General features: G+C 44.3%; 1 long non-coding RNA gene across 1 annotated transcript; it reads right to left on the reverse strand.

Moving 5' to 3' along the window:
* Positions 1-15,610: 15,610 nt before the first annotated feature.
* Positions 15,611-19,128, reverse strand: LOC123066331 (uncharacterized). The gene is made up of 5 exons (XR_006431310.1): positions 18,581-19,128; positions 17,994-18,123; positions 17,859-17,918; positions 17,675-17,767; positions 15,611-17,356 (listed from the first exon to the last, which is right to left on the reverse strand). It is a non-coding gene; the product is annotated as an uncharacterized lncRNA (long non-coding RNA).
* Positions 19,129-72,089: the final 52,961 nt, after the last annotated feature.

Raw genomic sequence — 72,089 nt, forward strand, 5'->3', positions numbered from 1 at the left:
GTTATATTAATTCAACTAGTTCAAAGTAAGCATTTACTAAAAATAAACTAGTTCTATATATTAATTCAACTAGTTCAACTAAACACTTACTAATTTAATTAATTCAACTAGTTCAACTAAACACTTACTAATTTAATTAATTCAACTACTTCTATTAATTCAACTAAGCATTTACTAAAAATAAACTAGTTATATTAATTCAATTAGTTCAAATAAGCATTTACTAAAAATAAACTAGTTATATTAATTCAATTAGTTCAACTAAGCATTTACTAAAAATAAACTAGTTCTATATATTAATTCAACTAGTTCAACTAAGCATTTACTAAAAATAAACTAGTTATATATATTAATTCAACTAGTTCAACTAAGCATTTACTAAAAATAAACTAGTTATATTAATTCAATTAGTTCAACTAAGCATTTACTAAAAATAAATTAGTTCGTTATATATATTAATTCAACTAGTTCAACTAAACATTAACATATTTCTAATTCATCGATGATAACATTTCTAACATTCTAAAACTAAACTAGATAGTGTGTGTGTGTAGTGTGTGTGTGTGTGTGTGTAGTGTGTGTGTGTGTATGTGTGTGTGTGTGTGTGTGTATGCGTGTGTGTGTATGGAGTGGGCCGGGCGCGTACGGGTGGCGGGGGCAGCGACGACGGGCGGCGGGGGCCCGGGACGGCGACGAGACGGGCCGGCGGCAGCCGGGGACGGCGATGAGACGGGCCGGCGGCGGCCGGGGATGGCGACAAGACGGGCGCGGCGGGGGCGGCGACGACGACGGGCGGCGGGGGCGGCGGGGGCGCGCGGCGACGACGATGACGGGCGGCGGGGGCGGCGATGGCGACGGCACGGTGGCGCGGCGGCGGCGGCGTCTGCTAGATCGATGTCTCGCGCGAGAAGTGGAACGAAGTGGCGACGATAACTGATTTTTCGTAGGTGGAGTATATATAGGGGGAGCCTTTAGTACCGGTTGGAGTCACCAACCGGTACTAAAGGCCAATTTTTGCCAGCCCAAGCGGCGGGAAACGTGGGCCTTTAGTACCGGTTGGTGGCTCCAACCGGTACTAAAGGGCAACCCATTAGTACCGGTTGGAGCCTCCAACCGGTACTAATGCCCGTGCGCTGCCACCCACATTTATTTTTGAGTAATTTTTTATATAGTTATTTTTTTCTGCTTTATTTTTTTCTTCTATTTATTTCTGAATAGTTTTTTTTGCTGTATTTAGTTTCTTCGTGAAGTTTTTTGCTTAATATAATTTATTTTCTTCTATTTATTTTTGAGTAATTTTTTTATATAGTTATTCCTTTTCTGCTTTATTTTTTTCTTCTATTTATTTCTGAATAGTATTTATTTTCTTCTATTTATTTTTGAGTAATTTGTGAATATTTTTGCTTTATATAATTTTTTTCCTTTTTTGCATTATTTATTTTCTTCTATTTATTTCTGAGTAGTTTCTTCTTCTTCTTCTTCTTCTTCTTCTTCTTCTTCTTCTTCTTCTTCTTCTTCCTACTCCTCCTCCTCCTCTTCTTCTTCTTCTTCTTCTTCTTCCTCCTCCTTCTCCTCTTCTTCTTCTTCTCCTACTCTTCTTCTTCCTCTTCTTCTTCTTCTTCTTCTTCTTCTTCTTCTTCTTCTTCTTCTTCTTCTTCTTCTTCTCCTCCTCCTCCTTCTCCTCCTCCTCCTCTTCTTCTTCTCCTTCTTCTTCCTCCTCTTCCTCTTCTTCTTCCTCCTTCTCCTACTCTTCTTCTTCTTCTTCTTCTTCTTCTTCTTCTTCTTCTTCTTCTTCTTCTTCTTCTTCTTCTTCTTCTTCTTCTTCTTCTTCTTCTTCTTCTTCTTCCTCCTCTTCTTCTTCTTCTTCCTCCTCTTCTTCTTCCTCCTCTTATTCTTCTTCTCCTTCTCCTTCTTCTTCTTCTTCTTCTTCTTCTTCTTCTTCTTCTTCTTCTTCTTCTTCTTCTTCTTCTTCCTTCTCCTCCTCCTCCTCTTCTTCTTCTTCTTCTTTTCTTCTTCATCTTCTTCCTCTTCTTCTTCTTCTTCCTCCTCCTCTTCTTCTTCTTCTTCCTCTTCTTCTTCTTCTTCTTCTTCTTCTTCTTCTTCTTCTTCTTCTTCTTCTTCTTCTTCTTCTTCTTCTTCTTCTTCTTCTTCTTCTTCTTCTTCTTCTTCCTCCTCCTCCTTCTCCTCTTCTTTTTCTTCTCCTACTCTTCTTCTTCCTCCTCTTCTTCTTCTTCTTCTTCTTCTCCTCCTCCTTCTCCTCCTCCTCTTCTTCTTCTTCTCCTTCTTCTTCCTCCTCTTCCTCTTCTTCTTCCTCCTCCTACTCTTCTTCTTCTTCTTCTTCTTGTTCTTCTTCTTCTTCTTCTTCTTCTTCTCCTTCTTCTTCCTCCTCCTCTTCTTCTTCTTCTTCTTCTTCTTATTCTCCTTCTTCTTCTTCTTCTTCTTCTTCTTATTTCTGCGTAATTTTTTGTATAGTTTTTTCTTTTCTGTTATATTTATTTTCTTCTATTTATTTGTGAGTAGTTTTTCATCTAGTTTGCCAAAATTCAACATTTTCAGAGTTCATTTTGTAGTGATTTTCAATTTCATGGTCATTTTGTAAATGATTGAAAAATAGCAAATATAATTTTTTTTCTTTTCTGCTTTATTTTTTCTTCTATTTATTTTTGAATAGTTTTTTCTTTTCTGCTATATTTATTTTCTTCTATTTATTTCTGAGTAGTTTTTTTATTTTGTTTTTTCTTTTCAGCTATAGTTTTTCTTCTTTTCTGCTATTTTTTCTTTTCTGCAAAACTTGATGGTCAAAGTCTGGAGTTATAACTTAAAAAAAGAAACGTCGACGTGCAATTAGTTTTTGCCATAACAGAAGAAGTCCGGAGTTGTAATAAGTTATTAAAAATAAAAAAGAGGTGCAATGCTCGTTAATTTGCTTCAAGCCATTCGGAATAGTGTAAACTGCACTGCGCATAGCTCCATGCAGTCTACCGTATTCCTGAAGGCTTGAAGCTAAGCAACGTGAGCATTGAGCCTCTTCTTCATCGTCTCTGCACTCAGGGCTTATAAACCACTCCTAGTCCCTTTCACTTCGCGAGGTGGGACTAAAAAACAGCTTGCCATAACCTCATTAGTACCGGTTCGTGATACGAACCGGCACTAAATGGTGGTGGTGGGGCCATAGCCTGACCGCAGGCTGACACAGCCTCTTTAATACCGGTTCGTGGCATGAACCGGTACTAAAGGTTCACCACGAACCGATGCTATTGATCGCCGCCACGAACCGGCACTAGTGTACACATTAGTGCCGGCTGAAATTCCAACCGGCACTATTGTGCTTCACATTTGACCCTTTTTCTACTAGTGGGGATCTCATTCGGGACTCCGAACTACCTTCGGTAAGCACATACTATTTCTCATAACAACTCTAGCGTCACCGAACCTTACGTGTGTAGACCCTACGGGTTCGGAAACCATGCAGACATGACCGAGACACCTCTCTGGCCAATAACCAATAGCGGGATCTGGATACCCATATTGGCTCCCACATGTTCCACGATGATCTCATCGGATGAACCACGATGTCGGGGATTCAATCAATCCCGTATACAATTCCCTTTGTCAATCGGTATGTTACTTGCCCGAGATTCGATCGTCAGTATCCCAATACCTTGTTCAATCTCGTTACCGGCAAGTCACTTTACTCGTTCCGTAATGCATGATCCCGCGACTAACTACTTAGTCACATTGAGCTCATTATGATGATGCATTACCGAGTGGGTCCAGAGATACCTTTCCGTCATACGGAGTGACAAATCCCAGTCTCGATTCGTGTCAACCCAACAGACACTTTCAGAGATACCTGTAGTGCACCTTTATAGCCACCCAGTTACGTTGTGACGTTTGGTACACCCAAAGCATTCCTACGGTATCCGGGAGTTGCACAATCTCATGGTCTAAGGAAATGATACTTGACATTAGAAAAGCTCTTAGCAAACGAACTACACGATCTTGTGCTATGCTTAGGATTGGGTCTTGTCCATCACATCATTCTCCTAATGATGTGATCCCGTTATCAACGACATCTAATGTCCATGATCAGGAAACCATAACCATCTATTGATCAACGAGCTAGTCAACTAGAGGCTCACTAGGGATATGTTGTGGCCTATGTATTCACGCATGTATTACGGTTTCCAGTTAATATAATTATAGCATGAATAATAGACAATTATCATGAACAAGTAAAATACAATAATAACCATTTTATTATTGCTTCTAGGGCATATTTCCAACATATGTATTCATTGCTACTAGAGTGAAAAGACTAATTGCACAACTTGAATGATTGCTTGAACAGAAGTTACTGCAATGACATGGATCCTCTGCAATATAAATAAGAATTATACAAAGCATACTTGTTTAAAAATAAAATACTTCTCCACACAATGGAAAACAAATATACTAAACAAGGAAGCATGATTGTAGTTCCACCTGTGCGTAGAAGCATGGAAGAAAAACCTAAGAAGCATGGATGCAATGAAGAAAAAATATTTACACCTAGGAAGTGTGGCAGGAGATTGAAGTCGTTTTATACATACATAGGAAGCCATGAAGAAGGAGAAGCATGTGCATACGAAAGCACCTAGAATCTCGGAAGCATGATGCTCTGGAGCAACAAATTTTTCCATCACAACGTAAGTGAGAGATATTAGAAGCAAAAAAATGTGAACCAACCTGTGGTGGAGTTGGTTAGGTGGACAGTGGTATCCCCAACCCACCAGGGTTCAAATCTTGGTGCTCGCATTATTCCTGGATTTATTTCAGGATTTTCGGCGATGCGCTTTCAGTGGGAGGAGACGTTCCCGTCGACGACGAGGCGTCTACGGTGACTTCGTAAATCTCAAGATGATATGCCGGCTCAGTCTCTCGGAGGTGCTCATAGGGGTAGGGTGTGCGTGTTTGCGTTCATATGGATGAGTGTATGCGCGCGTATATGAGCGCTTGTGTCTGTACTGATGCTAAAAAAAAGAAGCAAAAAAAATGTAAACACAAAATATCATACTTGCTGCAACTATCAAATTACATCTAACCTAATTGGGGATCAATTGCTAGCTTTCAGAACTAGTATGGCAAAGAAATCAAAATCTAGATCAAAGTTGTGGATGTAATGACTTCTCAGCCATGCCTGATGGAGTTGTGCGTGTTTGCTGCCGAGATGGGCAGACGCAGGATGCGATCTGCTGCACAACCGCCTGCATGTCGCCGCCGCCTGTAGATTAGGATACTCGAGGGTGTAGGTTGTGGAGTCGCGGTGAAGAGGAGGGCGGTGGGGGGTGGCATTGAGTGTCACTGGTGAATGCAAACGCGGAGGGTGGAGAGCGGCGTGCTGTACGGGGGCGCAAGGAGCCATGAGTGATGCCTCCACCTCGATTTATTTGGGGATCAATTAGTTTCCAAAATAAAGGTGTGACGCAAGTGTGGGCTGGATTTGCGGACGGAAGAAAGGCTCTCAGGCGTTGGATGGAGAATAAATCAAGGGCTCGGAACCAGTCTGATGGATTGAAAAAATCAGTCTTCTAATACGGAGTAGATAAGAAGTGTTTCCCTATAAGTTTCAACAATAACAAATTGTAATAATACTCCTATCCAATTTGGACCTTAGCCACAAATCAAGAGCACAATTCAACTAATGGATGTTCTTCAAGGTTGTCAGAATTTCTTAATAGATGGATCAAGCTACAAATTCAGCAATTCAGTGGACACCATCATGCATGTTGCAGACGTATGGACCACAGTATGTGGACGTGGATTTCTATGGTTCCTTAGCATCAGTTGTTTATAGGTACTAGTAAGCATGCACGTGCAACGCACATATTATTATCAAAGTTTTAGATAGCCGTCTATAGCACCGATATAGCCTACTATACCGGTTTGAGCAGGATGCTGCTAAATGGTATTCATGAACAATTATCCACTAAAGTTATGAGATAGTCTTTGTTTTCATGGTAATACATGTCTCATTAATAAAATAAGGATTCAGCTACAAGCCACGTATCACGTAAACACCGACATTACAAGACTGAAAAGATAGGATAATCCTGCGCAAAAAAATCAGTCCCTCTCCATCAAGGAAAAGGAGACAGAAAAAGAAGGACTGATCTTGTTGTTTTTCCTGCTCTAATAAAATACCTGATAGTAACATTCCACGATACAGACGAACTCGAGTGACCAAGATCGCGCATTTGGACATGAAATGTTAGCAACTTAAAATGTACACCAGAATTACAACAAAATAGCAGGTAGCAACTCAAAAAGATTCAGATGTTTCTTGATGCACTTTCTCTTCAACTCACCTATGTCTTCTCTTTTTATACCATCAGTGCTCCGAGGAACTTGAGACTTCAGAATGAGGCCTAGGCAGACGTATGTGCACCACCTAAATGAGAGAACAACAGGCCTGGAGAAGCATGAGGAGCTGATGCACCACCTTGATCGATGGTGTCAAGTGTTCTAGAAGCCTCATGACCAGTACACCAGCGATGTACGACATTCCGGACAAGCTCACAACGATGGTAAGGTAGTAAATGAGAGTCTTGAAGTATGTCATGGCTCTTTTGTGGCCATAACCTTCCCGAGCGCTAGCAGAACGATGCAGGCAAGCGAAGCACTGGTGACGTCCATCATCTTGTTCTCCCTGTCATTACTCTCGCGGAACGACAACCCGCAGAGCACTGGTGGAAGTGAAGGAAATATGCCCTAGAGGCAATAATAAAGTTATTATTTATTTCCTTATTTCATGATAAATGTTTATTATTCATGCTAGAATTGTATTAACCAGAAACATGATACATGTGTGAATACATAGACAAACATATAGTCACTAGTATGCCTCTACTTGACTAGCTCATTAATCAAAGATGGTTATGTTTCCTAACCATAGACATGTGTTGTCATTTGATTAATGGGATCGCATCATTAGGAGAATGATGTGATTGACATGACCCATTCCGTTAGCCTAGCACTTGATCGTTTAGTATGTTGCTATTGCTTTCTTCATGACTTATACATGTTCCTGTAACTATGCGATTATGCAACTCCCGTTTACCGGAGGAACACTTTGGGTGCTACCAAATGTCACAACGTAAACTGGGTGATTATAAAGGAGTACTACAGGTGTCTCCGAAGGTACATGTTGGGTTGGCATATTTCGAGATTAGGTTTTGTCACTCCGATTGTCGGAGAGGTATCTCTGGGCCCTCTCGGTAATGCACATCATTATAAGCCTTGCAAGCAATGTGACCAAATGAGTTGGTTACGGGATGATGCATTACGTAACGAGTAAAGAGACTTGCCGGTAACGAGATTGAACTAGGTATTGGATACCGACGATCAAATCTCGGGCAAGTAACATACCGATGACAAAAGGAACAACGTATGTTGTTATGCGGTTTGACCGATAAAGATCTTCGTAGAATATGTAGGAACCAATATGGGCATCCAGGTTCCGCTATTGGTTATTGACCGAGAATAGTTCTAGGTCATGTCTACATAGGTCTCGAACCCGTAGGGTCCGCACGCTTAACGTTACGATGACAGTTTTATTATGAGTTTATAAGTTTTGATGTACCGAAGTTTGTTCGGAGTCCCGGATGTGATCATGGACATGACGAGGAGTCTCAAAATGGTCGAGACAAAAAGATTGATATATTGGAAGCCTATGTTTGGACATCGGAAAGGTTCCGGGTGAAATCGGGATTTTACCGGAACACCGGGGGGTTACCGGAACCCTCCCGGGGGTTAATGGGCCTTAGTGGGCCATGAGGGAGAAGAGGAGGGCCGGCCAGGGCAGGCCGCGCGCCCCCTCCCCCCCTAGTCCGAATAGGACAAGGAAGGGGGGGGGGCGGCGCCCCCCTTTCCTCTTTCCCCTCCCCCCTTTCCTTCTCCACCAAGGCAAGAGGGGGGAGTCCTACTCCCGGTGGGAGTAGGACTCCTCCAGGCGCACCCTAAGGGGGCCGGCCGCACCTCCCCCTCCCTCCTTTATATACGGGGGCAGGGGGGCACCCCAGAAAACACAAGTTGATCTACGGATCGTTCCTTAGCCGTGTGTGGTGCCCCCCTCCACCATATTCCACCTCAGTCATATCGTCGCGGAGTTTAGGCGAAGCCCTGCGCCGGTAGAACATCATCATCATCACCACGCCGTCGTGCTGACGGAACTCATCCCCGACACCTTGCTGGATCGGAGTCCGGGGATCGTCATCGAGCTGAACGTGTGCTGAACTCGGAGGTGCCGTACGTTCGGTACTTGGATCGGTCGGATCGTGAAGACGTACGACTACATCAACCGCGTTGTCATAACGCTTCCGCTTACGGTCTACGAGGGTACGTGGACAACACTCTCCCCTCTCGTTGCTATGCCATCACCATGATCTTGCGTGTGCGTAGGAATTTTTTTGAAATTACTACGTTCCCCAACAGTGGCATCCGAGCCTGGTTTTATGCGTTGATGTTATATGCACGAGTAGAACACAAGTGAGTTGTGGGCGATACAAGTCATACTGCTTACCAGCATGTCATACTTTGGTTCGGCGGTATTGTGAGATGAAGCGGCCCGGACCGACATTACGCGTACGCTTACGCGAGACTGGTTTCACCGTTGCGAGCACTTGTGCTTAAAGGTGGCTGGCGGGTGTCTGTCTCTCTCACTTTAGCTGAATCGAGTGTGGCTACGCCCGGTCCTTGCGAAGGTTAAAACAGCACTAACTTGACGAACTATCGTTGTGGTTTTGATGCGTAGGTAAGAACGGTTCTTGCTAAGCCCGTAGCAGCCACGTAAAATTTGCAACAACAAAGTAGAGGACGTCTAACTTGTTTTTGCAGGGCATGTTGTGATGTGATATGGTCAAGACGTGATGCTATATTTTATTGTATGAGATGATCATGTTTTGTAACCGAAGTTATCGGCAACTGGCAGGAGCCATATGGTTGTCGCTTTATTGTATGAAATGCAAACGCCCTGTAATTGCTTTACTTTATCACTAAGCGGTAGCGATAGTCGTAGAAGCAATAGATGGCGTAAACGACAAAGATGCTACGATGAAGATCAAGGTGTCGCGCCGGTGACGATGGTGATCACGACGGTGCTTCGGAGATGGAGATCACAAGCACAAGATGATGATGGCCATATCATATCACTTATATTGATTGCATGTGATGTTAATCCTTTATGCATCTTATCTTGCTTTGATTGATGGTAGCATTTTAAGATGATCTCTCACTAAATTATCAAGAAGTGTTCTCCCTGAGTATGCAACGTTGCCAAAGTTCGTCGTGCCCAGACACCACGTGATGATCGGGTGTGATGAGCTCTACGTCCATCTACAACGGGTGCAAGCCAGTTTTTGCACACGCAGAATACTCAGGTTAAACTTGACGAGCCTAGCATATGCAGATATGGCCTCGGACACACAGAGACCGAAAGGTCGAGCGTGAATCATATAGTAGATATGATCAACATAGTGATGTTCACCATTGAAAACTAATCCATCTCACGTGATGATCGGACATGGTGTAGTTGATATGGATCACGTAATCACTTAGAGGATTAGAGAGATGTCTATCTAAGTGGGAGTTCTTAAGTAATATGATTAATTGAACTTAAATTTATCATGAACTTAGTCCTGGTAGTATTTTGCAAATTATGTTGTAGATCAATAGCTTGCGTTGTTCCTTTCATATGTTCATTTTCATATGTTCCTAGAGAAAATTGTGTTGAAAGATGTTAGTAGCAATGATGCGGATTGGATCCGTGATCTGAGGTTTATCCTCATTGCTGCACAGAAGAATTATGTCCTTGATGCACCGCTAGGTGACAAACCTATTGCAGGAGCAGATGCAGACGTTATGAACGTTTGGCTAGCTCAAAATGATGACTACTTGATAGTTTAGTGCACCATGCTTAAACGGCTTAGAATCGGGACTTCAAAGACGTTTTGAACGTCATGGACCATATGAGATGTTCCAGGAGTTGAAGTTAATATTTCAAGCAAATATCCGAGTTGAGAGATATGAAGTCTCCAACAAGTTCTATAGCTAAAAGATGGAGGAGAATCGCTCAACTAGTGAGCATGTGCTCAGATTGTCTGGGTACTACAATCGCTTGAATCAAGTGGGAGTTAATCTTCCAGATAAAATAGTGATTGACAGAATTCTCTAGTCACCACCACCAAGTTGTAGAACTTTGTGATGAACTATAGTATGCAAGGGATGACGAAAACGATTCTCGGTCTCTTCGTGATGTTGAAATCGACGAAGGTAGAAATCAAGAAAGAGCATCAAGTGTTGATGGTTGACAAGATCACTAGTTTCAAGAAAAGGGCAAAGGGAAAGAAAGGGAACTTCAAGCAGAATGGCAAGCAAGTTGTCACTCCCACGAAGAAGCCCAAAGCTGAACCAAAGCCTGAAACTGAGTGCTTACACTGCAAAGGAAATGGTCACTGGAAGCGGAAATGCCCTGAATATTTGGTGGATAAGAAGGATGGCAAAGTGAACAGGGCTATATTTGATATACAGGTTATTGATGTGTGCCTTACTAGTGTTTATAGTAGCCCTTGAGTATTTGATACTTGTTCAGTTGCTAAGATTAGTAACTCGAAACAGGAGTTACAGAATAAACAGAGACTAGTTGAAGGGTGGAGTGATGATGAGTGTTGGAAGTAGTTCCAAGATTGATATGATCATCATCGCACACTCCCTATACTTTCGGGATTAGTGTTAAACCTAAATAAATGTTATTTGGCGTTTGTGTTGAGCATGAATATGATTTGATCATGTTTATTGCGATATGGTTATTCATTTAAAGTTAGAAAATAAATTGTTATTCTGTTTACATGAATAAGACCTTCGAAGGTCATACACCCAATGAACATAGTTTGTTGGATCTCGATCGTAGTGATACACATATTCATAATATTAATGCCAAAAGATGAAAAGTTAATAATGATAGTGCAACTTATTTGTGGCACTGCCGTTTGGGTCATATCGGTGTAAAGCGCATGAAGAAACTCCATAAAGATGGATTTTCGGAATCACTTGGTTATGAATCATTTGATGCTTGCGAACCGTGCCTTTTGGGCAAGATGACTAAAACTCCGTTCTCCGGAACAATGGAACGAGCTAGTGACTTATTGGAAATAATACATACCGATGTATGCGGTCCAATGAGTGTTGATGCTCGTGGCGGGTATCGTTATTTTCTGATCTTCGCAAAATAAATTGAGCAGATATGAGTATATCTACTTAATGAAGCACAAGTCTGAAACATTTGAAAAGTTCAAAGAATTTCAGAGTGAAGTGGAGAATCATCGTAACAAGAAAATTAAGTTTCTGCAATTTGATCGTGGAGACAAATATTTGAGTTACGAGTTTGGTCTTCAATTAAAACAATGTGGAATAGTTTCACAAACTCATGCCACCTGGAACACCACAGCTTAATGGTGTGTCCGAACGTCATAACAAGTACTTTATCGGATATAGTGCAATCTATGATGTCTCTTACCGATTTACCACTATCATTTTGGGGTTATGCATTAGAGACAGCTGCATTCACGTTTAATAGGGCACCATCTAAATCCGTTGAGACGACACGGTATGAACTATGGTTTAGCAGTAAACCTAAGTTGTCGTTTCTTAAAGTTTGGAGTTGCGATGCTTATGTGAAAAAGTTTCAACCTGATAAGCTCGAACCCAAATCGGAGAAGTGCGTCTTCATAGAATACCCAAAGGAAACTGTTGGGTACACCTTCTATCACAGATCCGAAGGCAAATTATTCGTTGCTAAGATGGATCCTTTCTAGAGAAGAAGTTTCTCTCGAAAGAAGTGAGTGGGGGGAAAGTAGAACTTGATGAGGTAATTGTACCTTCTCCCTTATTGGAAAGTAGTTCATCACAGAAATCAGTTCCAGTGATTCCTACACCAATTAGTGAGGAAGTTAATGATGATGATCATGAAACTTCAGATCAAGTTGCTACCAAACCTCGTAGGTCTTCCAGAGTAAGATCCGCACCAGAGTGGTACGGTAATCATGTTCTGGAAGTCATGTTACTAGACCATGATGAACCTACGAACTATGAGGAAGCGATGATGAGCCCAGATTCCGCAAAATGGCTTGAGGCCATGAGATCTGAGATAAGATCCATGTATGAAAACAAAGTATGGACTTTGATTGACTTGCCCAATGATCGGCGAGACATTGAGATTAAATGGATCTTCAAGAGGAAGACGGACGCTGATAGTGTTACTATCTACAAAGCTAGAATTGTCGCAAAAGGTTTTCGACAAGTTCAAGGTGTTGACTACGATGAGAGTTTTTCACTCGTATCTATGCTTAAGTCTATCTGAATCATGTTAGCAATTGCCGCATTTTATGAAATCTGGCAAATGGATAAACAAAACTGCATTCCTTAATGGTTTTCTTAAAGAAGAGTTGTATATGATGCAACCAGAAGGTTTTGTCAATCCTAAAGGTGCTAACAAATTGTGCAAGCTCCAGCGATCCATCTATGGACTGGTGCAAGCATCTCGGAGTTGGAATATATGCTTTGATGAGTTGATCAAAGCATATGGTTTTATACAGACTTTTGAAGAAGCCTGTATTTACAAGAAAGTGAGTGGGAGCTCTGTAGCATTTCTAATATTATATGTGGATGACATATTGTTAATTGGAAATGATATGGAAATTCTGGATAGCATGAAAGGATACTTGAATAAGAGTTTTTCAAAGCAAGACCTCGGTGAAGCTGCTTACACATTGAGCATCAAGATCTATATAGATAGATCAAGACGCTTGATAAGATTTTTCAATGAGTACATACCTTGATAAATTTTTGAAATAGTTCAAAATGGAACAGTCAAAGAAAGGAGTTCTTGCCTGTGTTACAAGGTGTGAAGTTGAGTAAGACTCAAGACCCGACCATTGCAGAAAATAGAAAGAGAATGAAAAGTCATTCCCTATGCCTCAGTCATAGGTTCTATAAAGTATGCTATGCTGTGAACCAGACCTATTGTATACCTTGCTCTGTGTTTGGCAAAGGAATACAATTTTGATCTAATAAGTAGATCACTGGACATGGGTCAAGAATATCCTTAGTGAGGACTAAGGAGATGTTTCTCGATTATGGAGGTGATAAAAGAGCCCGTCGTAAAAGTTACAACGATGCAAGCTTTTACACCAATCCAGATGACTCTAAGTCTCAATCTGGATACATATTAAAAGTGGGAGCAATTAGCTAGAGTAGCTCCGTGCAGAGCATTGTGGACATAGAATATTTGCGAAATACATACGGCTCTGAATATGACAGACCCGTTGACTAAGCTTCTCTCACGAGCAAAACATGATCATACCTTAGTACTCTTTTGGGTGTTAATCACATAGCGATGTGAACTAGATTATTGACTCTAGTAAACCCTTTGGGTGTTGATCACATGATGATGTGAACTATGGGTATTAATCACATGCAGATGTGAATATTGGTGTTAAATCACATAGCGATGTGAACTAGATTATTGACTCTAGTGCAAGTGGGAGACTGAAGGAAATATGCCCTAGAGGCAATAATAAAGTTATTATTTATTTCCTTATTTCATGATAAATGTTTATTATTCATGCTAGAATTGTATTAACCGGAAACATGATACATGTGTGAATACATAGACAAACATATAGTCACTAGTATGCCTCTACTTGACTAGCTCATTAATCAAAGATGGTTATGTTTCCTAACCATAGACATGTGTTGTCATTTGATTAATGGGATCGCATCATTAGGAGAATGATGTGATTGACATGACCCATTCCGTTAGCCTAGCACTTGATCGTTTAGTATGTTGCTATTGCTTTCTTCATGACTTATACATGTTCCTGTAACTATGAGATTATGCAACTCCCGTTTACCGGAGGAACACTTTGGGTGCTACCAAACGTCACAACGTAACTGGGTGATTATAAAGGAGTACTACAGGTGTCTCCGAAGGTACATGTTGAGTTGGCGTATTTCGAGATTAGGTTTTGTCACTCCGATTGTCGGAGAGGTATCTCTGGGCCCTCTCGGTAATGCACATCATTATAAGCCTTGCAAGCAATGTGACCAAATGAGTTGGTTACGGGATGATGCATTACGTAACGAGTAAAGAGACTTGCCGGTAACGAGATTGAACTAGGTATTGGATACCGACGATCAAATCTCGGGCAAGTAACATACCGATGACAAAAGGAACAACATATGTTGTTATGCAGTTTGACCGATAAAGATCTTCGTAGAATATGTAGGAATCAATATGGGCATCCAGGTTCCGCTATTGGTTATTGACCGAGAATAGTTCTAAGTCATGTCTACATAGTTCTCGAACCCGTAGGGTCCGCACGCTTAACATTACGATGACAGTTTTATTATGAGTTTATAAGTTTTGATGTACCGAAGTTTGTTCAGAGTCCCGGATGTGACCACGGACATGACGAGGAGTCTCGAAATGGTCGAGACAAAAATATTGATATATTGGAAGCCTATGTTTGGACATCGGAAAGGTTCCGGGTGAAATCGGGATTTTACCGGAACACCGGGGGGTTACCGGAACCCTCCCGGGGGTTAATGGGCCTTAGTGGGCCATGAAGGAGAAGAGGAGGGCCGGCCAGGGCAGACCGCGCGCCCCCTCCCCCTAGTCCGAATAGGACAAGGAAGGGGGGGGGGGCGGCGCCCCCCTTTCCTCTTTCCCCTCCCCCCTTTCCTTCTCCACCAAGGCAAGAGGGGGGCACCGGGAGTAGGACTCCTCCAGGCGCACCCCAAGGGGTCCGGCCGCACCTCCCCCTCCCTCCTTTATATACGGGGGCAGGGGGGCACCCCAGAAAACACAAGTTGATCTATGGATCGTTCCTTAGCCGTGTGCGGTTCCCCCCTCCACCATATTCCACCTCGGTCATATCGTCGCGGAGTTTAGGTGAAGCCCTGCGCTGGTAGAACATCATCATCGTCACCACGCCGTCATGCTGACGGAACTCATCCCCGACAGCTTTGCTGGATCGGAGCCCGAGGATCGTCATCGAGCTGAACGTGTGCTGAACTCGGAGGTGCCGTACGTTCGGTACTTGGATCGGTCGGATCGTGAAGACATACGACTACATCAACCGCGTTGTCATAACGCTTCCGCTTTCGGTCTACGAGGGTACGTGGACAATACTCTCCCCTCTCGTTGCTATGTCATCACCATGATCTTCGTGTGCGTAGGAAATTTTTTGAAATTACTACGTTCCCCAACAGGAAGTAGCCCAAACACCATGTGTGAGAGCAGTGGTAGAACCATGTGGAGCCGGGCTTTCGACCACATCCAAGCTTGAGTCAGTAGTGGCCGACCTTCTCATTTGTCCTCGTTCATGACTCCGCTGTCTCTCAGATCAGCAATCTGTTATCCACAAGAAAATGATATGCTAGTTTTTGGAGTTTTGGATGTGAGTTTTCTGTAATGGTCACTAAAATATTTTGAAAATTCAGCCACGAGAGAAGTTCGTTACATTGTGAAAAATGAGAGGAAGTCCACCAACAAAGTTGGCTATGCCCATGATGAAAGTAACTGACATGTTTCTGGCGCTGCTTGATGCTGCTGTTTAAACAACGAAGAGGCTGGTGACTGACTCCACTAAGCCTCCATACACTGGCTTTCAGTATCCCAATCACCCCTCTGTTGTTGCCTAGGAGTAGACGGATTCACATCGACTGACAACACTACATCTGTTGCTCGAGGAATCCGAGACTTTGGTCTATCGCCCCTTCGGATGATACATGGTATAGGGAAAATACTTGGTGATCAGATACACAAGAAAGACTTAGACGGCACAAAACATAGAGGCAGCAACTTTCACAGAATTGGTTGTCGTCGGAGATTTGTTTGTTCAGTACATGCATGTGAAACTTATCTTGATTAACTTACTGATGACAGACAGTGTGCAACTGTGGAATAATAAATCTAAAAGGAAAATAATTTGGCCTGTTACCATGTTTGTCACAATTGGGCTGAAAAATGAGCCGTTATCTACGGTTCCGCGAGCATCTAAGCAAATTAAGTTACTACTATCAGACTGTATCTCTGAATAACAGTAAGTAGCTCATCATGCATGCATGCTGATCACTTAATCGGACCTACCTTTGTCGCCAATTAGGTGGTGAGTTGGATCCACAATACCTTCACCAGCAGGCATTTCATCGGTTACAACTTCAATCACGTCTTTCTTGAAGATTTCTGCATGCGATGTTTCTACTCTCTGGAAACACTATTTGAGTATGGGTGTAAGGTGGATTGGCAAGTCCCTTCATAGAAATTTAATGGTGAATAAACCTGAATGTGACAGGGGATCTTAGCACACTTCAAGAATTTTCAAGCCTCATCAGGAGCATGGTCAGGCAATATAAAATGTCTAGAAAATAATACACTTTTCCAAAATATTGCAAGATGCCTTGTTGCGGGAACTCTTGTTACAGCTTCAAGAAATAAATGTTGAAGCAGTTATGAGAGTTTTTCTGACTTGAGAAGCCCTTCAACATTAGAAGGGGCCTGGCACCATGAGGGGGCATCAAGAGGGAGTGGCCCATTTTGCGATGAATTTTTGCTACATTGCTGTCACAGGGGAGGGAGAGAGAGAGGGAGAGAGAGAGAGAGAGAGAGAGAGAGAGAGAGAGAGAGAGAGAGAGTTAATACAAACTGACTGGAAGTAGCAAATGAGCATTACGCAAGCTCTTGCATTTTATTAGAACCTAGGTTAGCGCATAAACCGGTCGACCGTAGAGATAGTAGTGCAATCTCAATCTCTCAGATAGTAGCGCTGACAGCTGACTACTGAGATAATCTTACTTGCCACGCCACCACATCCTTATATAAGCTACTGTTACACAAAAATGCCAAATCAGAGCTAACAAAGGGCATATTCATAGTGCAGTGCCACTTTCTACATTCCCTCGCTCATAGTCAGTAAAAGGTTTTCAACAATTGATCTTGGCTCCACTTTTACTCTAGCTTGTCATTGCCGAACAATACAAGACTTGAGCTGCAGGTGGTTCTTGCCTACTTTCACAGTTTTGTACAGCTAAATGCCTAAAGCAGATGGTTCTCAATACAAAATGCAGGCAACGGTGCAAATATGATCTAATTCAGGCAAGCAGTCAGAAGATTTCCGTAGCAAATTGTACAAGTAGCAGGAAGAAACAAATAAAATGTAAATAAAGAATAGCTTACCTTCAGTACATGATTTTTCCTAAGAAGGAAGGCGAGATGAACACAATATGTATACTCAGTAGCCCGGCCTGATGAGTTAAGAACCTAACAAAAACAGCAGAAAAACACATTGGAGTCGCAAATCATCTATTGTAGGCCATGAATCCAACATTTGAATGATCTGTCGAGGATAATGACAATAACAGAAACAACATACATTAGGGCTAATTAGTTTACCCAATCCAATACACTCAAGTAATTGTAAAAAATCCTACTTGTCACATAGTAGTGTCATACAACAAACTTCAGAATTTAGCACATCTCTGAAATCAAGACAAAGTCTCATAACCTAAAATCGTTTCAGTCTCATTATTCATGGATGAACACTTCTATAGCATTGACGATTAGTACAATATTGAGTACCTGTCAGATAGTAGTGTCGTAGAACAAATGGTTGTCGTCTTTCCAATCACACGTATGAGTAAATTGCTTGAGAGATACAGTATATTGCTTGCTCTGAAACAAAAGGGAAACCATATAGCATACAGTCAGTTGCTTTATCTGAAACACAAGGGAAACCAAAAAGAAATCAATCTGAAAGCTTTACTGCTTGAATAATCTTGAGAACATGAGGAGCCTTTAGTGTGAAGATCCTTCGCAAGGGCCACTGAAACATATAAAGATCATCAGCGCATCTAGTACCGGCGCAAAACATTCTCATATGAAATACTCTAAATCTTACATGCTGCATTTCTTCAATACAGTAATTGGTCCACTTATCAACATCAATTGTATCGAATTGGTACTTCAGATCCGGTAGATTTTCCTCATTGACTGTACTTGCTAATGCTTGAACAGGCAATGATGCAATACTGTAAGAAACCAAATGTGAGTACACCACAAATAATTATCGGTACTTGACAAATTAGCACATGTTACAGTCTTATCTTGCGGCGGCCTTAAGTACTCCCTCCGTTCCACAATGTAGCGCATATAGATTTTTCTAGAAGTCAAACTTTATAAACTTTGACCAAGTTTGTAGAGAAAATCATATACATCTAGAATACCAAATACGTGTGCTTAGATACATCACAACACATACTTTCATATTATATACATTTGGTATTGTAGATATAAATAGTTTTCTCTGTAAACTTGGTCAAAGTTTATAAAGTTTGACTTTGTAGAAAATCTATATGCGCTACATTATGGAACGGAGGGAGTATTGCAAATTTTGAACAAACAGACCTAGCTCTAAGAATTCAAAATAAAATTAAAACATCATGGAGTTAGAAAATATTAATAGGTAGTGATGAATATAGTTCATACCTGATCAAAGTTCGCCGGCTTGGTGACTCTTCTTCAACGTGGCAGCGGCGGGTGGCAGCGGCGGCGGCCCGTGCTCACATCCATGGGTCAGCAGAGGAGAGTGGCAGGCGGCCACGGCGGCCCGCGCTTGTGTTAGTGGGGCGGTAGAAGTGAAGTGGATGGCGGCCACGGAGACCCTCGCTGGCATCCGTGGGCAAGCAGAGGAGAACAGTAGGCGGCGACGGCGGCCCATGCCTGCGTCCATGGGGCAGCAGAGGAGAGCGGTAGGCGGCAACAGTGGCCCATGCTCGCGTCCATGGGGCAGTAGAGTAGGAGCAGATGGCGGCGACTGAAATCCGCGCTCGTGGGGCAGTAGAAGAGGAGCGGATGGCGGCGACTGAAATCCGCGTTCGTGGAGCAGTAGAAGAGGAGCGGGCAGCGGCGACGGCGATCCGCGCTCGCGCCCATCTGGCAACAGAGGAGGAGCGGCGGGCGGCGGGTGGCGGCTTCGATCCGCGCTCGCGTCCGTGGGGTGCAGAGGAGTAGCGGCAAGGCGTTGGGACGACAAAGAGAAAATCACGGATCAAGCGATGGTAATCCCCGCTAATCACGGACGCGGGACTGATATTTCTGTGTTGGTGGATGGATGGTGGAGGTGGAGCACGGTCAATCACGGGATTTTGCTAAGTGCACACAGTAGAGGTATTAGATGAATCATGGCCGTTAGATTAAGATTGTGGAACTAATTGTGTGGTGTTGATTGGTTCATGTGTTTTGTGGGACTAATTACTGGCTGCACGTAGGAATGTTTTTGTTTGATTGTTTAATAGTATAGTAGAGACAAGGTAGCCCGATCTTCCGATGCAGAAGCATCGAATTTTGTTGGAGGATATTTTAACGACCCGTCTGCACTAAACACTAGACTCCACCTTAGCAATGATAAACCAACTATAGTACTACCTGCGTCCGGGTTTATTGGTCCTCATTGTATTTCGTGTTAAATTTTGACCATAGATTAAACTAACAAAATGTTCAGGCATGTCACCAAACATTATATTTTTAAAAACTATGTTCAAATACGAATGCAATGAGATAATTTTTCTTGACATGCATTAACATTTTGTTAGTTAAATCTTTAGTTCAAATTTGGCACAAACTACAAAGGGGACCTATAAACTAGGACGGAGGTAGTATAGTTATTGATGGTGTTGGAAACAAAGTCAACATGATCATGAAGATCAATCCCTGCATGCAACCAAGTGTTGGATTCTCTTTTTTTTCAAGAAAACTTTCGATCTATCCATCAACTGTCAATGTACTGCAAAGAGAACTAGAAATAAAATTTACATCCAGGCCTAGCGACGACTATAAACATTGAAGCGGGCCGAAGTAGCGCCGCCATTATCGCCCGTCCATGGTCGGAGACACTCGGAAAATTCGTTGTGCTAAGTCCCCATAAAAACAGCGCACTAGAATAGCAATCGTCGCTGATGAGGAGAATCATAGATCGCAAGGATCCAACCTGCAGAGACCAAGGTTTTGGATTCCAAATGGACGGATTTTCTTGTGGAGGGGCGAGATTCTCGGTTACCACGGTTACCGAGAAATACCGAATATATTTCAAACAAAATTTGTTATTGAATTTTGAATTCAAATTCTTTTAGCCTCGATATAGATAGTACTTGAATCGCTAGTGTCTCAGTGGCATGTCTACACGCGCTAGACAAAGAGACCTGAGTTCGACTCCTTGGGTCCTTCTTTTTTACATATTTTGAAAAATAAACAAAAAATGGTTATGCGCAAAAAGGAGTACTCGAACCTGAGTCATCTTCATGACAGAAATACATGGTTACAACGGCGCCACAGCTATCTCTGGTTATAATCTTGAGATGTTACTTTATTTAAGTACAGATTGGAGGTAAGTTTTTTAAAAAATTCAGGATTTTTTGCTCGGGATATGGCTTTCTCGTGGGCGGCGAGAAACCCGGTAACCGTTTTTCTCAAGCGGTACCAAAAAACCATGGCAGGGACACAAACATAGAGCATGCTTGGATACGTTTTAGTCCCATGACTAAAAGTAGTGGGACTAAAACTTGCTAGTCTCATCCATGCTTGGATCCAAGTACTAAAGAGACTAAAATCTAGTTATTGAGCATTTATTATCCTCCAAACCCTCCAATCCAGAACTAAGGATAGGAATTAAATGAGGAGAGAGAGAGCTAATACATATTTTAGTAGGTTTCCCATGACTAAAAGATTTTAGCCTCAAGACTAGTCCTAGCCTCTCTTTAGTCAGGGGTGCTTGGAACTTTAGCCTCTAAAAGAGACTATTTTTAGTCAGACTAAAAATAGTCCCTTGTATCCAAGCACCCTCATAGACGAACGAAGACTGAATCCAGGCAGATCCACCGAAGACACACCTTCCCACGCCTTCCTACGATGCTCGAAGCATCACCGCGACTAGGGCTAGACGGAAAGAATCTTATTTCATCTTCTACATGACAGAAATACATGGTTAGAACGACGCCACAGCTATCTCTGGTTATAATCTTGAGATGTTACTTTATTTAAGTACAGATTGGAGGTAAGTTTTTTAAAAAATTCAGGATTTTTTGCTCGGGATATGGCTTTCTCGTGGGCGGCGAGAAACCCGGTAACCGTTTTTCTCGAGCGGTACCAAAAAACCATGGTAGGGACACAAACATAGACAAACGAAGACTGAATCCAGGCAGATCCACCGAAGACACACCTCCCCACGCCCTCCTACGATGCTTGAAGCATCACCGCGACTAGGGCTAGACGGAAAGAATCTTATTCCATCTTCAAGAAGCTGACACCACCTTGTCTTCTTGAGCATGACACAAACTGTAAAAAAAGCTAATGTTGGATTTGACCCCCCCCCCCCCCCCTCCTCCTCCTTGGGCTGGCCAAATCCCCCTTTGTCACTCCTTAAATACCCACCTTAGGACATTGTTTTTAGGGTTTGGGTTTTGTTTGATTGAGTTTAGCCGTTTGCTACTCTTTGCCATTGACACGAGAGACGAGAAGACCTCCTCTTCTAAGTGTCAATGGAACCCCACTTTGTTAAACAGGTACTTTGTATTATATGCGTAATTCAAATTGCCTTTTCTCAAATCCGACGAGAGAGGGGCGATAATGGCGGCGCTACTTCGGCCCGCTTCAATGTTTGTAGTCGTTGTTAGGCCTGGATGTAAATTTTATTTCTAGTGTTCTTTGTACTACAATGATAGTTGATGAATAGGTCAGAAATTTTCTTGCAAAAAAGAGAATCCAACCTTAAGTTGGTCTCCTCTCTCTACACAAATGGACTCTAAAAGTTGCACGTAGTCTTTTACTCTGTTATTACACGAGCCTGGCCCAGAACTAGAGTGGCGCAACACCTATAGATGGACTATGGACAAAATCATAAGTGACATCTATTTTATTCGTCCATGACCCTCAAGTGTTATCAAGGTGGCAGGTGGCTTAAAAGTCATGAAATCGTCAATTGAAGCTTTGTCTTTAGTCTTTGTACGCCCTTTGCCATCTTCATGCTTGATCATACTCCGGCGTGTGTTCTGCTTGTGCATGCTAGAATCTTCGTTCCAGAGTACTAGAAATATATTTGACTTACTTAGCAAACATCATAATTTCATATGCATTTGGAAACGTTCCTAGAAATAGATGTATCATGATATTTGAGTTGGCTTGTGTCATGTGCGTGCTCTAGTAATTGGTCCTTGTATCTCTAAAACTTGAGATTGTGTAGTCACATGGGATGTGGATGTAACCGCAGTAGGGATGTCCTCACCAATTAGTACACATGTCCTATTTTTTTTAGTCCATCAGATTTTCCATCAACAAACCATGCACCGGTCCACAACCGACAATTTCATCTGATACTAACATTTGCTTTTTAGGAATACAGAGAAGTGCAAAAAAAAACATGGCCTCAAACAAGAGGGCAAGCCCCCTTCGCCAAGATATACTGCATAATTTAGCTCTTACTCCCTCCTTACCGGTGCCAAGGTGAAGGAAAAAAAAGAGAACTTAACATCTATTTGGTAATTAATAAAATTGCATGCAACGAACTAACCACTGCAAGCCGTGCAAGGTAGTCCCAAGTCGCTGAAAGCATACACGGCCCACATATCTTATTGTTTTATTCCTTTATTCATGTCAAGAAACAAGAAACAGGGTGGGAGTTAATGCACCGCGCCTAAGCATTTTGGGATTATTTGGTTTTTGTAATGTGCCTAATGCACCTTTATGGATGGAGTATGACATTTGGGATGCTAACCATATACAATCATTATGAACCTTTTTCCGATCACATTGTTCTTTCTCCCTCTAGTATCGTAGTCGTCCCATCACTTCTACAGCTAGTCGCAAACGATCACATATTTCTAGAATTGTCAAGCCAATATCCTTTAGAATCTCAATCCCGAAATCATGGTTTCCTGTTGTGAGTACCTGCAAGGAGTTGAAATCTCAAGCCAATAGCCAATATCCTACTTAATGAAGAAAATAACACATTAGCATGGGCTAGTGCCATCTTTTTATTCACGAATATAATTTGTCAACATGGTGGTACACACCGTGGTAGCTAGCCAAAGATCTCCAGGGGGCAATAATTAAAATGTTATTGTTTGAGAAGGCAAAGGGTCTAATATTTCTATCACAGATGTCACACAATAATATCTTTCGTGATTCTCCGGGAGGGGGGGGGGCGACCGCCCCCTTACTTGTACATATCTCCGCCACTTGTTGTATGACTCCATGGATTTCATGGTTCTTCAAACCGCGGGCAACGACCCCCTTACTTATACATATCTCAGCCGCTTGTTGTATTACTCCATGACCTTTCATGGTTCAAGCGAAGACATCATTTCTTGTAGTGATAAGAACTCGGCTACCAGTGGTGTCGTGGCTAAAGGGAGCTTTCAGCAGGTTGTTCCATTCGACGTTACCCCACATGCCATCTAACACAAGAAAGAACTTCCTGTATTTGGTGAAACTAGCAAGAGTAGGCACAAGTGAGGCTTCATATTCATACCCACTATCAAGTATTGGCATGTTTCGCTCAGTTGTAGTGATTTCCATCTTAAATAACTAAACCTCGTTTTACTCCTGTGTGATACCTAACCATATGTTCTTGCTCAACTTGCCATGGACTGCTTCGTCAATGAAAACCTTCTTATTGATAGTGGTCTTGCTAGTACCTCCAACAAAGATGGTGAACACCATGTTGTTATCACTCAAGTCAGCTTCATCCTTTATGAGCATCTCTACAAGCACTCTTGTGTCATATTCTACCTTCTCCACAACCACCTCTGATCACTTGAGCAAAGGATGTGCCTTGAGGTCAATACCATGAGGTCGAGCCGTATCCGTCCCAGGTAAGCTTCTAGCTTGATGAAATTGAAACGGCCACCCCTCTTGCAGTTGCCATCCAACTTCTGGTTGAGCACCTTGATGCGGATATTGATGTCATCTGCGTGGATGGTATTCCACATGCAGAACAGCAAGGGGTTAAGACACCCCTGCAAAATTGGATTGCATGAGGAAGTGCGGGGGTTAAGACACCCCATATCCTCAAGGGAAAGGTCAAGGATATCGGTGGCTTGGTACACGACATGCTTCAGTCCCTCCACTCACCACCGCGAACTCTCATTGGTGATGTTTCTTCGATCAGCATCCCGTGAGGATGTTGGAGTAATCCAAAGGTCTTAAAGTAGTACCAAGGATTTTTCTCCATGTCATGTCGTGTGCCATTAGTTGAGGGTTACGAAGCGCTAGTGTTCGAGTCCAATTAGGATTAGTAAATGGTGACCATGATGTCTGGTTGATTAGATTAGGAAAGTATCATACTCCATGGGGGGGGGGGCATTGCCCCCTTACTTCTACTAGTTACTCGAGTGCTAGTATGACTAGGTCAGCCTATATGTTGGTCGTCATGCTATATACAAGTGCATAACACATTGTAAGTTGTACCAGAAAATTCAGAAGAAATAAAGACAAACAAGTGGGTATGAGGCTCACCCTTTTACAAAGTTTTCGACCGCGTGTGTTCGTGATAAATTGATGTGACCGATTTATGGGAGAAACCCAACATTTGGCATCGAAGCAAGTTCAAAGATTTGTCATGTTTGCCCCCAAGTGGCGACCCCAACTAGTAGGGGTGGAGATGTATAATTTGCGGTTACCACTTTCATTTTCTTAGTTTCAAAATAATAAATACAAATGCGAATATGGATGATATTGGATTTGAATGCAGATTGGATGTTACTCAGATACAAATACATATCAGATGTTTACTCGATTCAGGGCCGATACAAATAATAGCAACATATTAGTAAATGAAAATAAGTGAAGATCTACATGACACAAAATAATCAACATGCAGCATGTAATACGTGAATGATAGACAATTTTATGGATAAATACTACAAAAATGCATAGTCATTCCTTAGTTTAATTTTGGAAAAATTAAAATTTGACAACATATTAGGCTTTCATGTTGGATAATTGGCATAGCGGCAAATATTCGTTTCTGAGCTCGGGCTTAGATGATCCCGAAATCAGAGTCGTATGCTAGAATGTGGATCTGTGCCCGTGGCTGTATTTTTTCTGTCCGTATATTCCATGTAAAGTAATAAAAACAGGCGACCTCTGAGGCCCAATGAATGCGACAGCAGAGCATACTGTCCAGCCCATGGCTCATCATTTCTTTTGTGCTAGGCTGAGCCGTCTCCATCGCCCCCGAGGAGTTAACGGCCTGCCCAGCCCATCATAAATGCAGCCACTCAGGGTGGAATTTCCTAATCACCGCTTACTGCGGCAAGTAGTCGCCGCTTCGCACATGGCGCAGCTCACCCTGGGCCAGCCCATTTGATTGGTTTCGCTTTGCGAGATTAAAAAACCGCAAAAAATTGGTCGCACTAGGGATCTAACCAACGACCTCCGGTAGAGGTACACGCCGCGGTAACCACCACGGCTGGCTCATGGATGTGTAAGAATAACAATGCTAAACTTAAAAGAAACTAAAGGCGACGACAAATTAAAACCAGTTTGTCGAAATTCCAAAAACCTTTTGTTCCTTCTACTGGTTCTTTCTGGTTTTACTTCACAGTCTTATTCTGTTCTTTCTTTTTCCTTGTTTTCTTTTTGTTTTTCGTTTTTAATATTTTTCCTTTTTCTTTTTAAGATTTTCAAAAAGTCAAATATGGTTCAGAGTTTTCAAAAATGTTATTTTTGTCAAAATTTGTTCATATTTCTGAAATAGTGTTTACATTTTCAAAATTTGTCCACATTTTCGAAAAATGTTCCTGATTTTTTTGTTCGTTTTCTTTATTTTTCCTTCTCTTTTTCTTCTCTTTTCTTCAAAATAAATTCAAAATATTCAAAAAAAATCGTATTTTTTATAAAATGTTCAGTTTTCGAAAAAATATTCTTAAAAATTCAAAAATTGTTCTCGTTACACAAAAAGGTTCAAAACTTTCCAATGCAGAAAATGTACCGGATTTCATAAAATGTTTGCGCTTCCAAATTTGTTCGGGACTTTTCAAAATCGTTCTCTATTTCAAAATTTGTTCTCAAGATTCGAAAAATGTTTGTGCTTTAAAAAATTGTTCATGCTTCCAAATTTGTTCAGGATTTTTCAAAATTGTTCTCTATTTCAGAATTTGTTCTCAAGGTTCAAAAAAGTTCGTTCTTTAGAAAATTGTTCGGGCTTCCAAATTTGTTCGGGATTTTTCAAAATTGTTCTCTATATCAAAATTTGTTCTCAAGATTCAGAAAATGTTCGTGCTTTAAAAAATTGTTCGCGCTTCCAAATTTGTTCTACGTTTCAAAGTTTGTTCTCAAGATTCAAAAAATATTTGTGATTTTAAAAATTATTCCTGCTTCCAAATTTGTTCTCCGTTTCAAAATTTGTTCTCAAGATTCAAAAAATGTGCGTTCTTTAAAGGAATGTCACAAATACCAAAAATGTTTGGGAAATTCAAAATTTGTTCGTTTTCAGAAAAATTGTTTGCATAATCGTGTGTTCAAAAAGTTGTTCAGTACGGTAACTAATTCCGGTTCTACACAGTGGTCAAGTCCTGTTGTACCTTGTGCTGTGTTATTTTCGATGCGGGCTGTTCTACTGCAAGCAATGCTAGTTAGCCGGAGTGGCTGGGAGCATGCTCTTCCAAGCTGTTGGTCGCCGATTTGATTCCTCCCAACGCGCCTCCCTTGGTTTTTTGCTTTCTTTTGCTTCCAGTTGTACAGCGCGATGGGCCGGCCAGTCAGGCTACCCCCTGTGCCTGGCGACTCCAGTTTGACGCAAAGAGCACCCCTTGTGCCTAGCAATGCCAGTTTGATACAAAGAGCGCCCAATAAGATCTCCCCCTCAGGGTCGCCCCACCCAACCCTACACAAAAATCTCCCCATCGCGGCCACTATATCCCCTTTGTACTTCGGCCACCATGGATGTCGCCTCTTCATCCCCCCTCTCCTAAAAAAACACTAATCACACGATTTGTGGCCACCTCGAATGCACGGATACTTCAGCCGACTAGCGAATCCATATCGGATACCGTATCCGATATCGATACTCCTCCGATACGCCCCCAATACGTATCGTTGGAGTATCCGAGAATAAATGATTTAAAACAATGACGATACTCTAAGGATACTTCGCCAGTACGTTTTGGATACTTTTCCAGCCCAGGTAAGAGCCCGCTCAGCCCAGTTAAGAAGCAACCAGCAACCCTAGTGCCCCGATGCCCCCATCCTTTCCCTCGCAGCGTCTTTCCTCCCTCTCATGCTCACACCAGGCGGCGGCTGTGTCGCCAGCAGCTGCTCACCCAGGTCCCATGGCCAGCAGCAGTGGCGGCTAGCCGGCGACGAGCTCCTCCTACTCACCAACGTCCCCTCTCACGCAATTGCCATGTATGGACACTTCTCTTATCCATTTCTCCTGCCCAGCCAAGCTCATCTCCTCTTCTTTCTTCTCTGGTCTCTGAAGATCTATCATTTTCATCTCCTCCAGATGGCTTTGAGTACCTACAACGTATCCGTATTGGCACTTTTTGAAAATGATGAATTTACGTATCCGTATTGGCCCGATACTAATACCCGTATCCGTATCGGTGCATTCGAGGTGGCCACCATCTACAGCATGACCGTATATCCAACATTTTGATACCCATCATATTGTATTTACAGTATGTCTACACTAATGCACTTCTGGCACGAGTAGTACTAATGCATGTATATCCGATATTTGGATTCTCACACCTCATATTGTATTTACGGAATGTCTTTATTAATGCATTTCTGGATATATATACATAACACGAGGTAGTACTAATGCCTGTATATCCAACATTTGTATTCCGACAAGGATCCATCTCAGACACTCAATGCAAGCTCGAAGGAACCTCTCTATAAATAGCAGGCAGGTTGGTTCACATCACTCACATCCCATCACAAGCAAAGCAAACCGAAGCCTAATCGTCTTAGCCATGGGGTTCAACAGAGCACAGTTGTTTGCTGCCTTCACCCTGGGCTTGCTCATCATGTCCGACAGTAAGTTCCGGTACCATCGCACACTCGACAGTTAGCATGCTAGTTAGATCCATCCATTCTTGTGCTGAAAACGGAAATCTAATTTTGTGGTGCAGGTGCGGAGGCTGGTCATATTCAGCAATGCGGTGCCTGGAGCCATCTCTTCCATGGCCCATGCAAAAGCAGCAGGAGATGCGCGGAGACATGCCACCAAGAGCACTTCACCCGCGGCCATTGCTCACGTAAAGGGGTTGTCGGCGACCAGATCAATGGGGTCGGGTATAAATATTGCAAATGTACCGGAAGCTGTGCTCCTCCACCGCCGTCGGAAGTGCCGGAGCCGCCGCCACAACCAAACGTCATGAAAGCGAGAAAAATGTACTACTGAGGGAAAGGATAATTTCCGGGTCTCCGTGGAAATGTTCAACTTTTAAGGAACTAAACATGCATGATTGATCGCATGAAAATAATTTAAAGTATCAAAGCAATAATAAGAAGAAACTCTTTAATTTGTAAGGGACTTGTGGTCGGTTTACAAAATATTTCCATGATTTCTTTATTACACACACTCAAGTCCTATCAGTCAATAGCGTAGATCGTATTAGATACAATTGTGACACATTGAAGGGATTCCATATTTATGTTCGTCTCTTCAAGGCGCCTCAGTTTCATGGAAGAAAGCCCTTAAGTAATTTGTTCATTACCCGCAAAAAAAAAAATTGTTCATGAGGCACTTACAAATGACCGATGGATCAGTAACATTAAAGGAGATTTACCTCACCCACACCAAACTGGACACTGACGAAGAGCATAGGTCTTGCTGGAAGTATACTGAGCAGACACGGCAATAGAACTTAAGAAAAAAAATACTAATGAACATAAACATCCACGGTTACTTTTGTGCTTGCCAGGGTCACTACCCGACCTTACATGCTCATTAGCTCATACATCGTCCAAGTACCCGTTGGGGAAGAATGACATTGACGACCAGCATCCCAGTAACTAGAAAATACCATCACCCAATTGTTTTAATGAGCAGTGACAACCACATGCCTTTGAAGACCAGATCGAAGTCATCGCTGGAAGTACACCTCCAAGGACATGTCACGGGCGTCTCTATTCCCATATCCAAGGCCACCGTCAAATGTTACCAAGGAAGGTGTTGGAAATTTGTCCTCAAGATCGATCACATCAAAGCACACGAACACACACGCATGAAAAACATTGGCCAAAGGCACGTGTCGTGCCTTGTTCTTATCCTCTTTATTGATTTTCTGGTTTTCTCTCGGTATTACAATCTCAAGTCCACGCATGTCTTATATACACGCACAGGTAACCCCCTGTTGCAAACCTACTCGAACAGGACTTGTACTAGAACCTGGCACGGACTCAACTTTCTTAATCCACACGAACACATACTAGGAAAGCTACCAGACTTAAATTGCTACCTACACGTACACAATGGCTAGACTCCTAATCATACTAGACTACAACTAGTACACTAATCACCGGCAAGCCTGATTGCAACAGTACTAATTTTAACTAACCCAGTGTATGTTTGGATTACTCCAACATTCACCCCCTAATCCAAACATCTAATTCTTTATTGGACGAGACACGCAGACAACCACATGTCCATCTTACCACGCCGGTTGCCTCCGGTGTCGCGACTTACCGGAGTGCAACTTCCCTCTTCTTGCAACGGCCACCACTTTGTCATCTTTTTTCATGCGAACTTTTGTAGACTGAAACCAACGATTACCTGGACTACCAGCCACGCTGCCACATCTTAGTGTGCTACATGCAGACTAAACGCGTAGCCCCATGCAGGAACTCAACTTAACCGGTGCGCGTCCTCTTCACGTTGATCTTCATCTTCTCGTCGACTTCTTGCACACGGGGAGATACATCTATTCACCTGCCGCATCTTTTTTCTTTGTCGTTGGTGACACAACTTACCAAACGACACATCCTGTCCAGCGGCAACATAACTCGCCATATATGTGCAACTCATCTTCACCGTATATGAACTCGCCGGAACTCCACGACCACGAATGGAAACGCAAGACACAATTTCCTTTTTCTATCCGCTCTCACATTCAATTCTCCTCTGCCAGTGACGCATCTCAACTGTAGCAGAAGACTCACACACCTCAGCTCTTGGACGCACCTTACAAGAACTCATGTGCACACCTTGATGACGGCTCACAACTTCGCCATCTCCACCTTGCACCCTTGAACGTTGATCTCGATGATCTCCTCAGCGTCGCAACTTTGGCACTTCCATAACCATCAACGATTTCCAACGCCTTGTTGACGACAGCTTGTCTCCCTCCTCCAGGTCGTTCCACAGAACGAGAATCACTCGTTGCTTCACATGCGACAACACCCTTGTCGCCTTCTCGTCGCTGCTCCGCCGAACAACAACCGCTCGATCATCCACGTCACTGCACCACCCAGCGACCATATCACCCGCTCGTCGTTGTCGCTACACCAGTGACTGTATCGCCCGCTCCTCCTCGCTGCACCAGCGACTGTATTGCCCGTCCCGAGGCGCTAGTAGGGTCACCACCCCGGGCCAAGCGCGGATTCAAATCCTCGAACCTTGCTCTTATACCAATTGTTGGAAATTTTCCCTCAGGATCAATCACATCAAAGGACACGAACATGTTAGACATATTGTGTAACACGCCTTGAGGCCTTGTAGCCCACGTTGAGGTAGTAAGGAGATTTTTTATGCTTTATCTTATTCTATTTCCTAACCTTCCTGTAATATCTCTGATGGTTAGCCTTGACACTGCCATCTCCTGTACCGCACCCCCTAAATCAATATATACTCAGCGGGTCTCCGTGTATGGAGATTGAGACGCTTCCATCATTATTTCACATGGTATACAGAGCAGGCCTCTTCCATCACATCTAGGTCATCTTCTTCCTCAACCTCCCCCATCCCATCTAGATCATCTTCAAGCTCCCGCCCACCCATCCACCATGTCCACCTCTGCACCCACCATCCCATCCGGCCTTAATTACAACACCTCTGAGCCTCTCACCAGGACGAACTATGTCCTCTAGCGAGCACAAGCACGATCCTAGATAATGGGCGCCGGCTTGTATGGCTACATAGATCGCTCTGTTGAGGAGCCTCCCAAACAAATCACCACCAAAGGCAAAGATGGCCAGGACCAAGCTATCTCTAATCCTGCCTATGCCCGATGATCCACAAGTATAGGGGATCTATCGTAGTCCTTTCGATAAGTAAGAGTGTCGAACCCAACGAGGAGCAGAAGGAAATGACAAGCGGTTTTCAGTAAGGTATTCTCTGCAAGCACTGAAATTGTAGGTAACAGATAGTTGTGTGATAAGATAATTTGTAACGGGTAACAAGCAATGAAAGTAAATAAGGTGCAGCAAGGTGGCCCAATCCTTTTTATAGCAAAGGACAAGCCTGGACAATTTCTTATAATGAGAAAAGCGCTCACGAGGACACATGGGAATTATCGTCAAGCTAGTTTCATCACGCCCATATGATTCGCGTTCGTTACTTTGATAATATGATATGTGGGTGGACCGGTGCTTGGGTACTGCCCTTTCTTGGACAAGCATCCCACTTATGATTAACCCTTATTGCAAGCATCCGCAACTACAAAATAAGTATTAAGGTAAACCTAACCATAGCACGAAACTAGTGGATCCAAATCAGCCCCTTACGAAGCAACGCATAAACTAGGGTTTAAGCTTCTGTCACTCTAGGCCCAAACAATGGTGAAGTGTCATGTAGTCGACGTTCACATAACACCACTAGAGGAGAGACAACATACATCTTATCAAAATATCGAACGAATACCAAATTCACATGACTACTAATAGAAAGACTTCACCATGTCCTCAGGAAAAAACGTAACTACTCACAAAGCATATTCATGTTCATGATCAGAGGAGTATTAATATGCATTAAGGATCTAAACATATGATCTTCCATCAAGTAGACAAATTAGCATCAACTACAAGGAGTAATCAACACTACTAGCAACCCACAGGTACCAATTTAGGGTTTAGATACAAGAATTGGATACAAGAGATGAACTAGGGTTTTGAGAGGAGATGGTGCTGGTGAAGATGTTTATGGAGATTGACCCCCTCCCGATGAGAGGATCGTTGGTGATGACAATGATGATGATTTCCCCCCTCCTGGAGGGAAGTTTCCCCGATAGAACAGCTCCGCCGGAGCCCTAGATTGGTTCCGCCAAGGTTCCGCCTTGTGGCGGCGGAGTTTCGTCCCGTAAGCTTGCTTATGATTTTTTTCATGGTAAAAGCCTTCATATAGTAGAAGATGGGCACCGGAGGGCCACCAGGGGGCCCACGAGACAGGGGGAGCGCCCAGTAAGGGGGGGCGCCCCCCACCCTCGTGGCCAGGTTGTGGGCCCCCTCTGGTACTTTCTTTGCTCAATAATTCTTATTAATTCCAAAAATGACTTTTGTGGAGTCTCAAGACTTTTGGAGCTGTGCAGAATAGGTTTCCAATATTTGCTCCTTTTCCAGCCAGAATCCCAGCTGCCGGCATTCTCCCTCTTCATGATAAACCTTGTAAAATAAGAGAGAATCGCCATAAGTATTGTGACATAATGTGTAATAACAGACCATAATGCAATAAATATCGATATAAAAGCATGATGCAAAATGGATGTATCAACTCCCCCAAGCTTAGACCTCGCTTGTCCTCAAGCGGAAGCCGAAATCAAAAAATATGTCCACATGTTTTAGACATAGAGGTGTCGATAAAAATAAAATACGGACATGAGGGTGATACGTCTCCAACGTATCTATAATTTTTGATTGCTCCATGCTACTTTATCTATTGTTTTGGACTATGATGGGCTTTATTTTCCACTTTTATATTATTTTGGGACTAACCTATTAACCGAAGGCCCAGCCCAGAATAGCTATTTTTTTTGCCTATTTCAGTGTTTCGAAGAAACGGAATATCAAACGGAGTCCAAACGGAATGAAACCTTCAGGAACGTGATCTTCTCACCGAACGTGATCCAGGAGACTTGGACCCTACTGCAAGAAGTGCCAGAGGCGGTCACGAGGGTGGGGGCGCGCCCTCTCCCCCTGGGCGCGCCCCCCTACCTCGTGGGCCCCCTGATGCTCCACCGACGTACTCCTTCCTCCTATATATACCTACGTACCCCCAACAGATCGGGGATGGAGCCAAAAACCTAATTCCACCGCCGTAACTTCCTGTATCCACGAGATCCCATCTTGGGGCCTGTTCCGGAGCTCCGCCGGAGGGGGCATCCACCACGGAGGGCTTCTACATCATCACCATAGCCCCTTCGATGAAGTGTGAGTAGTTTACTTCAGACCTTCGGGTCCATAGTTAGTAGCTAGATGGCTTCTTCTCTCTTTTTGGATCTCAATACAATGTTCTCCCCCTCTCTCGTGGAGATCTATTCGATGTAATCTTCTTTTTGCGGTGTGTTTGTTGAGACCGATGAATTGTGGGTTTATGATCTAGCTTATCTATGGAAAATATTTGATTCTTCTCTGAATTCTTTTATGTATGATTAAGTTATCTTTGCAAGTCTCTTCGAATTATCCATTTGGTTTGGCCAACTAGATTGGTAGTTCTTGCAATGGGAGAAATTCTTAACTTTGGGTTTAATCTTGCGGTGACCTTACCCAGTGACAGAAAGGGTTGCAAGGCACGTATTGTATTGTTGCCATCGAGGATAACAAGATGGGGTATTTATCATATTGCATGAATTTATTCCTCTACATCATGTCATCTTGCTTAAGGCGTTACTCTGTTTTTAACTTAATACTCTAGATGCATGCTGGATAGCGGTCGATGAGTGGAGTAATAGTAGTAGATGCAGAATCGTTTCGGTCTACTTGTCACGGATGTGATGCCTATATACATGATCATTGCCTGGATAACTGTAACACCCCGAGAATCATGCTACAGTAATCTCCCCCCTAAGGGTGGCCATGTCATCATGATTACTATGCAGCTTGCCACTTGTCCAAAAATCAAAGCCTTTTACAATTTTAAAATAAGTCGAATAAATTATTCTCTTTGAGCAATAGGAATAAAATGTCCACCTTATCCTATAAATTTCCCTGATCACTCTCATGTTGAAACCAACCTCTTCTTGATTCCCAAAATACCCACGGGAATTAATTCAGTGCTCCAGCAGCATTGAAATTGGATTTTTCAATTTCTAAAATTGATTAGGCAACTCCTTTGACCCCAAACTTTTTGTTCCATCTCAAGGTATTGTGTTAGTTTTATGTGCCAAGTTTTGTTCAAAACAAAACTCCTTTGGTACTAAAAGAAAAATGCAAAACAGAACAAATAAAAGAAAAAAGAAAAGGGAAAAGTCAGAGGTCAGAGAGAGAGAGAGGGAGAGAAAGCCCTCCCTGTCCCCTTTGGGCCTCGGCCCACATCCACCAGCCGGCCCAGCCCCCCGCACGGGACACCCCCGCCTTCCTGTTCCTCGGTTGCGCACCGCTACAGGCACGGTTGCCACCGGACTCCCTCGTCGGTGACGCCCCCGTGCGGATAAGGTAGCCTCGCGCCCCCTCGAGCTCCCCCTCGATCTCATCCACTCACCTACTCGTCCCCACGCCGTCTCCTCTCGGCCCTCCCCCAGATCCACCTCTCCCCTTTCCCTCAGCTTCGCTGTGGAGAGGAGACCGACGCGGTCGCCGCCGTGCCTCGCCCGTCCTCGCGGCCACCGAGCCCCGTTCGCCTCGCCACCGTGCCTATCAGCTCTGCCGCCGTCAACTACCTCGTCCCCGTCCACGAGCGCAAGTCGGGGGCATTGCAGGCAGCGGATCGAGCCGCCCTCCTTTCGGCACTGCTCCGGCGATCCCCTTTGACTCCGGCGACACCTTCTGCTGCTACTAACCTTCCAGGGGCTTTACGTAGCCACCCGGTGAGCCTCGCCTCTCTTCCCTCCGTCTTCCTACCGTTGCCGCGCCCATAGGTGCCGTTCGCCACATGTCTGAGCTCGCCTCCGCCGAGCTCATCACCGGCCACGTTTCGGTGACCGAACGCCCGCGCAAGCGTGTCCATCATGTTCGCCCACACACATGGACGCCGTACGTGCTCAGCACCGCTCGTTTTGCTCGCCATTGCGCCATTAACGAGCTCGCCATGCCTCGGGTCTCCGCCGTCCATGTCACCAGCGGCGACTCCGGCCATCCTAGCTCGCGTGACCACCCGCGTTGAACGCGGCATTCTGCGCTCGTTCGAACACAAGTCACGGCGCGCGATTTGGCGCTCTGTAGCGTAAATCCGAGCCTCTCCGGCGAACTCGCCGCCGCGGAGAGCTCGCCGCCGCGGAGAGCTCGCCGCCGCAGCTCCGGCACCGGCCGCCGACGTGGCCGACCTGGGGCCACCCCCAGGGTTGCTGCCAGCGGGCCCCATGGCCCCCAGTTGACCGGGTTGACCCAGTCAACTGCTGACTGCGCAGCCCAGTACCACTGACGTATAGGCCCCACCACATATTGAAACTAATTAAAATGGTTTTATAATTAAAAGTAATTAGTTTAGCTAATTAGTCACTGACATGTGGGGCCCAACTGCTAATTAACACCCTGTTATTTTAAAATAACCCACTGTTAGCCCTTTGTCTATGACATGCAGGACCCGCTGATCAGTTTGACCTGGTCAGCGAGTCTGTTGACTGCTGACGTCATCAGCACGTCATGCTGACGTCATTTTATCTTTTCTGTTAATTTAAATAAATCTACAAAATGGTTTAATCTTTGAAAATTCATAGAAAACAAACCGTAACTCGGATGAAAATGTTTTCTACATGAAAGTTGGTCAGAAAAATCCAACGAATCCGAATGCGCGGTCCGTTTACATGTCAAATGCCTCTAACTATCTGAACATGGAACTTTCCCCCTCCGGTCATTTGACTGACACAGGTCCGGAACCGGGAATACATTCTCGGTTGACTTCCCCCTTCGCCGGTATCATGTAGCCCCATGGTAGAACACGTCTAGCTCTGCCTATGGTCCTGTTATGCACTTGCTTGCTATGTATTTACTGTTTCTCCCCCTCTTCTCTTCGGTAGACCCCGAGACCGATGCCGCCCCTGTGAACGACTACGTCGACGACGACCCCTCCTTGCCAGAGCAACCAGGCAAGCCCCCCCTTTGATCACCAGATACCGCCTATTCTTCTCTATACTGCTTGCATTAGAGTAGTGTAGCATGTTACTGTTCAGTTACTCCTATTCTGTTGCATAGCCTGTCATTGTTGCTACAGTCATTGATACCTTACCCGCAATCCTAAATGCTTAGTATAGGATGCTAGTTTATCATCATTGGCCCTACATTCTTGTCAGTCTGCCTCGCTATACTATTGGGTCGTGATCACTCGGGAGGTGATCACGGGTATATACTATACATACATACATACATACTATACAGATGGTGACTAAAGTCGGGTCAGCTCGATGAGTACCCGCAAGTGATTCTGATGAGGGGGCTGAAAGGACAGGTGGCTCCATCACGGTAGAGGTGGGCCTGGGTTCCCGACGGCCCCCGACTGTTACTTTGTGGCGGAGCGACAGGGCAGGTTGAGACCACCTTGGAGACAGGTGGGCCTGGCCCTGTTCGGCGTTCGCGGATACTTAACACGCTTAACGAGATCTTGGTATTTGATCTGAGTCTGGCTACTGGCCTATACGCACTAACCAACTACGCGGGAACAGTTATGGGCACTCGACGTCGTGGTATCAGCCGAAGCCTTCTTGACGTCAGCGACGGAGCGGCGCGCGCCGGATTGGACTGGAACGCCTACTCTTGTATAAGGGAGGCTAGGTCTGCTTCCGGCCACCCTCGCAACATGCAGGTGTGCAATGGGCGATGGGCCCAGACCCCTGCGCGCATAGGATTTAGACCAGCGTGCTGACCTATCTGTTGTGCCTAGGTGGGACTGCGACGTGTTGATCTTCCGAGGCCGGGCATGACCCAGGAAAGTGTGTCCGGCCAAATGGGATCGAGCGTGTTGGGTTATGTGGTGCACCCCTGCAGGGAAGTTAATCTATTCGAATAGCCGTGATCTTCGGTAACAGGACGACTTGGAGTTGTACCTTGACCTTATGAAAACTAGAACCGGATACTTAATAAAACACACCCTTCCAAGTTCCACAGACAACCCGGTGATCGCTTTTCCACAGGGCGATGAGGGGAGGATCGCCGGGTAGGATTATGCTATGCTATGCTACTTGGAGATGCTACTTGGAGGACTTCAGTCTACTCTCTTCTACATGCTGCAAGACGGAGGCTGCCATAAGCGTAGTCTTCAACAGGATTAGCTATCCCCCTCTTATTCTGGCATTCTGCAGTTCAGTCCACCGATATGGCCCTTTACACATATACCCATGCATATGTAGTGTAGCTCCTTGCTTGCGAGTACTTTGGATGAGTACTCACAGTTGCTTTTCTCCCTCTTTTCCCCTTTCCCTTCTACCTGGTTGTTGCAACCAGATGCTGGAGCCCAGGAGCCATACACCATCGTCGACGACGACTCCTACTACACTGGAGGTGCCTACTACTACATGTAGGCCGATGACGATGACCAGGAGTAGTTTAGGAGGATCCCAGGCAGGAGGCCCGCGCCTCTTTCGATCTGTATCCCAGTTTGTGCTAGCCATCTTATGGCAACTTGTTTAATTTATGTCTGTACTCAGATATTGTTGCTTCCACTGACTCGTCTATGATCGAGCACTTGTATTCGAGCCCTCGAGGCCCCTGGCTTGTATTATGATGCTTGTATGACTTATTTTATTTGTAGAGTTGTGTTGTGATATCTTCCCGTGAGTCCCTGATCTTGATCGTACATGTTTGCGTGTATGATTAGTGTACGATTGAATCGGGGGCGTCACAAGTTGGTATCAGAGCCGACTGCCTGTAGGAATCCTCCTTCCACACTCCTTGTCCGAAGTTGAGTCTAGTCATTGCAAAACTTTTACTAACATGGCTATGTGCCTTACGGGCCCACGTCGCCATTGGGTGGTATTAGGATCTTTTACTCCTCGATCTATACTCTGGGACTCTGATCTCTCTGCTATTCGGGTTAAATGATTTTACTAAATCTGACTTTAGGTTCTCGTAACAGCCTTCTCCTGAAGAGCCCCTTGTTATAGATGATCGTCTGCTGCACCAGAAGGATCCGAAGACACTCACGGATGTTCTCTCGAAACTTTATGGTCACTTGTGCAATGCCCTTCCATCGGTAAACCCCTATGGATAAGCACGTATACTCGCCATTCATGCAATGTTTCCCAGTTGATCTTGTTATTACAAGATACCTCGAAATTCTCTCTGTTGTTCTGAGAATCCTTTGAGCTTACTGCCTTGCTGTTCTTTGTCACCTGAATACCCCTACGGATAATTCTCGCACTTATCAAGTATCCGCTCATTCCCCATTGTTCATGTGTTTCGCCAAACACTTCAAAATATCATTCGATCTTTCGAAAATCCTGAGCGGCCTGTTGCTCTTGAAATTCTTGCTTGCTTGTATTATGGATAATTCCATAAGTTCTGTAATCTTATTGGCATCCCTTGTCTCTATCATTTTAAGTACGTTGATTCAATATGTTGAGGATGCTCGCATTCCTTAGTCGAATCTTAGGATTTATCCTTCTGGCTCAGGCGTCATTGGGATATGAGCTGGTTCTTGACCAATCAATGCCTTGATCGTTTGTGCTTCCAAGTCTATTTCATTTTCGATCAGAACGATTGCTTCTGATCCCTTGATTTGGAAATCATAAAATTTCTTTGCATTAAGCTTTGAGTTAGTCAGTTGTTTCTATAATCTGATGCACTTGCATTCCTGCTTCCTTTGATAGAATACCGATACTCACATCAGCTTCGCTGTAGACCACTAGACCTCTTGTTGGATTATTATTCGGCAGTGTCCCCCATATTCAATAACTCTGTGAGTCTTTTCTCGGATACATAATGCCTTTGGCAAATTGCATCCTCTTCTTTGGCAAACATGCTATGCTTTCGAGCTTGTGTTATGTACCCCTGAAGTTGTGGTATATGTTCTAAGAAGCCCTGATGGATTGAACTTATGCCTTCCTTAATCTGTGTGAACTCGAAAGTTTTCACGGGTCATACTCCTCTGATAATTCACCAGGTAGGTTTTGACACTGAAATCATTTTTATCTAGAGAAGTGAATGAAAGGTTATGCATTGAAGAAGTGGGAGTCGACCTTAAACTTTGTGTTCATGCCCATGGACATGATGTAGATCGTATCATTAAAGCTTCTCTTAAATTAATTATTCCCTTGGTATAAGTTCTTATATCTGGGTTTTGGCCTTTTGCAATCGTGGTTTCGACCATGATCTCCTTGAAATACCATTTCTCGTGCAAGTTTAAGCACTTATCTTCTTTAGAGCAATACCCCATTCGAAGCTCTACTTTGGACTGTCGTCGAGTATTACCCCCTGGTATCTCGAGATTATCTTGGAACTGCATAACTCCTTATGAGTTCTTCATCAAGTACTACATTCTCATTGATTCCAATTTTTCACGGGCTCTGAGTTATTAAACACTCCAAGACACCGATAATTGTACCGAGTCCGCACTACGGTTCAACAACTCTTCACTAATCTTCTTTAAGTACGAGTTTGTACCCGATCATGTCATTCCTAGCCAGCTCTGCTATATCTATTTGTGTTGATTTTAACTGTGCTACCTGGTCCGTCTTCCCGTAGCAAAATTTGCGACGATAGCTAAGCTTACGTCGATTTTCCTCGTCATACCCTTTCACCTTAACAACAAGCTTGAGTTCGAGTTTGTGTCGTAACTGTGGTACCAATAACCTCTTGCTTCGTCATTCCTTTGACTTGATGTCATCGCTGATTGATTACATCTTCATGAAATCTCTCGACAAATGTGTCGTGATCATCATCAACCTTATGAGCTCCTCTAGGATATCAATTGAATTCATGATGAGAAATAACATCCTTGCCCTCGATGAATTTTATTATCATCGACTACTTTATTGCCTTCCCACCAACACAACTTGTTCGTGTTGGGTGTTGTACCTTGAGCTCCCTGCCATCCAGCAATTGTTCTTCTTTACTCGGAACATTACCATCTCTTATGTCATCAATGTTGTGAGAATTACACCACCTCTTAAGAATTTGTGATACAGTGATGCTTCCCACCATCACCATTCTTTCTTGGTCGTCGTGTTGATTCCAACCGGTGTACCAACAAGTGAAAGGTGCTGTTTGAATTCTGCCCTTCTAGCAATCCTATTGATTTGAAGTTAATGGTCGGCCGTTCATTCTTGGACTATTGATTATTGAATCACCATTCTGACATTGGTCGTGCAACCCAACCCATATTTCGGGCGCACCTTTCAACCAATGTTTAATTGTGTATGTTTTCCTCGAGCATACCTCATTATATCATTTGATCTGAAAAATGTTATCTCGTTCACCTAATTGTGGAAATCCATCTTTTGGAAATCCCAATGAATTGTCGCTGAGTTCATCCTGCCACCACCTCACCCTCTCCTTGGTTTAATGATGAACTCATGATTCAGAACTTTCTTCCATAGTTTATTTCCCGAGAATCTTGCAACTCCATCACGTCAAATTGAGTTGCACCCTTCCTTCTCAGGCATCACGAGTCTAAGGTATCCTGACACCAATCAGATCCAAATCTCGGGTCTGATATGATGGTTGGAACATAATTCCAAGAGTTATAACTTTGGTCTTAGTATGACCCGGTAAGGTGGTGTCATTCGTAGCCCACCTGGTAGGAGGCCCTATTGTTATTGTTTCCTTTTTAACAAGGTCAACCATTTTTCCATGGGGAAATTGAATGCCTTGTTCAATAGGTTTATCATGATGGATCCTTTGTGTATCCAAAGTCCGACCTTTGCTTGAAGACCATGTCAATGCTATCTCGAAGCATGTCTGTGATACTCCAATTTTCAACAAGAACATTTAAAGCCCAATGCTAAATGTTTCTTTATCAATTATCCAAACACCGTTGTATGGGTAATGTCATGAAATTTCTCTCCCCTTACCTAAAGGGTTTTCTACATTATTTCCTATCATGGATATCATACTCTGCTTGTCCTTGGGAAGGATATACCCCCTGAAATATGTGTTTAAACACATTTTCCTTTCCATTGTTTTGCTTAAACCTTCTTGTGATCTATACAAGTAGTAATATTTTCCTGCTTATGTAAACACCTCGGTGTACCATCTTGTCTGGTGTAACCCTGTTACTATTGTTGCTGACGTTCCGGTAGCCACCGATGGACGAGAACTTTGCCTATTGGCCCGCCTCGTTCAACGAGCAGGAAACGGTTCTCTTCGTCCCTCACCCTTGGTACCGATGTTGTTGCCGACATAATTGACAGGTTATCCTCTGACATGCCTTGCTTACATGATCACGCAAGATGTCACCACTCCTACTTTTAACCCACATGGTGGGCCCATAACCCACAGGTCCACTGGATCGAAACCTGACTCTCCTGTACACCCTTGTTTCTAAGGTTAATTCTCACACTTGGCTTCATATGAAAAATCCCGAGCCGCCTTCCGAGAGGCAATCTATTCTGGTATCGGATACAGTACTTATTACGATTTCTCTGAACCCCTTTCACCCCTTGTTTCAGGCAAAAAACGATTGCCTACCCGGTTGGAGCTTCTTATTGCACCTCACTTTGCTCTCGATGACTTTCCTGAATTTCAACTCGAGAGATGCCTTTCTGCCATGTTCACTGAGATAGTCCCCATGTACCTATCTTGTGTTGAGCTCCATCCTTCCCGAGTCTTTCCCCCTTAGTCCACCTCTTAAATCTCGGGACGAGATTTCTTGTAGTGGAGGAGATTTGTAACACCCCGAGAATCATGCTACAGTAATCTCCCCCCCTAATGGTGGCCATGTCATCATGATTACTATGCAGCTTGCCACTTGTCCAAAAATCAAAGCCTTTTACAATTTTAAAATAAGTCGAATAAATTATTCTCTTTGAGCAATAGGAATAAAATGTCCACCTTATCCTATAAATTTCCCTGATCACTCTCATGTTGAAACCAACCTCTTCTGGATTCCCAAAATACCCACGGGAATTAATTCAGTGCTCCAGCAGCATTGAAATTGGATTTTTCAATTTCTAAAATTGATTAGGCAACTCCTTTGACCCCAAACTTTTTGTTCCATCTCAAGGTATTGTGTTAGTTTTATGTGCCAAGTTTTGTTCAAAACAAAACTCCTTTGGTACTAAAAGAAAAATGCAAAACAGAACAAATAAAAGAAAAAAGAAAAGGGAAAAGTCAGAGGTCAGAGAGAGAGAGAGAGAGAGAGAGAAAGCCCCCCTGTCCCCTTTGGGCCTCGGCCCACATCCACCAGCCGGCCCAGCCCCCCGCACCGGACACCCCCGCCTCCCTGTTCCTCGGTTGCGCACCGCTACAGGCACGGTTGCCACCGGACTCCCTCGCCGGTGACGCCCCCGCGCGGATAAGGTAGCCTCGCGCCCCCTCGAGCTCCCCCTCGATCTCATCCACTCACCTACTCGTCCCCACGCCGTCTCCTCTCGGGCCTCCCCCAGATCCACCTCTCCCCTTTCCCTCAGCTTCACTGTGGAGAGGAGACCGACGCGGTCGCCGCCGTGCCTCACCCGTCCTCGCGGCCACCGACCCCCGTACGCCTCGCCACCGTGCCTATCAGCTCTGCCGCTGTCAACTACCTCGTCCCCGTCCACGAGCGCAAGTCGGGGGCATCGCAGGCAGCGGATCGAGCCGCCCTCCTTTCGGCACTGCTCCGGCGATCCCCTTCGACTCTGGCGACACCTTCTGCTGCTACTAACCTACCAGGGGCTTTACGTAGCCGCACGGTGAGCCTCGCCTCTCTTCCCTCCGTCTTCCTACCGTTGCCGCGCCCGTAGGTGCCGTTCCCCACATGTCCGAGCTCTCCTCCGCCAAGCTCATCGCCGGCAACGTTCTGATGACCGAACGCCCGTGCAAGCGTGTCCATCATGTTCGCCCACACACGTGGACGCCGTACGTGCTCAGCATCGCTCGTTTTGCTCGCCATTACGCCGTTAGCGAGCTCGCCGTGCCTCGGGTCTCCACCGTCCATGTCGTCGACGGCGACTCCGGCCATCCTAGCTCGCGTGACCACCCGCGTTGAATGCGGCGTTCTGCGCTCGTTCGAACACAAGTCACGGCGCGCGATTTGGCGCTCTGTAGCGTAAATCCGAGCCTCTCCGGCGAACTCGCCGCTGCAGCTCCGGCGCCGGCCGCCGACGTGGCCGACCTGGGGCCACCCCCAGGGTCGCTGCCAGCGGGCCCCATGGCCCCCAGTTGACCGGGTTGACCCAGTCAACTGCTGACTGGGCAGCCCAGTACCACTAACGTATAGGCCCCACCACATATTTAAACTAATTAAAATGGTTTTATAATTAAAAATAATCAGTTTAGCTAATTAGTCACTGACATGTGGGGCCCAACTGCTAATTAACACCCTGTTATTTTAAAATAACCCACTGTTAGCCCTTTGTCTATGACATGCGGGACCCGCTGATCAGTTTGACCTGGTCAGCGAGTCTGTTGACTGCTGACGTCATCAGCACGTCATGCTGACATCATTTTATCTTTTCTGTTAATTTAAATAAATCTAGAAAATAGTTTAATCTTTGAAAATTCATAGAAAACAAACCGTAACTCGGATGAAAATGTTTTCTACATGAAAGTTGCTCAGAAAAATCCAATGAATCTGAATGCGCGGTCCGTTTACATGTCAAATGCCTCTAACTATCTGAACATGGAACTTTCCCCCTTCAGTCATTTGACTGACACAGGTCCGGAACCGGGAATACATTCCCGGTTGACTTCCCCCTTCGCCGGTATCGTGTAGCCCCGCGGTAGAACACGTCTAGCTCTGCCTATGGTCCTGTTATGCACTTGCTTGCTATGTATTTACTGTTCCCCCCCCCCCCCTCTTCTCTTCGGTAGACCCCGAGACCGATGCCGCCCCTGTGAACGACTACGTCGACAATGACCCCTCCTTGCCAGAGAAACCAGGCAAGCCCCCCCTTTGATCACCAGATATCGCCTATTCTTCTCTATACTGCTTGCATTAGAGTAGTGTAGCATGTTACTGTTTGGTTACTCCTATTCTGTTGCATAGCCTGTCATTGTTGCTACAGTCATTGATGCCTTACCCGCAATCCTAAATGCTTAGTATAGGATGCTAGTTTATCATCATTGTCCCTACATTCTTGTCAGTCTGCCTCGCTATACTATTGGGCCGTGATCACTCGGGAGGTGATCACGGGTATATACTACACATACATACATACATACTTTACAGATGGTGACTAAAGTCGGGTCAGCTCGATGAGTACCCGCAAGTGATTCTGATGAGGGGGCTGAAAGGACAGGTGGCTCCATCCCGGTAGAGGTGGGTCTGGGTTCCCGACGGCCCCCGACTGTTACTTTGTGGCGGAGCGACAGGGCAGGTTGAGACCACCTTGGAGACAGGTGGGCCTGGCCCTGTTCGGCATTCGCGGATACTTAACACGCTTAACGAGATCTTGGTATTTGATCTGAGTCTGGCTACTGGCCTATACGCACTAACCAACTACGCGGGAACAGTTATGGGCACTCGACCTCGTGGTATCAGCCGAAGCCTTCTTGACGTCAGCGACGGAGCGGCGCGCGCCGGATTGGACTGGAACGCCTACTCTTGTATAAGGGAGGCTAGGTCTGCTTCCGGCCGCCCTCGCAACATGCAGGTGTGCAATGGGCGATGGGCCCAGACCCCTGCGCGCATAGGATTTAGACCGGCGTGCTGACCTATCTGTTGTGCCTAGGTGGGACTGCGACGTGTTGATCTTCCGAGGCCGGGCATGACCCAGGAAAGTGTGTCCGACCAAATGGGATCGAGCGTGTTGGGTTAGGTGGTGCACCCCTGCAGGGAAGTTAATCTATTCGAATAGCCGTGATCTTCGGTACCAGGACGACTTGGAGTTGTACCTTGACCTTATGACAACTAGAACCGGATACTTAATAAAACACACCCTTCCAAGTTCCACAGACAACCCGGTGATCGCTTTTCCACAGGGCGACGAGGGGAGGATCGCCGGGTAGGATTATGCTATGCTATGCTACTTGGAGATGCTACTTGGAGGACTTCAGTCTACTCTCTTCTACATGCTGCAAGACGGAGGCTGCCAGAAGCGTAGTCTTCGACAGGATTAGCTATCCCCCTCTTATTCTGGCATTCTGCAGTTCACTCCACCGATATGGCCCTTTACACATATACCCATGCATATGTAGTGTAGCTCCTTGCTTGCGAGTACTTTGGATGAGTACTCACGGTTGCTTTTCTCCCTCTTTTCCCCTTTCCCTTCTACCTGGTTGTTGCAACCAGATGCTGGATCCCAGGATCCATACGCCACCGTCGACGACGACTCCTACTACACTGGAGGTGCCTACTACTACGTGCAGGCCGATGACGATGGCCAGGAGTAGTTTAGGAGGATCCCAGGCAGGAGGCCTGCGCCTCTTTCGATCTGTATCCCAGTTTGTGCTAGCCATCTTATGGCAACTTGTTTAATTTATGTCTGTACTCAGATATTGTTGCTTCCACTGACTCGTCTATGATCGAGCACTTGTATTCGAGCCCTCGAGGCCCCTGTCTTGTATTATGATGCTTGTATGACTTATTTTATTTGTAGAGTTGTGTTGTGATATCTTCCCGTGAGTCCCTGATCTTGATCGTACACGTTTGCGTGTATGATTAGTGTTCGATTGAATCGGGGGTGTCACAATAACCTCATAACTATGCTCAATTCTGTCAATTGCTCAACAGTAATTTGTTCACCCACCGTAGAATACTTATGCTCTTGAGAGAAGCCACTAGTGAAACCTATGGCCCACGGGTCTATTCTCATCATATCAATCTCCATCACTTTATTTACTTGCTTTGCTTTCACTTTTTACTTTGCATCTTTATACCAAAAATACCAAAAATATTATCTCTATCAGATCTCACCCTCGTAAGTGACCGTGAAGGGATTGACAACCCTAAGCGTTGGTTGCGAGTAGCTATCGTTTTGTGCAGGTACGAGGGACTTGCGCGTGGTCTCCTACTGGATTGATACCTTGGTTCTCAAAAACTGAGGGAAATACTTACGCTACTGTGTTGCATCATCCTCTCCTCTTCGGGGAAATCCAACGCAAGCTCGAGACGTAGCAAGAAGAATTTGGCACCGTTGCCGGGAAGGCTCACGCAAGCAAGTCAACCATACCAAGTACCATCACAATCCCTATCTCTCGCATTACATTATTTGTCATTTGCCTCTCGTTTTCCTCTCCCTCACTTCACCCTCGCCGTTTTATTCGCCCTCTCTTTTTCGTTCGCCTTCTTCCCGTATGTATCTTTGTTTGTGTTTCCTTGTGCCTTCTATATGCTTGCATCTTTCCTTGCTCAAAATCTATTGATATGGATCCACATAAAGTGTTCTACTTGGATCATCTTCGTCTTATGATCTTGACAATTTATTTAAGCCCCATGGTGAATATGAGATTGATAATAGTGTTTGCAATATTATTGAAAGTGGGTTTGGAAGAGTGTCAACTTTAGATCCCACAAATTTGGAGAATTTTCAATCTTATGGTATTTTTGATAAAAGTGGGTTGGAGAGGTCATGACTTTAGTTAATGTTAATCCCACTATCTTGGAAGAGTGTCAACTTTGCATGCATGTGGATCGTGTTGAAAATATTTTATGTGATAGCTACTTTGTTGAATTTTCTTATGATCCCACATGTAATTATTATGAGAGAGGAAAATATGGTTGTAGAAATTTTCATGTTACAAAATTACCTCTCGTTATGTTGAGATTGCTATTGTTTCTTTCCACTTCTTTGCATATGCTAATTTTTGCTTGCTATGATAATTTGTTTGCTTATAAAATTCCTATGCATAGGAAGTATGTTATACTTAGATGTGTTTATCACATGTTTTATGGTGCTCCCCTTATGCTTCAATTCTTGTCTTTTATGTGAGCATCCTTGCTTTTATGCCTAGCTAGGGGCGTTAAACGATAGCGCTTGTTGGGAGGCAACCCAATTTTATTTTGTGTTTTTTGTTTTTGCTTCTGTTTAGGAATAAATAATCCATCTACTTTCTGTTTAGATGTGATTTTATGTTTTAATTAGTGTTTGTGCCAAGTAGAACCTATAGGATAAGCTATGATGATAGTTGATTTGATTCTGCTGAAAGACAAAAACTTTGCGCTCACGAGAAAAAAATCAATAAATCACAGGAACGAGCTTTTGCATTGATTCTTTTTGCTGCTGTTCAATAAACAAATTCTCTAGTGCGTACTATTTTGGTTGGAATTTTTAGAGTTCTAGAAGTTTGCGTTAGTTACATATTGCTACAGACTGTTCTGTTTTTGACAGATTCTGTTTTGCGTGTGTTGTTTGCTTATTTTGATGAATCTATGGCTAGTAAAATAGTTTATGATCCATAGAGAAGTTGGAATACAGTAGGTTTAACACCATTATAAATAAAGAATGAGTTCATTACAGTACCTTGAAGTAGTCTTTTGTTTTATTTCACTAACGGAGCTCACGAGATTTATATTGAGTTTTGTGTTGTGAAGTTTTCAAGTTTTGGGTGAATTCTTTTTATGGATTATGGAACAAGGAGTGGCAAGAGCCTAAGCTTGGGGATGCCCATGGCACCCCCAAGATAATCCAAGGACACCAAAAAGTGAAAGCTTGGGGATGCCCCAGAAGGCATCCCCTCTTTCGTCCACTTCCTTCGGTAATTTACTTGGAGCTATATTTTTATTCACCAACATGATATGTGTTTTGCTTGGAGCGTCTTGTATTATTTGAGTCTTTGCTTGTTAGTTTACCACAATAATCCTTGCTGTACACACCTTTTGAGAGAGCCATACATGAATTGAAATTTTATAGAATACTCTATGTGCTTCACTTATATCTTTTGAGCTTGATAGTTGCTCATAGTGCTTCACTTATATCTTTTTGAGCGTGATAATTTTTTGCTCTAGTGCTTCACTTAGATCTTTTAGAGCACGGTGGTGGATTTGTTTTAAAGAAACTTGATCTCTCATGCTTCACTTAGATTATTTTGGGAGTCGTTAATAGCATGGTAATTTGCTTAATGTTAATATACTTGGTGTCCAAGATATGTGAAACTTTCTTTTGAGTGCGTTGAATACTAAGATAAGTTTGATGCTTGATAATTGTTTTGAGATATGGAGGTAATAATATCAAAGTCATGCTAGTTGAGTAGTTGTGAATTTGAGAAATGCTTGTGTTGAAGTTGGTAAATCCCGTAGCATGCACGTATGATTAAAGTTGTGTAACAAATTTGAAGCACGAAGTGTACCTGGCTTGGAAATCCTTATGAGTGGCGGTCGGGGACAAGCGATGGTCTTTTCCTACCAATCTATCCCCCTAGGAGCATGCGCATAGTACTTGATTTTTGATGACTTCTAAATTTTTGCAATAAGTATATGAGTTTTTTTTGACTAATGTTGAGTCCATGGATTATACGCACTTTTACCTTTCCGCCATTGCTAGCCTCTTCGGTACCGTGCATTGCCCTTTCTCACGTTGAGAGTTGGCGCAAACTTCGCCGGTGCATCCAAACTCCGTGATACGATACGCTCTATCACACATAAACCTCCCTATATCTTCCTCAAAACAGCCACCATACCTACCTATTATGGCATTTCCATAACCATTCCGAGATATATTGCCATGCAACTTTCCACCGTTCCGTTCATCATTATTATGACATACATTACTTTTGTCATATTGCCATTGCATGATCATGTAGTTGACATCGTATTTGTGGCAAAGCCACCATGCATTATTTTTCATATATCTCAGTCTTGATTCATTGCACCATCCCGGTACACCGTCGGAGGCATTCATATAGAGTCATACCTTGTTCTAGTTTCGAGTTGTAATCCTCATGTTGTAATCAATAGAAGTGTGATGATCATCATTATTAGAGCATTGCCCAAATAAAAAAAGAGAGAAAGGCCAAAAAAAAGGAAGTCCCAAAAAAAAGGGCAATGCTACTATCTCTTTTTCCACACTTGTGCTTCAAAGTAGCACCATGTTCTTCATGTAGTGAGTCTCATATTTTGTGCTTCAAAGTAGCAGCTCATTCTTCATGTAGTGAGTCTCATATTTTGTGCTTCAAAGTAGCAGTCTCATACTAGTGGGAATTTTTCATTATACAACTTGGCTTGTATATTCCTACGATGGGCTTCCTCAAATGCCCTAGGTCTTCATGAGCAAGCAAGTTGGATGCACACCCACTAGTTTTCTTTTGTTGAGCATTCATAGCTCTAGTGCATCCGTTGCATGGCAATCCCTACTCCTCATGTTGAGATCAATTGATGGGCATCTCCATAGCCCGTTGATTATCCTCGTCAATGTGAGACTTTCTCCTTTTTTGTCTTCTCCACACAATCCCCATCATCACATTCTATTCCACCCATAGTGCTATATTCATGGCTCACACTCGTGTATTGCGTGAAGGTTGAAAAAGTTTGAGATTATTTAAGTATGAAACAATTGCTTGGCTTGTCATCGGGGGTATAGAAGTTGGGAACATCTTTGTGTGACGAAAATTAAGCATAGCCTAACTATATGATTTTGTAGGGATGAACTTTCTTTGGCCATGTTATTTTGAGATGACATAATTATTTTGATTAGTGTGCTTGAAGTATTACTATTTTTATGTCAATATGAACTTTTGTCTTGAATCTTTCGGATCTGAATATTCATATCACAATTAAGAAGATTTACATTGAAATTATGCCAAAGTATCACTCCGCATCAAAAATTCTCTTTTTATCATTTACCTACTCGAGGACGAGTAGGAATTAAGCTTGGGGATGCCTGATACGTCTCCAACGTATCTATAATTTTTGATTGCTCCATGCTACTTTATCTATTGTTTTGGACTATAATGGGCTTTATTTTCCACTTTTATATTATTTTTGGGACTAACCTATTAACCGGAGGCCCAACCCAGAATTGCTGTTTTTTTGCCTTTTTCAGTGTTTCGAAGAAACGGAATATCAAACGGAGTCCAAACGGAATGAAACCTTCGGGAACGTGATCTTCTCACTGAACATGATCCAGGAGACTTGGACCCTACTCCAACAAGTGCCAGAGGCGGTCACGAGGGTGGGGGCGCGCCCTCCCCCCTGGGCATGCCCCCCTACCTTGTGGGCCCCCTGACGCTCCACCGACGTACTCCTTCCTCCTATATATACCTACGTACCCCCAACAGATCGGGGACGGAGCCAAAAACCTAATTCCACCGCCGTAACTTCCTGTATCCACGAGATCCCATCTTGGGGCCTGTTCCGGAGCTCTGCCGGAGGGGGACATCCACCACGGAGGGCTTCTACATCATCACCATAGCCCCTCCGATGAAGTGTGAATAGTTTACTTCAGACCTTCGGGGTCCATAGTTAGTAGCTAGATGGCTTCTTCTCTCTTTTTGGATCTCAATACAATGTTCTCCCCCTCTCTCGTGGAGATCTATTCGATGTAATCTTGTTTTTGCGGTGTGTTTGTTGAGACCGATGAATTGTGGGTTTATGATCCAGCTTATCTATGGAAAATATTTGATTCTTCTCTGAATTCTTTTATGTATGATTAAGTTATCTTTGCAAGTCTCTTCGAATTATCCGTTTGGTTTGGCCAACTAGATTGGTAGTTCTTGCAATGGGAGAAGTGCTTAGCTTTGGGTTTAATCTTGCGGTGACCTTACCCAGTGACAGAAAGGGTTGCAAGGCATGTATTGTATTGTTGCCATCGAGGATAACAAGATGGGGTATTTATCATATTGCATGAATTTATTCCTCTACATCATGTCATCTTGCTTAAGGCGTTACTCTGTTTTTAACTTAATACTCTAGAAGCATGCTGGATAGTGGTCGATGAGTGGAGTAATAGTAGTAGATGCATAATCGTTTCGGTCTACTTGTCACGGACGTGATGCCTATATACATGATCATTGCCTGGATAACCTCATAACTATGATCAATTCTGTCAATTGCTCAACAGTAATTTGTTCACCCACTGTAGAATACTTATGCTCTTGAGAGAAGCCACTAGTGAAACCTATGGCCCCCGGGTCTATTCTCATCATATCAATCTCCATCACTTTATTTACTTGCTTTGCTTTTACTTTTTACTTTGCATCTTTATACCAAAAATACCAAAAATATTATCTCTAGCAGATCTCACCCTCATAAGTGACCGTGAAGGGATTGACAACCCCTAAGCATTGGTTGCGAGTAGCTATCGTTTTGTGTAGGTACGAGGGACTTGCGTGTGGTCTCCTACTGGATTGATACCTTGGTTCTCAAAAACTGAGGGAAACACGTACGCTACTGTGTTGCATCATCCTCTCCTCTTCGGGGAAATCCAACGCAAGCTCGAGACGTAGCAGAGGGCATCATGATCATTCTTATAACATCAACATATATAGATTTTTTCATATGATTTCTTACGCTCAAGTAACAATCTATTCACAATGTCAAGTATGGTTCAGAAACTTCTCTGAGAACTAGCAAACTATAATCTCAGTCATTGAAGCAATTGCAATTTATCATAACATCGGAAAGAGTCAAGAATAGAGCTTTTCAGCAAGTCCACATACTCAACTATCATATAGTCTTCTACAATTGCTAACACTCACGCAATACTTATGGTTATGGATTTTTAATCGGACACTGAGGAAGATAGGAGCTTATAATTTTGCCTCCCAACATATTCACCTTTGGGTGATGTCAACAATAATAGTTCATGCTAACTTACATCCAATTGGATATATATATATATCAGGATCTTTCCAACACGAGGTGCTTGCCAAAGGATAAAATGGAAAAGGGAAAGGTGAAGATCACCTTGACTCTTGCATAAAGTAAAAGACATAAAGTAAAAGATAGGCCCTTCGCAGAGGGAAGCAGAGGTTGTCATGTGCTTTTAGGGTTGGATGCACAAAATCTTAATGCAAAAGAACGTCACTTTATATTGCCACTTCTGATATGAACCTTTATTATGCACTCCGTCGCTTTTATTACTTCCATATCACACGATCGTATAAAGCTTATTTTCTCCGCACTAATAAGTCATACATATTTAGAGAGCAATTTTTATTGCTTGCAACATGACAACTTACTTGAAGGATCTTTCTCAATCCATAGGTAGGTATGGTGGACTCTCATGGCAAAACTGGGTTGAAATATATTTGGAAGCACAAGTAGTAACTCTACTTAGTGCAAGGAATTTTGGCTAGCATGAAGGGGAAGGGCAAGCTCAACATGTTTGAATGATCCATGACAATATACTTTAACTGAGATGTGAGAAAACATAACCCATTACGTTGTCTTCCTTGTCCAACATCAACTCTTTAGCATGTCATACTTTAATGAGTGCTCACAATTATAAAAGATGTCCAAGATAGTATATTTATATGTGAAAACCTCTCTTTCTTTGTTACTTCCTATTAATTGCAACGATGACCAAAACTATGTTTGTCAACTTTCAACAACTTTTATGTCTCATACTCTTTATATGTGAAGTCATTACTATCCATAAGATCAATATGAGCTCTTTTATTCTTTTTATTCTTCCTATTTTCTCAAGATCATAGCAAGATAGAAAAGCCCTTGACTCAACACTAATCTTTATTATATAGCTCACAGACTTGATTACATGAAGGGATCACAAAGAAAAACTCAAAACTAATTCATACCAAAACTTTATTCTACTAGATCAAGATATTACTAAAAGGATCGAACTAAGAAAAACGGTAAAGATAGGAGTGTGATGGTGATACGATACCGGGGCACCTCCCCCAAGCTTGGCAGTTGCCAAGGGGAGTGCCCATAGCCAAGTGATTATGTCTCCTTCTTCAGAGTTGGTGTTGTGATCTTCTTAGCGATGATGCCCCTCAGGATACGATTCTCCTCCTCGAGCTTATTGACTTGATGCTTGAGGTCCATATTTTCCTTGTGGAGCTTGCCCGTGACGGCTAAAGCTCCTTTTACCCAAGGATGTTGCATAGCTTCTGGAGAACAAGTGACACTATTTTCCATATTTTCATAAGAAAGAAATTTAACATTGGAAGGGATGACCGAGTTTGGAATAGCTGAGTTGTGTAGTTCCCCCATCATGAATCCTGCTTGGAAGCGAGAGGTAACTTCTTGATCCTCCTCCATGGCATCTATCCTTTTCAAATCGACCTCCATCTCATCCTCCGTTGATGGCCAAAAGAGATAAGCATCATTGTTTGCTCCTGGACCTGGTGTCGGGTGAGACACCCGGCTCTCCCTGACTGACTCTTGAGAAGACATCTTGCTCTAAATCTACGACCAAAACAGCTCAAAACAAAGACAGAAGAATTTTGCGTGATACGGTGGTCAAAACCTTCGGGAGATTATATAATGAATTTTTATCGACCACGAGAAGTATTGTGCAAAAAAATGAGTCCGGGAGGCACACGAGGTGCCCACGAGACAGGGGGCACGCCTAGTAAGGGTGGGCGCACCCTCCACCCTCGTGGAGGCCTCGTGTCCTTCCCGGACTACTTCTTATTTTCCTAAATTCTTAAATATTCCAAAACGGAGAAAAATTGCCATTAGAACTGTTTTGGAGTCGGTTTACTTACCGTACCACATACCTATTCCTTTTTGGAGTCTGAAATGTTCTGGAAAGTGTCCCTTATGTATTCCTCCGGGGTTACGGTTTCAATAATATCAACATTGATAGGATTACCTGAGATATAATGTTTGATTCTTTGACCGTTCACCAACTTCGGATTTGTGCCTTCGAAGTTGTTGATTTTTATGGCACCGAAAGGATAGACCTCCTCGATGACGTAAGGACCTTCCCATTTAGAGAGAAGTTTTCCTGCAAAAAATCTTAAACAAGAGTTGAATAGCAACACATAATCACCTACGTTAAACTCACGCTTTGGATCCTTTTGTCATGCCATCTTTTAACTTTTTCTTTGAACAACTTGGCATTATCATAGGCTTGGGTTCTCCATTCATCAAGTGAGATAATATCAAATAACCTCTTCTCACCGGCAAGTTTGAAGTCATAATTGAGCTCTTTAGTAGCCCAATATGCCTTATGTTCAAGTTCGAGAGGTAAGTGACATTCTTTTTCATAAACCATCTTATACTGAGACATACCCATATGATTCTTATATGCAGTTCTATAGGCCCATAATGCATCATCAAGTTTCTTGGACCAATTCTTTCTAGATCTATTAACAGTCTTTGGCAAAATTAATTTGAGCTCTCTATTACTCAACTCTACTTGACCACTAGACTGTGGGTGATAGGGAGATGCAATTCTATGATTAACATCATACTTAGCAAGCATTTTACGAAAAGCACCATGAATAAAATGTGAACCACCATCAGTCATGAGATATCTAGGGACTCCAAACCTCGGAAAAATAACTTCTTTAAGCATCTTAATAGAAGTGTTATGATTAGCACTACTAGTTGGAATAGCTTCTACCCACTTAGTAACGTAATCAACAGCAACTAAAATATGTGTATATCCATTAGAGGCAGGAAAAGGTCCCATATAAGCAAATCCCCAAACATCAAATGGTTCAATAACAAGAGAATAATTCATAGGCATTTCTTGACGTCTACTAATATTACCTATTCTTTAACATTCATCAAAAGACAAGACAAACTTACGGGCATCTTTGAAGAGAGTAGGCCAATAAAAACCGGATTGCAATACCTTATGTCCAGTTCTATCTCCAGCGTGGTGTCCTCCATATGGTTCAGAGTGACACTTGCGTAGGATCTGTTCCTGTTCATGCTCAGGTACACAACGTCTAATAACACCATCTACTCCTTCTTTTTAAAGGTGTGGGTCATCCCAGAAGTAATGTCTTAAATCATAAAAGAACTTTTTCTTTTGCTGGTATGTGAAACTAGGTGGTATAAATTTAGCAACAATGTAATTAGCATAATCAGCATACCAAGGAACAGTATGAGAAGCATTAATGACCACTAATTGTTCATCAGGAAAGCTATCATCAATAGGTAGTGGGTCATCAAGAACATTCTCTAACCTAGACAAGTTGTCTGCAATGGGGTTCTCAGCTCCTTTTCTATCAATAATATGCAAATCAAATTCTTGGATCAAGAGAACCCATCTAATAAGTCTAGGTTTAGCATCTTTATTTTCCATAAGATATTTAATAGTAGCATGATTAGTGTGAATAGTAACTTTAGAATCAACAATATAAGGTCTGAACTTATCACAAGCAAATACAACTGCTAAGAATTCTTTTTCAGTGGTAGCATAATTTCTCTGGGCAGTATCAAGAGTTTTACTAGCATACTGGATAACATTTAATTTCTTATCAACTCTTTGCCCTAGAACAACACCTACAGGATAATCACTAGCATCACACATAATTTCAAATGGTAAATTCCAATCAGGTGGCTGAACAATAGGTGGAGTGATCAAAGATTTCTTAAGTATTTCGAATGCTTCTACACAATCATCATCAAAGACAAACGGAATATCTTTTTGTAATAAATTAGTCAGACTCCTAGAGATTTTAGAAAAGTCCTTAATGAACCTCCGATAAAAACCGGCATGACCAAGGAAACTTCTTATACCTTTAATGTCCTTGGGACATGGCATCTTTTCAATAGCATCAACTTTGGCTTTATCAACTTCAATACCTCTTTCAGAAATTTTATGCCCCAAGACAATGCCTTCATTAACCATAAAGTGGCACTTTTCCCAATTCAAGACAAGACTAGTGTCTTCACATCTTTGCAAAACTCGATCAAGGTTGCTCAAGCAATCATCAAAAGAGGATCCATAAACGGAGAAGTCATCCATGAATACCTCATAAATCTTTTCACAAAAGTCAGAGAATATAGCCATCATGAATCTTTGAAAGGTAGCAGGTGTATTACATAAACCAAAAGGCATACGTCTATAAGCAAAAGTATCGAAAGGGCAAGTAAAAGTAGTTTTTGATTGATCCTCCGCTGACACAGGTATTTGAGAGAAACCAGAATAACCATCTAGAAAGCAGAAATGTGTATGTTTGGATAGTCTTTCTAGCATTTGATCAATAAAAGGTAAAGGGTAATGATCTTTCTTAGTAGCTTTATTTAATTTATGGAAATCAATTACCATCCTATAACCTGTAATAATTCTTTGTGGAATCAATTCATCTTTATCATTAGGAACGACAGTAATACCTCCCTTCTTAGGGACGCAATGGACAGGGCTTACCCAGTCACTATCAGCAACAGGTTAAATTATACATGCCTCAAGGAGCTTTAGTATCTCATTTCTTACCACTTCTTTCATCTTAGGATTTAACCGTCGTTGATGATCTCTAACTGGTTTGGAGCCTTCGTCCAATTTAATTTTGTGTTGGCATAGAGTGGGACTAATGCCCGTAAGATCATCCAGAGTATATCCAATAGCAGCACGGTGCTTCTTCAGAGTTTTCAATAATCTTTCCTCTTCCTGCTCTGAAAGGTTAGCACTAATAATAACAGGAAATATCTTCTTTTCATCAAGATAAGCATATTTAAGATTATCAGGCAAAGGTTTGAGCTCAAACACGGGATCACCCTTGGGTGGAGGGGGATCCCCTAGGATTTCAACAGGTAAGTTGTGTTTCAGAATAGGACCCTGTTGAAGGAACAATTCATCTATTTCACCCGCTCGTCGTTGTCGCTACACCAGCGACTGTATGCCCCCGCTCCTCCTCGCTGCACTAGGGACTATATTGCCCGTCCCGAGGCGCTAGTAGGGTCACCACCCCGGGGCAAGCGCGGCTTCAAATCCTCGAACCTTGCTCTGATACCAATTGTCGGAAAGTTTCCCTCAGGATCGATCACATCAAAGGACACGAACATGTTAGACATATTGTGTAACACGCCTTGAGGCCTTGTAGCCCACGTTGAGGTAGTTAGGAGATTTTTTGTTTTATGCTTATCTTATTCTATCTCCTAACCTTCCTGTAATATCTCTGATGGTTAGCCTTGACGTTGCCATCTCCTGTACAGCACCCCCTAAATCAATATATACTCAGCGGGTCTCCACGTATGGATATTGAGACGCTTCCATCATTATTTAACATGGTATACAGAGCAGGCCTCTTCCATCACATCTAGGTCATCTTCTTCCTCAACCTCCCCCATCCCATCTAGATCATCTTCAAGCTCCCGCCCACCCATCCACCATGTCCACCTCTGCACCCACCATCCCATCCGGCCTCAATTACAACACCTATGAGCCTCTCACTAGGACGAACTATGTCCTCTGGCGAGCACAAGCACGATCCTAGATAATGGGCGTCGGCTGGTATGGCTACATAGATCGCTCTGTTGAGGAGCCTCCCAAACAAATCACCACCAAAGGCAAAGATGGCAAGGACCTGGCTATCTCTAATCCTGCCTATGCCTGATGATCCACAAGTATAGGGGATCTATCATAGTCCTTTCGATAAGTAAGAGTGTCAAACCCAACGAGGAGCAGAAGGAAATGACAAGCGGTTTTCAGTAAGGTATTCTCTGCAAGCACTGAAATTGTAGGTAACAGATAGTTTTGTGATAAGATAATTTGTAACGGGTAACAAGCAATGAAAGTAAATAAGGTGCAGCAAGGTGGCCCAATCCTTTTTATAGAAAAGGACAAGCCTGGACAATTTCTTATAATGAGAAAAGCGCTTCCGAGGACACATGTGAATTATCGTCAAGCTAGTTTCATCACGCCCATATGATTCGCGTTCGTTACTTTGATAATTTGATATGTGGGTGGACCGGTGCTTGGGTACTGCCCTTTCTTGGACAAGCATTCCACTTATGATTAACCCCTATTGCAAGCATCCGCAACTACAAAAGAAGTATTAAGGTAAACCTAACCATAGCATGAAACTAGTGGATCCAAATCAGCTCCTTACGAAGCAACGCATAAACTAGGGTTTAAGCTTCTGTCACTCTAGCAACCCATCATCTACTTATTACTTCCCAATGCCTTCCTCTAGGCCCAAACAATGGTGAAGTTTCATGTAGTCGACATTCACATAACACCACTAGAGGAGAGACAACATACATCTTATCCAAATATCGAACGAATAGCAAATTCACATGACTACTAATAGCAAGACTTCACCCATGTTCTCAGGAACAAAGGTAACTACTCACAAAGCATATTCATGTTCATGATTAGAGGAGTATTAATATGCACTAAGGATCTGAACATATGATCTTCCACCAAGTAAACCAATTAGCATCAACTACAAGGAGTAATCAACACTAGTAGAAACCCACATGTACCAATTTGTGGTTTGTATACAAGATTGGATACAAGAGATGAACTAGGGTTTTGAGAGGAGGTGGTGCTGGTGAAGATGTTGACGGAGATTGACCCCCTCCTGATGAGATGATCGTTAGTGATGATGATGATGATGATTTCCCCCTCTCGGAGGGAAGTTTCCCCGGCAGAACAGCTCTGCCGGAGCCCTAGATTGGTTCCGCCAAGGTTCCGCCTCGTGGCGGCGGAGTTTCTTCCTGTAAGCTTGCTTATGATTTTTTTCAGGGTAAAGGCCTTCATATAGCAGAAGATGGGCACCGGAGGGCCACCAGGGGGCCCACGAAAAAGGGGGGCGCGCCTAGTAGGGGGGCGCCCCCCACCCTCGTGGCCAGGGTGTGGGCCCCCTCTGGTACTTTCTTTTCTCAATAATTCTTATTAATTCCAAAAAGGACTTTCATGGAGTTTCAGGACTTTTGGAGCTGTGCAGAATAGGTTTCCAGTATTTGCTCCTTTTCCAGCCAGAATCCCAGCTGCCGGCATTCTCCCTCTTCATGATAAACCTTGTAAAATAAGAGAGAATAGCCATAAGTATTGTGACATAACATGTAATAACATCCCATAATGCAATAAATATCAATATAAAAGCATGATACAAAATGGACGTATCAATGCCCCTGGCTTGTCTAGGATCAACAAATTGTTGCATACCTTCGTCGCAACCTTTCCAAGGAGGTTGTCGTCCAAGTCGCGTCCCTTGAGACCTCCCATGCCATCTGGACGGCTTTGGCGAACATGTTCGCTGTTGTCTCTCTGTCGCGCACAATCTTCGGGCCGCTCTCACCAGCGCGCAAAATGGTACCCAGTCCGCCTCCGCCTACTTCGGGCATATGCGTTCTCTCTCCGATGAACTCGCGGCAGCGGGTAAACCACTTGGGGAGGGGGGAACTCATCTCTTTCCTCATCGCTGGCCTCGACATGGATTATCATCCCATCATATCAGGTCTGGATGTTCGCACCGAGCCCGTTACTGTCGATGCTCTCTTCTCTCTGGTCGCTCACTTTGATCAGAGAGTTGAGATGTTTCACGGTGGTGGGGCTGGGGGTTTTAAATCCTCAGCCAACATCGCTTCCCGCGGGCAATCAAGCGGCAGCAAGGGCAACTACCGCAACCAAAAAGGAGGTGGCGGTGGTAGTGGCCCTCGCGGTGGCGGCGGCCACGGCAACAACAACGGCTATGGTGCTGGTCCAGGCGGCGGCTACAACAGCGGTGGTGGCGGCGGCCATCCTCAGAACGGCGGCGGCGGCCACTACCAAGGCGGCAGTGGTGGTTGCAGCTACTACTAGGGCGGTGGTGGTGGTGGCGGCTACTATCCCAACAACAACTTGAGAGGCAACAACAACACCAACAGGCGCTCCAACTCCAACAGAGGGCGAAACTTCCAGGGCTACAAAGGTTATGAGGGAAGGTGTCAAATTTGCGAAAAAAAAACTAATCACCTTGCTCGTGATTGTGATTGGCGTTATGCGATAACATATCTCAGCCCAAGAAAGTTGCAGTTGCCACCGACACATCTTATGGCGTCGACACCAATTGGTATATGGACACTGGTGCGACGAACCACATAACCGAGAGTTGGAGAATCTCACCATGCATGAGAAGTATCATGGCCAAGATCAAGTCTACACCGTCACAAACGGTGGAGGTATGGACATTAGTCATATTGGTCAAGCAGTTATCAAAGCCTCACATAAAAACCTTGAGATCAATGAAATTCTACATGTTCCAAATGCTTCCAAAACTTTGTTATCTGTTTCATCGCATTGCTCTTGACAATAATGTCTTTCTAGAATTTCAACCTTTCTTCTTTTTGATCAAGGATCAGGTCATGAAGAGGGTTCTCCATAGGGGTGTTTGCATGCAAGGGCTCTATGCATTACTTCCCAAGTATTGCCAGTTCAATAAACAAGTCTATGGTGCCATCAAGCTTTCTGTTGAAAGGTGGCATAGTCGATTAGGTCATCCATCTTTTGCTACTGTTCATCAAATTCTTAGTAGAAATAAACTCCCATTTGTTGGTGAGAAAAACTCATAAACTATTTGTGATTCATGCCAAAGAGCAAAAAGTCATCAATTGCCATATACTGTTTCCACCAGTGTGTCAACCAAGCCTTTGCAGCTTATCTTTTCTGATGTTTGGGGTCCAGCGCCCACCTCTGTTGGTAGACATACTTAATATGTGAACTTTGTTGATGATTACACCTGGATTTATCTACTTAAAAAACGTTCTGATGTGTCCCAAGTTTTTCATAACTTTCAAGCTCTTGTGGAACGTAAATTCGATAGCAAAATCATTGCCATGCAATCGGACTGGGGCGGTGAATATGAAAGACTGAATTGTTTTTTCCAAAAGATTGGTATTTCTCACCATGTTTGGTGCCCACATGCCCATCAGCAAAATGGTTCTGCCGAACGCAAGCACCGTCATATCGTCGAAGTAGGTCTAGCCCTCCTAGCTTCGGCCTCCATGCCATTAAAGTTTTGGGATGAAGCATTTCTCACTGCTGTGCATCTCATCAACATGTGGCCAAGTCGTGTCATCTCTAATGAAACTCCCACTGAACGCCTCCTGCATGTCACACCAGATTATTCCACCCTTCGTGTCTTTGGTTGCGCCTGTTGGCCCAACCTTCGCCCTTATAACAATCGAAATCTCATGATTCGTTCAAAGGAGTGTGTTTTTCTTGGGCATAGTGCTCAACACAAGGGTGTTAAATGTCTTGATGTTGCAACCGGTCGTGTGTATATTTCTCGTGATGTTGTGTTTGATGAAACACAATTTCCATTCGCCAAGCTTCATCTCAACGCCGGTGCCCTTCTTCGGAAATAAATTCTTCTCCTTCCTTCAAGTCTTTGTGTGTGTAATGATAATTGTGATGATCATGTTTTGACTAATGCTCCTAATTCCTTTCTTGAGTGTGATACATAAAAAATTTGCAGCCCAAATGGTGTACAAATCAGTCATTTTAGTGCCGAAATCAACAGTACAGACCACGCAGCAGTGGACACAGGTGATCTGCTGCAATCTCCTTCGGAATCCACGCACCTGACCGCGCCAGAACAGACATCATCCGCCTCGGGATCCCTTTCGCGCCAGGAAACTCGCGTCGAACCCTCTGTTTCAACCCCGCGCCAACCCATCACTTTCACGTGGTCCCATGCTGATGCGTCGGATGCCATGGACTTGACGTGCCAACCCGCTGTTGGGGCCTCGTCGCCTGCACGCTACGCGCCAACTCCACGGGTCTACATCAGGCGGTCCCCGTGCCCCACTCCGGTCGTGCTAGGTGGGCCCGTCGCATGCATCGACCCGGATCAGGCTGCCTCGCCCGGATCATCTGCGGCAACTTCTCTCTATTCAGTGCATGCGCATGCGCAGAAGATCTGGCCAGTCCTGACGTGCCTGTCTCCTCGGGATCGGGCGGATCCGTTGCATCACCCACTACCGCTCCCGTCGAATCCTCTTTGACTGCACCGCTGCCTCGCACACACCTTCCAACATGTTAATTATAAAACCAAATATGGGTTAATTGTTTCTGATAATGTTCCAGGTGAACCGCACACTGTTTTTCAGGATCTTGCTGATCCGAAGTGGAAACAAGCCATGCATGAAGAATTTGGAGCTCTTCAAAAAAATCATACTTGGCATCTTGTTCCTTTCCGTCCAGGTACAAACTTGATTGATTGCAAGTGGGTTTTTCGCATCAAGCGGTGATCTGATGGTACCATCGATCTCTACAAAGCTCATCTCGTTGCAAAAGGGTTCAAGAAAAGGTACGACCTCGACTATGAGGACACATTCAGTCCTGTTGTTAAAGTCGCCACTATTCGTCTTGTTCTATCCATAGATGTCTCTCGAGGTTGGTGCCTTCGTCAGCTAGATGTGCAGAACGCGTTCCTTCACGGTGTTCTGGAAGAGGAAGTCTATATGAAACAACCTCCTGGGTTTGAAGATCCTAGTAAACCATTCCACGTTTGCAGACTTGATAAGCCGCTCTATGGACTCAAGCAAGCTCCAAGGGAATGGTACTCTCGTATCAGCTCCAAACTGAACACTCTTGGCTTTGTTCCTTCCAAGTTTGATACTTCCTTGTTTATTTACAACAAGCTCAACACTGTTATCTTCGTACTCATTTACGTTGATGATATCATTGTTACTAGTTCATCTAATGAGGCTGTCACAACTCTCTTGAAAGATTTGCAGTAAGATTTTGCTCTCAAAGATCTCGGTGACTTGCATTTTTCCTTGGCATTGAGGTCAAGAAGAACCAGGAAGGTGGTCTTCATCTTTCCCAAGAAAAATATGCAACTGATCTTGTGAGCAAAGCAGGGTTGCAGGGCTGTAAACCATCACCCACACCACTCTCCAGTTCAGAACAGTTGTCGCTTGCAAAGGGTGTTCCCTTGAGCCAAGAGGGTGGCACCAAATACAGGCGTTTGGTAGGAGCACTTCAGTACTTGACACTTACTAGGCCTGATATTTCTTTTGCCGTAAATAAAGTTTGCCAGTTTCTTCATGCGCCTACTTCTGCTCATTGGACTACTGCTAAACGTATACGGAGATATGTGAAGAGCACATTAAGTGTTCGGCTAACTTTCACCAAGTCAACTTCCATCTCCTGTTAGTACTTTCTCTGACTCTGATTGGGCAGGTTGCTTGAACGATAGGAGATCCACAGGTGGCTTTGCAGTTTTCTTTGGGCCAAATTTGATTTCTTGGTGTGCAAAGAAACAGGCAACAGTGTCAAGATCAAGCACTGAGGCAGAATACAAGGCACTGGCAAATGCCACAGCAGAAATAATATGGGTTAAAGCTCTGCTTAAGGAACTTGGAATATGCTACACGCAGACTCAATATGGCAATGACGCCTTTAGGGGACAAGTGATGACGATGACGCCGGGCGCTGTCTCAACGAGGTCCTCTTTAAAGTGGCATGTGTGGGGTATATATCTTGTGTGTGGAACTCAGTGGTTTGTAATGGTTGTCACTCAGTTTTCATTAATTAAACAGGCAACTCTCTTCTACTTAACTAATGGAAGATGCAAATATTTTAAAAGATAACTACCCTTGTGGAGCTATATGAGAGACCACATCCACCACCGCGCACAGCTAAAATGTTGGTCTGCCACCAACGACTGAACAATCCACCAGATCCATTGATAGATTTGTAGACTACACCCTTCATGTGACTGCTTCGGTATCAGAGCAAGTATTGTCGGGGCGGGGGCAAAGCGGTGAGAACTTGACTCACTCCATCTATAGAAAAGTAGGAACTTCCACAACACGGAAACATGGAGCCTTCCTTCACTACATCTTAAAAGAACACAAGAGCCTCGGGAGGCAAGGCAGATAGGAAAGCATGCTGGTGGGACGGCAGACCTTCGGATGCCCTCTAATGACTCAGGCAGCTAGGGATTTTCTCAAGGGAAAAGACTAATAGGGAATAAAAATAAATACACATTAGGTGATCCTCCATAGTTAAAAGACCCACATATGGGGTCTTTTAGTCGTTTACATGCAAACAAATATATGGTGAGTGACGCATAAACTTGTTTTACTGCATAAATGGATTATAGTGCGATATGTAGTAGTTGTTGGGCATGTAAGTGCAGGTATTTGTAACAAGTGGTAACTTTTTAGAAATCAAGGTACTCGGTACGCAGACTCAACATCCATAATCTCAATGAAATATAACTGCAAAACAATTAGGAATCCACTTGTGCACCAAACGGTTGCCACACTTACAATCTTTGCTAGTTGTAGTAAGTTATGAGCATATAATGTGGTTGGCAGGATTTTTTATTTCCAAAATAAAATAATAACTAAAAATAAACATGCATATATAAGTGTTTTCGGAGAGTTTATTATGCATGGAAATTGGACTCATAGGTTCACTAGTAGCATCACCTAAAGAAGCAGTGACACATAAATATAAAAACATATGTATGTGTAGGGACCAATCAAACATTCACAACAAATCATAATGCATGTTCGGATCATGTTACATACGTAGTACGACCATAAATCCATTAGACCAACTACCATGGCATCTGATTTCTAATACTCCACCCAAGGTGTGTGAAACCCTTGTGAATTCATCTCAAGTATTAGGTAATAAAACAGAGGATTGCAATAGGCATGATGACATACAGTCGATAATAATACCATTTCACCTGCAATGGTAAACCAGTACAACGAGTCAAGCATGTTTTTATCCTTAGGTTGACAAGTTTTTCTAAGATTTTTCTTACTAACACCAAAAGTGCCTCACAAATAGGGATTTAGTCCATCTAATACACACCACTCCCTCTTTTGATCTTTCATCTAAACTGCCAAATGAAAATACTAACAAATCTAAGAGCATATACATCTATAAACAATCCATGTAACATGTATAATATGATCATAAAGTAAATTTTCATCCCATTGCAAGAAAATTCACAACAAGAATTATATTATATATGGTTCACACTCATGTTAGACAGCTCATTTGATCTTTGTATTGAGGAATTGATAATTGCTACCTTCCTTCCTTTGGCTGGGAATGGCATTTGTTTCTTCCTCTGATTTGCACTTTGCTTGCTTAGTTTTTGAATTTGCAGAAGAACAACACCTGCAGCTTCAAAACCTAAATCCAGACAACAAACTTCATTAGACTGAAACGCCACGCCACACCATGCCATGAATTTTATCAACTCTAGAGTTCACCATCATTTTGGTGATTAATCTTGAATACCCCCCTGTCGGTGTCAAAACCGGCGGATCTCGGGTAGGGGGTCCCGAACTGTGTGTCTAGGCGGATGGTAACAGGAGACAAGGGACACGGTATTTTACCCAGGTTCGGGCCCTCTTGATGGAGGTAAAACCCTACGTCCTGCTTGATTAATATTGATGATGTGTGTTACAAGAGTAGATCTACCACGAGATCAAGGAGGCTAAACCCTAGAAGCTAGCCTATGGTATGATTGTTGTTCGTCCTACGGACTAAAGCCATCCGGTTTATATAGACACCGGAGAGGGCTAGGGTTACATAGAGTCGGTTACAATGGTAGGAGATCTACATATCCGTATCGCCAAGCTTGCCTTCCACGCCAAGGAAAGTCCCATCCGGACACGGGACGAAGTCTTCAATCTTGTATCTTCATAGTCTTGGAGTCCGGCCGATGATGATAGTCCGGCTATCCGGACACCCCCTAGTCCAGGACTCCCTCAGTAGCCCCCGAACCAGGCTTCAATGACGATGAGTCCAGCGCGTATGTTGTCTTCGGCGTTTGCAAGGCGGGTTCTCCTCCATGTTCCATGTGTTAGCCGAATAGTGTCCGGTTTGTCCATAAATGTTGCGCTCCTTGGCTTCCACGTCCAATAATGGCCCTCTTCCACGTGTTGCATGAATGCGAAAAGCTAGGTTATTTTTACATTTTACCCCCCTAGCTGCGCGAATAAGCCGCCTATAAGAGAGGCGTGGATCCAGATCCGAATCACATCATCCTCCTTCCGCAAGTATTCATCGAAGCGCATCTGACAAGAATCTATTCCAACATTGATAGTCGACGCGGCTCCTCTTCTCGCACTCCCAGTCTTCAGCCAGGAGATTGGAGGAGATGCTCAGTCCCGCATAGCGAGTTAGTGACGCTCCAAGCAGAGGGATACCTTCCCCCAGCCTTTATGGTTCCGGTTCGAGCCGGACTGGCCACCTACAAGGGTGGGAAGCAGGCGGAGAGCGTCCCCAATCCCTCCAAAGGAGAGCGGGTATGCTTCGTCCCCTACTTAATAAGGGGACTCGGATTTCCCATACATCCGTTTCTTTGGGGGCTCCTGGAGTTCTACGGACTCCAACTTCACCACCTTACGCCTGCCTCAATTTTACACACCGTGGGCTTTGTAGCTGTTTGCGAGCTGTTCTTGGGCATCGAGCCCCATTTTGCGCCGTGGAAGAGACTGTTTTGCCTCGTACCCCGTTCTCACGAGGGGTCGATATATCAAGTGGGCGGAGCCGAAATATGGCGCATCGCCGGGACCGGATATCTATCCGGAACCCCGAAGAAGGCGTATGAAGATTGGCCTTCGGAGTGGTTCTATATGGAAGACGCCCCGCTGCCGGATCCAGTTCGGATCGGCCTCCCGGAGTTTAGCAACGCTCCTCTGAAGAAACGCCTGAGTTGGCGCCCGTGGAGCCCTCAACGGGAAGATGATAGGAGCGTCCACTATCTGATGGGCCGGATACGGTTACTGGCCCATTCCGGATTAACCATGATTGGAGTCATGGCCACATGCATTATGCGAGGGGTGCAGCCGCTCCAATATAGGGGCCACCCTATGTGGGATTTCAAACGGGAGAATGACGCCACCCGTCATGGCCGCAAGGGGCCGGGATCGGCCGCCAATCTGGTGAAGATCCTGTCCGGCTTGTACAAGGGGGAGAAGGAGGACATCCTCCGTACGAATCCATTGAATGGATCCTCCGTACGAATCCATTGAATGGATTCTCTGTACAAACCCTCGGAGCTGGGTAAGCGGACGTTTATATATCTGATCTGTGCCTTCAAAGATAAGTGTCTTACTTTATGATTTCGACGCAGGAACTGCGCCGGGATGTGGAGGGCATAGAAAGCCCGACTCCGCAACCCGAGGATCCGGGAAGATCCCTTGATCCGGCCTCCGGAGAGTATCCGGACACAACGGTGGAACTGATTGACGGGGTGTTCCACCAGCTTAGCATAGACAATGCTCTAGTCGCCATTACGGCTGACTACCCCGGTTTATCCCCGGCTTCCCAGGTGAGTACGACCGAAGTCCTGACACTGTTACCTGTTTAACGCTTATTTCTGACCACCGTGTACCAACGGTGCTTCGCAGGAGGGGCCTTTACGGTGGGAAGCCGAGCCCGCGGCGACCGACCAACCAAGGTCAGTGCGGCCCAGCAGGCAGAAGAGGAGTGCAGCGCGAATCGAAACGTCGCCGCAAAGGTATGGCGCACCATTGTCTTTTAAGGGAAAGACTCCTGGGAGGTATATTAATGCTCATGATTCTTCCAGGAGAAAGAGCACTCGCCGGACTGAGTCCGGAGAGGTTGCTAACCACGCCTCCACCAGCCAGACTCCAACGCCTGGTCCGGAGAGGGAGGCGAGCGCAAGGCGCGAGCCGGATGCTCCTCCAACGGAGGATGCCGACAGGTTGTCCGCCACCAGATCTGAGGTGGAGAGCGCCATGAATCACAGGCGCCGTCGGACAGTTCTTCGTGACGCATGTTTCTCCCTGGAGGCGTTGAATGCCTTTAATGCGGGAGACGCGCACCTCCGTGCTGCTCAAGATGGTTTAACCAGAGCCACAGAGCAGTATGTAAAAGACATACGGGTGAGGAATTTTAATAGTTATATATGCCAGTATCCCCCAAGACTTAAAATAGTTAAACTAACTGATTTAAGGATCATTTGTTATGCAGGATCTTACAGAGAAGAATACCCACCTGTCCCAGGAGCTTCAAGAATGCAAGGCCCAACTTGAGGCCGCACTAGCCGCTGCTGGGGGAGCCACAGAGACCCCCTCTAGTAATTCATATTTCGAAAAGATAAATAGTTTATGAAGTGCGGTGTGTGTATATCTGACAATAATATTGCAGAGGGTGCCAGACTAGATCCGGACAAGCAACATCTGCTGCGCCAGCTGAAGGACGGTGAGAAGGTGCTTATGAGGGTGCAGCAGGAGAGGAACAAACTCCAAGATGCCAACACCCAGCTGGGCGAAGAACTAAAAGATGTTCGGGTCCAGCTGTCTAACTCCGTAAAGGAGAATCGCCGGCTTCGTCGTGGCATTTATAGTAAGTGCTTGAGCAAACTCTTTTGAAAAGAAGAGTTCGGCGAGGAAGTCAATTGACAGAAATGTGTCTGTAGGTGTGCTCACGGGTCATCCGGCGGAGGAGATGCCTGGTTCCACGGGAGACCCTCTTCCCGAGCTGCTGCAACTGCACGAACGTGTTCGGCAGGCGATGAGCGGCGTCGTTCAGGCCTTATGGCCTTCCGTCTCCCTACCCGAGGGTCTTGGAGGGCTTGCTGAGAAGCTTCAGGGAGTACGGCGGCGTCTCCGTCTGTGGAAGATATCAGCCTGCCGTCAAGGCGCCAGGGAGGCCTGGGCCATGGTGAAGACGCGGTACCCGAAGTCTGATCCAAACCACATGGCCGAGGTCGGACCTGCGGGGCCCGATGGGAAGGAGATCCCTGTGAGCCTGATGTACGGCCAAGTAGAGTTGGCCGCGAAATATTCCCAACAGGACTGTAAATTAGACAGCCTGTTAGATGGGATTGAAGAGGAGTACAATCAGTCAGTTTGACGATGTAACTTAAAATGACATGTAAAATGCCTTCTAGCCGGATTGTAGATCATTTGTCTTTGCGGACCTTTTCGCTTCAACCTTGGGACCCAACAGTCCGGAGTGTGTCCAAATACCCTTACGGTTATAAAAAAACCGGGCCATGCATGGAGACAAGGCGTAGGGGTCATAAGTGCTTCATCAGACAAGTGCCCAACTAGCTATGTTATATTACATGGTTAGTAAGAAACATCTTCCAGGGAGAATAGTTCCGTTAGGGGTTCCTTTCCCTGGGAGGCATGCCCTAAAGTGCATGACCGGACTGCGAAAAGAGCAGAAAAAGCATCTGGGGGCAGATAAATAAATAAGTAATAAATCATCTTTCAGGTCACCGACCGAATATTCCCTTAAGAACGCTAGCCTTCGGCTTCACCCAGTCTGAGGTACACATCCGGCTGACCCGGCAGTAACAATCGCAGAGGTGCTCCCTTTACCTCCTAGCCGAACAAACGGGAACCTAGGGGTAAGCACAAGAGCCAGGCAACCCGGCTTGGCCAAACCTTAAGTCATATCGATGCATATAATGGTGAGTAAAAGGTACATGCAGAAGTATGACACATGTGTTGGGCATGAAGCCCATATAGATAAGCTTCTGTTAAAGAAGCCCCCAGGTATAACGAGTGCAAGTAGCACATCGAGTGAGTGCGAACAAAGCGCAGATCAGCCCTCAAGAGGCTTGTATTGAAAGAGGGAGAAAAAAGTAGGGAAAACAAAGACAGCGAAAAAATATGAAAGGTGGACGGAGGAAGGAGACGAACTCCGAGTCCGGCGCTAGGCGTAGAATCTTCGGAGACGGGCTGCGTTCCATGGGTTTGGCTCGAGTCGGTTGTTAGATGCGTTGCATAGACGGTATGCACCGCCGGTAAGGACTTGGTCGATGATGAAGGGACCTTCTCACTTGGGCTTAAGTTTGTCCTTTTTCTTGTCCGGCAGGCGTAGAACTAGCTCGCCAACATTGTAAGTTTTGGCCCGTACTTCTCAGCTTTGGTATCTTCGAGCCTGCTGCTGATAGAATGCGGAACGGGATTTTGCCACGTCGCACTCCTCCTCTAAGGCGTCCAAACTGTCCTACCGATCCAACTCGGCTTCTCTTTCTTTGTACATGCGCACACGAGGTGAGTCATGAATTATATCGCAAGGCAAAACTGCCTCGGCGCCGTATACCATAAAAAATGGTGTGAATCCGGTAGTGCGGTTTGGCGTGGTCCGCAGCCCACAGAGTACAGAGTCGAGCTCCTCTACCCAGTGCATGTTAGATTCCGTGAGGGACCGCACTAATCTGGGTTTAATGCCACTCATGATTAGACCATTTGCTCGTTCCACTTGACCGTCAGTTTGAGGGCGGTAGACTGAAGCGTAGTTGAGCTTGATGCCCATGTTTTTGCACCAGAGTTTAACCTCGTGGGCCGTGAAATTCGTGCCGTTATCGGTGATGATGCTGTGGGGGACGCCAAAATGGTGTACTACCCCGGATATGAAGTCTATCATAGGTCCGAATTCTACCGTTTTAACCGGCTTGGCCTCTATCCATTTGGTGAATTTGTCCACCATGACCAATAAGTATTTGTGCTTGTAGGTTCCCCCTTTAAGGGGTCCAACCATGTCAAGCGCCCAGACCGCGAACGGCCAAGTGATGGGTATAGTTTTGAGGGCGGTGGGTGGCATGTGGCTTTGATTAGCAAAGAGCTGGCAACCAACGCATCGTTGGACTAAGTCCTGAGCATCTGCCCGGGCTGTCAGCCAATAAAATCCTGTACGGAAGGCCTTGCCTACAAGGGCCCGGGCTGCAGAGTGGTGCCCGCCGAGTCCGGCGTGAATTTCAGCCAGGAAATTTCGCCCTTCCTCTTCGGAGATACACCTTTGAAGGACTCCGGTTGTGCTTTTCTTATAAAGTTCTCCCTCATGGACCTTGTAGGCTTTAGATCGCCGAACTATGCAGCGGGCCTCATTTTGGTCTTCGGGAAGTTCCTGCCTGATTAAGTAGGCTAGGAATGGTTCCGTTCACGGGGCAATTACTGCCATTATTTCGTGGGCTGAAGGTGTTATTTCATTGGCTGAGCCACCGATTGTGTCAAAATGTTCCGTGTTGGGTTGTGCAGTTGGTTCCGGGTTGTTATTTCCGGACTCCTCTTCCCATAATATGGATGGCTTAAAGAGCCGTTCCAGGAAGATGTTTGGAGGGACGGCGTCGCGTTTTGCGCCGATGCGTGCCAACACGTCTGCTGCCTGGTTATTATCCCGGGCTACATGGTGGAATTCGAGACCTTCGAACCGGGCTGACATTTTTAGGACGGCGTTACGGTAGGCTGCCATTTTCGGATCCTTGGCGTCAAAGTCTCCATTTACTTGGGATATTGCGAGGTTTGAATCCCCGCGCACCTCTAGGCGTTGAATACCCATGGAGATTGCCATCCGGAGGCCATGTAGAAGGGCCTCGTATTCGGCTGCGTTGTTGGAGTCCGTGTATATTATTTGAAGTATGTATTGGACTGTGTCTCCAGTTGGGGACGTCAAGACGACGCCAGCCCCCAAGCCAACCAACATTTTAGAACCGTCGAAATGCATGATCCGATTGGAATATGCGCCGTACTCTTTAGGGAGTTCGGCTTCGGTCCATTCGGCGATGAAGTCAGCCAAAACTTGCGACTTGATAGATCGCCGTGGTTTGTAGGTTATGTCAAACGTTAAGAGCTCAATGGCCCATTTTGCAATCCTGCCCGTCGCGTCGCGATTATTTATAATATCATTGAGAGGTACTTCGGAGGCCACCATTATGGAACACTCTTGAAAGTAGTGTCGCAGCTTCCGGGATGCCATGAACACCGCATACGCTATCTTTTGATAATGTGGGTACCGGGACTTGCATGGAGTTAAGACAGTGGATACGTAGTACACTGGTTTTTGAAGAGGGGATTTTTGCCCTTCTGTTTCTCGTCCGACGACGAGTACGGCGCTGACAACTTGATGTGTTGCCGCGATATATAACAACATAGGCTCGCCCAAGTTGGGCGCGGCCAGGACCGGATTTGTTGCCAATATGGCCTTAATTTCTTCGAGTCCGGCCGTGGCAGCATCCGTCCATTCAAAGTGTTCAGTGCGCCGGAGGAGGCGATAGAGGGGCAGCGCCTTTTCTCCCAAGCGGGAGA

The sequence above is a fragment of the Triticum aestivum genome, chromosome 3B (genome assembly GCF_018294505.1).
Source record: "Triticum aestivum cultivar Chinese Spring chromosome 3B, IWGSC CS RefSeq v2.1, whole genome shotgun sequence".
In the NCBI taxonomy this organism is placed as follows: Eukaryota; Viridiplantae; Streptophyta; class Magnoliopsida; order Poales; family Poaceae; genus Triticum; species Triticum aestivum.